At 46.0% G+C, this 72,089-nt stretch overlaps 1 protein-coding gene across 1 annotated transcript; it reads left to right on the forward strand.

Moving 5' to 3' along the window:
- The first annotated feature begins 41,953 nt into the window (after positions 1 to 41,953).
- Positions 41,954 to 56,946, forward strand: LOC141088184 (NADP-dependent alcohol dehydrogenase-like). The gene is made up of 2 exons (XM_073574106.1): positions 41,954 to 42,092; positions 56,330 to 56,946. Exons 1-2 carry the CDS (start codon positions 41,954 to 41,956, stop codon positions 56,944 to 56,946), a joined length of 756 nt encoding a protein of 251 aa, XP_073430207.1.
- The last annotated feature ends 15,143 nt before the right edge of the window (positions 56,947 to 72,089 follow it).

The raw sequence follows: 72,089 nt of genomic DNA on the forward strand, positions 1-72,089 counted from the left end.
CTCCGTCACGTGATAAGGGGGTCACAAATGCGTTGGAACAACAATCAGAGGTCTCCTGGACACCTCTATGGTTGTTGATGCCGGATTGCTATGAGCGCCACAATGTGGACAGCGCTCATAGCAATGCTGTATTTCTTCTACATGTAGGCGATCTGCTCATCGCCTAGATGTAGCAGTGGCGATCAAGCTTTGGCAGCTTCTAGCCTCCAATGGAGGCTATTGAAGCATGCTAAAAGTAAAAAAAAAATGTATTTAAAAAGATGAAAAAAAATAGAAAAATATAAAAGTTTAAATCATGCCCCATTCAAAATTAAACAATAAAAATAAAATTATACATACACATATTTGATATCGCCACATTCAGAATCGCCCGATCTATCAATAAAAAAAGGATTAACCTGATCGCTAAACGGTGTAGCGGGAAAAAAATAAAAAAAGCAGAATTACTTTTTTTTGGTCGCTGTGACATTGCATTAAAATGCAATAACGGTCGATCAAAAGAAAATATCTCCGCAAAAGTGGTATCATTAAAAACGTCAGCCTTATCATCTCAAAAACATTCGTCAACAATAACCAGAAAATGTCCAATCCTTTTAATCATAGTTTAAAGTTTTGCAAGAATTTACTTTAAATTTTGTCACCCCTTATATCATAAAATAATAAATCAAAAGAAACGACTTTTCTAATAGACTGGCATGTCCAGAAGAGATCCCTTATTAGCAGTCACCTCATTATCATAATAGGCAGGATTACAATGAGAGTTAATAGAATTCACCATTCACAGTAGGTAGTGTCACAGCTCACCTCTTCCCCCTTCCTGCACAATGACATCTGCATGTCACTAAACATGAGAACATGAATAGAAAACTCTGCCAAGGAAATAGAGTCCCTTATAATGTCTTATGATATATATACTGTACATGTATATGTCCAATGTCCATATCTTCAAACAGGCAAGAGAGCAGCTTCCATAAATGTACAGGAAACAGAATACAATGATCTGCAATCAGAAATACAGATTATACAAAAGATTATAACAATCTGATTTCAATTAGTTTAAAAATTTTATAAATGTATGTGACACATTCCCTTAAAGAAAAATAAGTAAAAAATATACCTAAAAAGATTATTGGATATTTTAAGAAATGTTTAATACGTTAGAGTAGAGTAGGGCCCTGCCAAAAGAGTCTACCTTGTCGTGGTGGCAGGCTTAAAAAACCTGTTGGTCAAAACAAAAGCTGATGGTTACGTTTGTGGTATCATTACATGGGAACTATTAATGTGTGATTGGTGACGACGGGGCAGAAGAGTTTTTCCAAGAGTGGGCGATGGGACTGTGCAAAGTTCGAAGGGTGTAGGCGGGGCTTGGGGGTAGAGGCAGAACTGGGGTGGAGCCTGGGTGGAGTCTCAAGGGAGCCCGAAAATTTTGCCATTATGGGGCCCTGAAATTCCTTTTGGTAGCCCTGATCAGGAACATAGCTAGCTTTCATAATATGTGATAATGAAACTATCAAACTGGTGAGATACTCTCAAAGAAATGATAATTCCATTGTTTTACCCTTGATCTTAATATCTCTTGGTACATGTATCAGAGACACAATAACTGTTATTGCTTTGTGATAGTTCCTTCTCCCATTTTCCTTTATTTTCCCTTGTTTCACCATATTTTTCCTTTTCTCTTACTTCATGTTGTTTAACTCCATTTTATATAATAATTAGAACATTTTCAATAAAAACAGTTTGAGCAACAAATGGAATATCTGCTTAGTAAAAAAATGCTTTTGTGACTCCTTCGTGAACCTCATGTGCTAAAGAAGAGCCACGTCCAGCTGAACCACGGAGAAGGATGATAATGGACTTTATCTGGTCACTTCATGAACATTCTTGATGGTGCCCATCAGGACGTGGCCAGGTGGCATTGCTGCGATTTTTTTTCTCATGCCAAATTAGTATGAGAAAAAAATAGCAGATCTGCTCTGCCCAGGGGTATAACATTGGGTCTTGTGCTATCTGATAAAACATCAGATAGTTCTAGGCCATATTATATGGTTATGTGAACAAACTCTTATTGTAATAAACTATTTTTTTTTTTAACTTGGAACTTCTGTGATCATGTTGGGTTACTATCCAAAACAGGACCCCTCTATTACTGACACCTGTAGAAGGTCACTTACACACCTGCAGTAAACAGATTTCCCTTGTGTAATATTGTAAGAGGATAGTTGGATGCAGTGAAGAGCCGGAGGCAGAGAAGGGGTTAACAAGACTTACTACAACAGGTTATGGAAGTACAAGGAATACTCAGCGCAGGGAGATCAAATCAACAGTGGGAAAATGCAGAAACTCTGAGCGCAACAACAGGACTTCCACAAAAAACACAATATTTTGAAAAGGGTGATCGAAAAAGAGATAACTTATCGCTTGAAGATTTTGTTGGGGGAAGGCTGGAATATCTCCCGCCGGCGTCATAGACCGTGGACAATGACTCTGGCTCTGTTATGGAGGAACGAAAAGCACTGTCTCCCCACTAGGAAATGTCATTGCAACATTTCACAACCCTAGCTGGCCATGTGGTTTGTGACACATAAGCAGACACATCTTGTTTCATTTATGAAGGATGGACTCTTAAAGTGAAAGAGCCTATTTTTACAGGGGCATGAGGCAGCATTAATCTTCTTAAAGGGACATTATTAAACAGTGGGTCTCCTATGTTGTTATTGCCTATGCAGTGAGTGGATGGACTGCCAAGAATTACGACACACCCCAATACCCCTTTCACGAGAGGTACAAGAGGGCTTCCTGAAAAAATGTTGCATTTAATGCAAGGCCTGCCCTGCCCCAAAGTTACATGCACCCCAATAAGCTTTTGAAGCCATGTACCGGAAGGGCACAGGAAAATCCACTTTACATTATTCATTTCGTACTCCAATACTGTTTTTTTATACATTGACAGCAAAGCCTGTTGTTCTGCCTTCTTCCATGTATGACGCTGTGTGGATTCCAGCATACGGCTAAACCCTTCATCCACTCCCAGTAACAAGACTGTATGGGTGCTTAAGTCCATATTTATTAGGATGATGTGAACAACAATGGTAAATGATAAAAGATGATATATTGGAGGAGATTGGTGAACACAATATGGATGAGATCGGAGATATAGAAGTGGATGATATCGGAGATATAGAAGTGGATGATTTTGGGTAAAAACTATAAATAAATAGACAGTGCAATATGTCAGTGCTGGCAGATAACATCACAGCAATAATACAAGGTGCTATCATAACAGTAAAGCAATGATACACAGCAGGCATTATTACAAAGTGCTGTTACATCAGTAGGCATCACCACAGAGGCTGAACAATACAACACACAATGCAGTGAAAAGAGATATATAAACAACTTAGGCTGCAAGCATTGTGCTAACTGAATAATGGGGCATCTGTCTAACATGCAGTGTAAAAGCTTTACAAGGAACTGAAAATACATTGCAACATCATGGGGCTGCATCATGGCCAGCCAACACAGATACACAACACATATCACATAACTGCATTAAACCCTCACCGGAATCCGCTTGATATAAGCAGTGATTTTGCAGGGAGCTGGACACGTGTGAGCAGCTCTGGGATCTGAGGGAAAATGGCTACATCCTTCAGCACTGGAAGATGAAGGGGCGGTTCTGAACAGAATAACAATTAAGGGGAAGGAGCCCCTAACTCCAAGAATAGGAAAAAGAAGGGCAACTATGACATCTAATGGCCATAGCTGGAACAGCACTTAAGAAATGTCTTGCTGCACATGAATGGGCAGAGCGCTTTGCTGCCAAGTCATATGCACCTCAATAAGCCTTTGAACCCAGGTACTGGATGGGCACAGGAAAATCCACTTCACATTATTCATTTTGTACTCCCATATTCTTTTCTTATGCATTGACTGCAAGGCCTGGCCCGCTGCCAAGTCATATGCACCCCAATAAGAATCTGAAACCATGTACTGGATAGTCACATGAAACAAAAGTTTCCATTATTATTTTAGTTTTTATTACCATAAAGTTTGTCCCTAAAGTGAATGCAAGACCTGGCCCTAATTTGCACTCACCACAATCCCCCTTGTAAGAAACATGGGGGAGGCTTTCATAAAAAATTCACATTACAAAGGAGCATTTCATCTATACTTGGAATGCCCATACACAAACATTTCCCCCTGGGGGTACATATCAACATAGCATGTAATTTTTTTTTTAGGGGCATCATAAACACCTTGCAAAACTGTAATGTGGTTTACTACACAGTTGCTGCTGGGAAGGTGCAGGTTTTCAGTAAAAATATGGCAGACGAATCACTGGATGAAGTGATCAGGAAAAGGGGCATGGTGATGACAGGAATGGGAACATACATGATTAATAACAGTAGTGGCTATGGGAGGTATGAGATCTAGGATACAGCCTACAATGATTCGTCGTTTAGCCACCATTAATTACCAGAATGGTTTTCATGCCCGTCAGAAGATCGGTGTAACAGATGCACGTGTGAGACTCGGCCTAAAAATTGCCCGTCCAAAATATGTTGCCAAAGATGCACGTGTCTGTATAAAGGGCAAAGTGCAACATGTTCGTGAGATGCTAAATTAGAGAAAGCAGGTCAGTGTTGGAGGAAAACCAAACAAACTGATGCTCGTGGAAAACTAAGTTTAAAGAGGAGTGCACCGTCCGTGACTACACTGGGTGCAGAATTATTAAGCAAATCAGTATTTTGATCACATCATCCTTATTATACATGTTGTCCTACTCCAAGCTGTATAGGCTTGAATGCCAACTGCCAATTATGTAAATCAGTTGATTTGCATCTCTGTAATGATGAGGGGTGTGGTCTAATGACATCAACACCCTATATAAGGTGTGCTTAATTATTAGGCAACTTCCTTTCCTTTGGCAAAATTGGTCCAAAGAAAGATTTGACGGACTTTGAAAAGTCAAAAATTGTGAGATGTCTTGTAGAGGGATGCAGCAGTCTTGAAATTGCCAAACTTTTGAAGCGTGATCACCGAACAATCAAACGTTTCATGGCAAATATTCAACAGGGTCCCAAGAAGCGTGTTGATAAAAAAGGCGCAAAATAACTGCCCATGAATTGAGGAAAATCAAGCGTCAAGCTGCCAAGATGCCATTTGCCACCAGTTTTGCCATATTTCAGAGCTGCAACGTTACTGGAGTATCAAAAAGCTCAAGGTGTGCCATACTCACGGACATGACCAAGCTAAGGAAGGCTGAAAAACGACCACCTTTCAACAAAAAAGATAAAACGTCAAGACTGGGCCAAGAAATGTCTTAAGACTGATTTTTCTAAGGTTTTATGAGCTGATGAAATGAGAGCAACTCTTGATTGGCCAGATGGATGGGCCCGAGGTTGGATCAGTAAAGGGCAGAGAGCTCCACTCCGACTCAGACGCCAGCAAGGTGGAGGTGGGGTACTGGTATGGGCTGGTATCATCAAAGATGAACTTGTGGGACCTTTTCGGGTTGAGGATGGAGTGAAGCTCAACCCCCAGACCTACTGGCAGTTTCTGGAAGACACCTTCTTCAAGCAGTGGTACAGGAAGAAGTCTGTATCGTTCAAGAAAAACATGATTTTCATGCAGGACAATGCTCCATCACATGCATCCAAATACTCCACAGCGTGGCTGGCCAGTAAAGGTCTAAAAGAAGGAAAAATAATGACATGGCCCCCTTGTTCACCTGATCTGAACCCCATACACAACCTGTGGTCCCTCATAAAATGCGAGATCTACAGGGAGTGAAAGCATTACACCTCTCCGAACAGTGTCTGGGAGGCTGTGGTGGCTGCGGCACGCAATGTTGATCGTAAACAGATCAAGTAACTGACAGAATCTATGGATGGAAGGCTTTTGAGTGTCATCGTAAAGATAGGTGGCTATATTGGTCACTAATTTTTTTGTTTTGTTTTTGAATGTCAGAAATGTTTATTTCTAAATTTTGTGTTGCTCTGTTGGTTTACCTGGTGAAAATAAACACATGAGATGGGTATATATTTGTTTTTTATTAAGTTGCCTAATAATTCTGCACTGTAATAGTTACCTGCACAAACAGATATCCTCCTAAGATAGCCAAATCTAAAAAAAAACCACTCCAACTTCCAAAAATATTACGCTTTGATATTTATGAGTCTTTTGGGTTGATTGAGAACATAGTTGTTATTCAATAATAAAAAGAATCCTCTCAAATACAACTTGCCTAATAATTCTGCACACGGTGTATAAACACACCCGTGGCATAAGCTTCTTTATCTTCACCCATACATATTACCAATAATATCCAAATGTACCAGTCGAAAATAATTTGTCCTAGTGTAACGAACACTAAGGAATGCCACTAAACGTACATAACCACGACCCTTGGTAACACCAGATTTCCTCTTTACAAATTATGGAAGATGAAGGTATTGATGACAACTTTGAAATTTACCATATCCACACCAAGAAGATGAAGATCACAGCTGCAAAAAAATGTGCAAAAAAGTCCGTGAATGTTTGGAAAATCATTTTCTCTTGGGCAAAGTTTCCCTCTTACTAAAGTGGTACTGAATGATGCATACAAAGCTCTCATGTCTACTCAGCGTGAGATGCTTGAAAGATGATGTGTTCTGATTTGTCCATGTTCACTTTTTAAAGCGAGCAGAAAAGAAGGATGATACAGCCTGAAGACATGTGATTTTGGTCAGCAAGAAGGTGATGTCAGGTACAGATAGGTAGATGTGTGTGTCATCGGCGTAGTGATGATATTGCAAACCGTGACATTACATCAGCTGTCCCAGGCAAAAGGTTTAGATGGAGAAGAGTAGGGATCCTAGAACTGAGCCTTGGGGAACACCGAAAGACAGGTGTCGAGGTGAGGAGGTGGTGTGGGAGAGGGAGAAAATGAATGTCCCCCTAACAGTCTTGTTGTTTTTTAAAGACTCTGCCGATAACCCCTAAAAGGCCATTTGCACCACCGGCCATGCCGCATCAGCAAGGGTAGCAAAACTACCAGCCTTACCACCAGCATGATCAGGCACATGGCAGCAAAGCACCCGACTGTTGGTTGAACATCAGGCTCCATGAACAGTGTCTACGGGTGATACCACTGCTTCTTCCACTGTTGTGCGTGCAAGCCAATCCCCTGCCCATGGTGCATGCAAAGATGCCTCCTGCCCTGCATCTGTAGTTGCACACAAACTCAACTAGCACCATTAACAAGCACGTCCACGTCCTTGTCCCAACGCAGCATTCAGTCTTCCATACCCCAGTCCTTGGAATGCAAGCGTAATTACGCAGCCAACTCCACAGAACTTAATTCACACATTTCTCATCTGCTTGCACTTGAAATGTTGCATTTTAGGCTCATGGGAGACGGAAGCTTTCCGCAACCTGATGGTGGTGACCGTCACAAGGTACTTGGTCCCCACCCACCACATTTTCTCCCGGTCTGCCGTCATGACATTACACAAGCAAGCACGTGTCCCACAACATTACCCGGGCCCTCAACAATGCTGTTACAAGGAAAGTGCACCTAACCACAGACACCTGGACAAGTGCTTTTCGGCAGTGACAGTACATCTCGCTGATGGCACACTGGGTTACCGTAGAAGAAGTCATGACCCAGATGGACATTGGGAGACCATGTCACAGATGTATGGAGGAGACAGGTTGTGGAAGGGTTTGTATGTCATAGTTAAGATTTTGAACTGTAGCCTATGGGCAATAGGAAGGCAGTGAAGGGCCCGGCAGAGGAGAGGCTGGGGAATAACAGAGGGACAGTTGGATTACTTTGGCAGCAGATAGGATAGATATGAGTGGTTCAAGAGTGCTAGAGGGGAGGCCAGCGAGTAGAAGGTTGCAATAGTTGAGGCGGGAGATCATGAGGGCGTGCACAAACATTCTGAAGTTTCTTGGAATGTACAGATCCAGGAAATGTTTTTGAGTTGTAGTGGACAGGAGGAGGCAAGGGCTTGGATTTGTAGCTTGAAAGAGAGGGCAGAGTCGAGGATCAAACCGAGGCCACGAACATGTGGGACTATTTGTCCCGGTGTGCCTTCCCGGCATTACACAGGTACGTGTCCCATAACATTACCCGTGCTCTCCATAATGCTGTTACTGGGAAAGTCCACCTAACCACAAACACGTGGACAAGTGCTTGTGGTCAGGGACGGTACATCTCACTGAGGCACACTGGATTAACATAGTGGAAGCCGGGACCCACTCCGACTTTGGTATCGTGCACATCCTCCCAACCCCGAGTATTGCGGATCCTACATCAATCTGGGTTGCCCACACAGTCTACAGCTCCTGCACCTCCTCCTCCTTCGCCACCTCTTCAGCTTCCATCTCCAAAAGTAGCACATCAGTCACAAGCTGGAACTACTGAGGCACTGCCTCATCCAAGCGGCAACAGGCTGTGCTGAAGCTAATATGCTTAGGTGACAAACCGCAAAATGATGAAGAGTTGTGGACAGCTGTAAAAGAGCAGGCAGATCTGTGGCTGATCCCAGCAAAGAGCAAACATATGAAAGGCATACTAGAGCACACAAATCACCACATTAACAGACAGAGCTATTTATCTGAAGTATTACGGTATATATTTCAGTCAAAAAACGGAGGTGCTTGCATGAAAAAAAGGGAATTAGACCTACCGTTAATTCTGTTTCCAGTAGTCCCTCAGGACAGCACCATGGAGGAAGTCCTCCCTTGACCTATAGTGGGACAGGATCACAGAGAGGTTAAAAGGTCCCTCCACCCTCCAGTGTTTTTTCAAAGTACCACCGAGGATGGATGGAAATGGTCCAAACGCGCCCTTACAAACGCATCTATAAGAGACCATTTAATAACTTCATCTTAGTCTGGAGCCATGGCGACCTGACGGACGAACGATCTGCCGGAAGATTGATTCCGTGCAAGCCTAAAGACAAACATAAGGGAGGAAATTAAGGGTGCTGTCCTAAGGGATTACTGGAAACAGAATTACCGGTAGGTCTAATTCCCTTTTTCCATTTCGTCCCTCCGGACAGCACCATGGAGAATACCGAAGGAAAGATCCCAGGGTGGGTACAGAAACCCAAGGACCAAAGTCCCAGGCAAGAACCAGGCCAGATATAGATATGATCTGCAAGATCAAAGAAATATAGATGTCTAAAGAAAAGCGCAAAGATAAACACCGTAGTGAGTGTCTGATCTATGTCTATAATCTCCAATTTCAGTATGAATGTGGTAAACAAGGTATGCAGCAGAAACAGAGTGAAACACACCCGCCGTACCCCCAATACCAATAACCAACAGCCGTGAATTATAGTTGTTGTGATAGATACTTAAAAAACACCGCAGCCACAGAATAGGTTTAAAAACCTTATTGCCCAGCAAAGTATGGTGATAGCCGCAGCCACAACACCATGAGGACTGTACAGACCAGTAATCCGCTGCATGTGGTTAACGACAAAAGGTTGTTCCTTCGTTGGTCCTCCTGGGCTAAGGTTAAACCCTGGTTAGAGATCAGCTTACCATAGTACAAGGAAACCTGCAAGACAGAGACCCTGGACTGCGGGAAGATCAAACCAATAAGTTAGTACATGGATAATGGGCAGAGCATTGGGATGCACATACACTACTCATCCAGGAGATCACATCTATTCCGAACCCTTTGATGTCTAAACCCCCAAGTAAGGCCGGGGTCACACTAACCGACGCAAAACACAGTCTGTATTTTACATGCGTAATACGGATGAATTACCCCTAAAGAGTGCTCCGTATGTCATCCGTAAGCAAGATGTGGTCCCGTATTTTGCGCATGTCAGCATCCGTATGTAATCCGTATGGCATCCGTATGCTGAGATTTTCTCGCCGGCTTGCAAAATGGACATATAATGGAGCCCTATGACAGGGTTTATAACAGAAACCAAAGAATAGATATAGACACATAGAATGCATATATATTATATATATATATATACGGTATATGTATTCTATGTGTATATATCTATTCAGTCGTTTCTTTATTAAAACTGTCAGTGTGAGTTTACTGTAAAGCGCACTGAATTGTCGGCTTTGCTAAAAGACACCGGGTGTGTATTTCTCGCAAGTGACATGTGTGGTCCGTGTGTAATCCGTATTTTTTGCGCACCCATAGACTTGCATTGGCGTACTACGGCCGTAGTACGCTGACAATCTCAGCATGCTGCGATTGGCACGGAGCCTAGAATACGGATGAGTAATATACGCCTGGTGCGAGGGACCCCATAGAGAATCATTGGTCCGTGTCTAATGCGTGCTTTTAGCGCCTCTCACTCGGCCGTATTCCTCGCCAGTGTGACCCCGGCCTAAGGGTTGATTATTATTGAAGCTAAGGAAATATGCTATCTGCCAGGTAATATCTCCTGCCATTACCCACATAGGGCTTCTTATTAGAAGCACTGAAAGGGAAACGGGGATCACGCCTGTTTTACCTACAGTATGTTAGATACAGGGAGTCTGGACTCTGGAATCGATGAAAGTGGTGTTGGTGGGGGGGTTGTTGGTAAAAAACCTGTAATACGAGAGATTATTTCGAACTGCCTCTATACGAGTCATTAGTCCGGACATTATATATAAGTCAACTTATCTATCTATCTATATATACACACATATATACACGCGTAGCCTAAAAGGCAATTTTCTCAGTGATATTTATACACCCAGACTGCCATGGTGGGAGTAACCATACCCTATAGCTAGAGAGAGTAGTTTTCTCCCCATCACAGAGGGGGATTACCTACTGTGAGGCAATGGGACTATGAGTTCTCAACTCTAAGCGTCCAGGTTACAGATTCTTTATCTCAGGAGCCCTGACTGCTGTAAGGACAGTGTGTGTGGTATCCTCTGCCACCTGACGCAGTGCTGCTGTTTCGCCACAAGGTAATGAAAAAAACAATGTTTAAGAGCCGTGTTGCTCGAAACGCATATGGTCTCATTACACACCACCCCCTGTCATTGCTGTGCCATCTGAGATGTCTGTTTTCTCATTTTGAATTTTTTAAGGATCATCCAATAAAATTTTTTTTTTTTTTAATTTTTAAATAAGCCTTGTGAGTGAGCTGGATCCACTTCTATTTTCCCTATTGCCTTGGAGGCTGTGCAGCAGTGAGGAAGCCGTGCTCCTTCTTGTGCTTGGAATTATATCTCGGGGGTGAGCTGAATGTTCTCTTTTGTTTTTACAAAGGCAATGATGCAGTTCCTGGTAAACATAATACAACAGACTTATGTGACAAAAATCTGTCTACTGGATGTTGATCAAGGCAACTAGTCTGATTGCCGTATGTGGAGCTGGGAAAGATTCTCTCCTTCCACCTCATGGGATTTACTGCTCCCAGGACCATAGTATGTCCTTTGTAGGATGAATCCAAAGATGTATATCTCCCTTTAAAGCTAATTATGCAATAGACTTGCCCTTAGCACTCAAGGCAGTAGCTCCTTGAGAGTTCTGTTCCAGACGGAAGAAATGCTACTTTACTAGGCCAATTCAAGCATAGGTGTTTTTTTTTTTTTGGCTAAGCTCGGATGCCAAGAAAGAAGCAAGAAAAGTTGGATCTGGGTCCAAACTGAAGGACTCTGGGCCTGAGATAAAACGTGAAGTGGTAGGCCAACAAAACAGGGTGCGGCCACACAACAAGGCCCAAGTCAGATGGTCTAAGCCAGAGGCCCACAGCCAGCGGCACAAAGCCACAACACCCGAAGTACTATGAGGCACCATGATGTACCATGAAGCACTATGAAACACTAGTGATACACCCTGAGGCACAGGGGCACCAAAGCACTATGATGCCATATGATGCACCAAAGCATTATGACGCAATATGATGTATAGAGACGCTATGAAGCACTATGATGCCATATGAAAAAAGGCACTTATGAAGCGCTATGATGCAATATGATGCACAAAGGCACCCTGAAACACTGATGCAATATGATGCAAAAAGGTACTATGTTGCAATATGAAGTAATATGATGAGGGGCATGAGGCCTATGAAGCACTATGATGCAATATGAAGCAATATGAAGTAATATGATGAGGGGCACTGTGAAACATTATGCTGCAAAATACACAGAGGCCTATGAAGCACTATGATGCCTAAAGGCAATATGATGCACTATAATGCGATATGATGCAGCGTTGCTGTGAAACACTCTGATGCAATATGATGTCGAATTACTGAGAAGTACTATGGTTCAATATGCAGAGGCACTATGAAGCACTATGCCATATGGTGCAACCTGATGTACTCAATATAATGCCTAGAGGCAGTATGACAGAGGTACTATGATGCAATCTGGTGCAACGTGATGCACTCCATATAATGCATAGAGGCACTATGATGTAATTATGTACAGAGGCATTATTATGCCATCTGATGCCCCGGGCACTATGGATGCAATATGATGCACTATGATGTAATATGATGCAGAGGCATCCTGAAGCAATATGATCCATAGAGGCACTCAATATAAAGCATTGAAGTATTATAATGCAATATGAAGCATAGAGGCACTCAATATAGCGCATAGAGGCAATATGATGCATAGAGATACTCAATGTGATGCTATGTTGAAATGATATGCACAGAGACACGTCCATATAAAGCATAAAAGCACTATAATGCGATATGAAGCATAGAGGCACTCAATGCATAGAAGCAACCTGATGCATAGAGATACTCAATGTAATGCGTAGAGGCAGTATGATGCAATATGATGTCCAGAGGCACTCCATATAAAGTATAAAAGCACTATAATGCAATATGAAGCATAGAGGCACTCAATGCAAAGAAGCAACATGATGCATAGAGATACTCAGTGCCATGCATAGAGGCACTATGCAATATGATGGACAGAGGCCCTCAATATAAAACATAAAACCACTCTAATGCGATATGAAGCATAGAGGCACCCAATATATTGCATAGAAGCCATATGGTGCAGAGAAACACTCAATGTAATGCATAGAGGCAGTCTGATGCAATATGATGTACAGATGCCCACAATATAAAGCATGGAAACGCTATAATGCAATCTAAAGCATAGATGCTCAATATAATCTGTAGACCCAACCGTTGCTCTCAATCCTGTTGAGTGGTGTGATTTTCTTTCTTTTCCTTTCCCTCTGTGTCTCTACGGCTAGGGCCATGAGCTGCCACTCTGAACGGAACATCTCATTTGTCAGCCTGACCCCACCCGAAGGAGCTAATTACTGAGCTGCAGCTGGAGGGCCTTCATGGAGACACTGTGCTGCATTAACCCCCTGTGTCCTCCTATGGATAGAGTAGTTAAGTCGAACCATGAGATGTAACCTGGACATATGGCCTTATTATAGCCTAGAGGTGCAAGTCTTAGCTGCATATATGTGAACAAATACCTCATCACCTGAGCAGCTTTCAGCACAAAGGCATGAGACTAGCATCCGTCCAGAGGCCTAGGCCATCAACAGCATTCCACCGTGCACTTACCTGTGCTGGCTCCATACCTGCTAGAAAACAGGGGGAGCTGGTAATGCCGAGTGCCCACCATGGAGGGAAGCGGCGTCCCGTCAGGCATGCTGCATTACTGCCAATGATTTCTTCTCCTGTGCCCCACGAGATCCAGGAAACTCGCCCGTTGCCTGTCTCGTTCTGCACAACCGCGTTCTACAGCGGAACGCACGCCGACCTGCTCTGGCATTACCGGAGGAGCGACGCCTTCTTCTCCCCCGATTTCCGTAAGTAGCAGTGGCTTGCAGGCCGGCATCAGAGCCGAGAGCCTCGACTGTGGGAGGAAGCGGCTCTACCCAGGAGCCTCGTCCGCACCCTGGTCTCTGTGGCTGAGGGACCCCCCTAGGAGGGTTTCAGCCCCGGGCTGCTTGACAGGGGGAAGGTTTGGCCCAGCCGCCCGATCCCCCTGGGCCCCGTCAAACGTTCACCTTCTATCTTCACTCCTCCTGGAGCAACCTCTCCTACGACCGTCCCCTTTGGGACATGAAAAACACTGGAGGCTGGAGGGACCTTTTAACCTCTCTGTGATCCTGTCCCGCTATAGGTCAAGGGAGGACTTCCTCCATGGTGTTGTCCAGAGGGACGAAATGGAAAACATGAATATTTCAATGTGAAGCGAAAAAAAGAGAAATATGCAGCACTCCAGTCTTGGACCAGTAGAAGCGAGTAATCGCGAAATGGCCGTTGTCCGGCACCTCCCTCCCCTAGCATTCCTCTAACATCCTGCATGTCCACTTAACTATTGATGGAATTTATGTGAAATAAAGACGCACAGTTTTTCAGCTATATCGGTGAGTGCTGCATATTTCTCCTTTTTTCGCTTCACATTGAAATAGATCTGTGGCTGACACCGCTGAACCCACAGCAAGGCATGGTTGTGTGTGACAATGGCTGGAACCTGGTGGCTGGTCTGTGGCGATGCGAGCTCACACATGTGCCATGGCTGCCTCATGCGCTTAATCTCATTAGTCAATGTTTTCTGAAAAGCGACACAGCTGACAGATCTGCTAGAAAAGTACAACTCTCTGCGTACCCATTTTGAAAGTCATCTCCATCTTCATCCGCCCTTGCTGTGCCTCAGCGGCGCTTGCAGCTTCTGGCTCACTGACTGGTGTGTGATGTCCTCAGGGGATGGAACTCTACACTGCAGATGTTGGAAAGGATTTGTGAGCAGAAGAGGGCATTTGGTGACTAATCTACCAGCATCAACAAGGTTGTCGGCAATCAGTTCTGACTTCACACATAAGATCTCAGGAGTGGACATGGATTTCAGACATATGTGCCATCCTCCAAAACTTTGAGGAATCCACCAAGTTGGTGGTTATTTATATAGAGCAAACATATTTGCAGTTTAACAGTTTCAAGCACAACAGTCCTAAGTAATAACGACAACAATATTACAATAATTAAACCAAAATAAAATGACTCTGCTCGTGACAGCTTGCATTCTACACTAAGTAACAACGATATCAATAATTAACCCCCAAAAATGCAATCCTGCTCATGACAACTTACAATTTACAATGAGGTGGGGGAGATAAAAACTACAGGGGTATATTTACAAGAATGTATTTACAACTAGCTGAAGAGCCCGGCGCTGCCTGGGCATAGTTACTAACTGTGGTTAGTTATAGCAAATTATAATTATCCTCCATCCCATAGTCCCGTGCCCATATACCCATCATACATAACCACTATCCCATAGGCCTGTGCCCATATACCTGTAGTACATATCCTCCATCCCATAGTCCAGTGCCCATATACCCATCACACATCCTCCATCCCATAGTCCCGTGCCCATATACCCGTCATACATATCCTCCATCCCATAGTCCAGTGCCCATATACACATCACACATCCTCCATCCCATAGTCCCGTGCCCATATACCCGTCATACATATCCTCCATCCCATAGTCCAGTGCCCATATACCCATCACACATCCTCCATCCCATAGTCAACCATTTTGACATCATAATGAGCGGCAGGGCTTGCAACCTATGATGACATCAGCGTCGCCATGGCAACCATTATGACATCATAATGAGGGGCGGGGCTTGACATGCACACACTCTTTCCCCATTATGTAGATAGGGGCATTATGACATCATAATGAGGGGCGAGGCTTGACACGCACACTCTTTTTCCACATTATGTAGATAGGGGCACAATTATTTGGTAAATTGGAATGCGCAGGGTTAAAATTTCACCTCACAACATAGCTTAGGACGCTCTCGGGGTCCAGACATGTGACTGTGCCAAATTTTGTGGCTGTAGCTGCGATGGTGCGGATGCCTATCCCGGACATACAGACACACACACATACATACATACACACATTGAGCTTTATATATAAGATGATGTTTTTACAATGATATTACTGAGGTTAGTCGAAAGTCGTGGAGGCCTGAGGACAAGGAGGAGGAGATCATGGTCAGTCGTACTCTTGGTAAGGACACGGAAGTATTGACTGTTAGCAGTCTTACACGCATGGCTGAGTTTATGTTACGCTGCTTTTCCCGTCACCCTTGCATTTTCAAAATTTTGCTTGATGGGCAATACTGATTGGTGACACTTATAGACCCACGCTACAAGGAGAACTTTATATCTCTTATTCCAGAGGCAGACAGGTGTACTAAAATGTTGGAGGACCAGAGGGCCCTTCTTGCGGAATTATTAAAAAAATTACCATATGAAAACGCTGACAGCAGAGGTCTCAGTTCATTGGCGAAGCAAGGAGTACAGGTGAGAGAGACACAACTCCAATCCAGCAGACGCAGTGGTACACTGGCAAAGTTCGGGGAGAGTTTTCTCAGACCATCCCATCGCCCTGACCCCGAGGCATGGGGGACTCTCACAAAGAGTGCAAAGTTTGGGAAAATGCTGAGGGAGTACCTTGCTAACCGCACCAACGTCCTCTGTCATTCCTCTGTGCCTTATAATTATTGGTTATCCACGCTGAACACGTGGCATGAACTTGCTCTCTCTACTGCGCACGTGCGTGGTACTCATGGTCAAGGAACGCACAGCGCCTCGCTCTCTGGTGGTCAGTGGGCACACAGCGCCTCGCTCTCTGGCAGTATCACTTTTAGTGGCGGGAGCCAACGGGAACAGCCCTTTGCAGCGCCAGTGCTCTAAGGATGGAGCACACTGCTCAGCCTCCTATGCGCTGCTTGTCCACGCCAAAAATCTCTGCTGTCATGCCCGCTTTCTCTTAAGCTGGCCCCCTGCCTCTAGGTCACTGGGTCTGTCCGTCTGCTACAGTTTGACGCGGCGTTGGCACTTTGGGTGCGTAGTGCACTGGCCCCCTTGCTGCTCACACGCTCACAGCTGGGGACTCACTCCTACTTTGCATTTTTTTCCTCAGCTTCCGGACAGGTTCCCTGTCTAAACATGCCCCCTCTTCCTGGGTAATGGGGTCTGTCCGTTCCCCTATTCCTTCCCCTGGGAAATAGGGGACGCAGCCTTGACAATTCCGGACCCGATGCAGCACATGTACCCGCAGCCCGGTCATCCTGACCCCGTACATATCTGGCCAATCAGTTCTTTAATGCAAGCATCATTACATCCAGAACAGTTTCATTTTGAAGGACTTTGTGGCTCATATCAATCCACAAGATGACACTAGTCATCTTGTCTCCTAGTCTCCAGCATCCATACTACCCAGTTGCACACAGTATGTTACCTGCCTCACTAGAGACAACAAAACAATGGACTTGTTCTTTGCCAATGTGAGAGGGGCATATGCCTCGTCAGCCCTACCGCCCCTTGGAAGATCGGATCACAACCTAGAGCACCTCCAACCCGTGTACAAGCCACTTGTACAGAGAACCTGCTGTCACTCGCACAGTGAGGATATGGACTGAGGAGAGTGATGATGCTCTGAGAGACTGCTTTGAAACAACCACTTGGGAAGTGCTGCAAGATTCATATGGTGATGACATGGATGGTCTCACACACTGTATAACAGACTACATTAATTTCTGTGTAGACAACATGGTACCCACAAAAGTAGTGAGGTGCTTCTCTAACAATAAACCAGGGATCAGCCCCGGAATAAAGGCTCTTTTCAAAGAGAAGATGGCCTTCAGATCAGGTGACAAGGGCAGGCTGAGAGAGGTGCAGAAAGATCTGAAGAATCTAATCAGGCAGGGAAAGGCTAATTATAAGACAAAGATTGAACTGAAATTGTCACAGAAAAGGATTCATGAAGTCTGGGAGGGTCTAAAGCCTATGTCTGGGCATAGACAGACTGTCACCAGGATGGTTGTAGATAAAGAGGGGCTTAATGAACTTAATCTATTCTTTAACAGATTTAATCACACACTGGCTGCTCCTGCCCCTGCATATCATTCACACCTCTCTGCTACAATAACCTCACCCCCTGCTGCAACTTGTCAACTGAGCCAGGGTCTGTTCTTCACAAGTACCCAGGTTGCAAAAGAACTGGATAAGATCAAAGTTTTGAAGGCTGCAGGTCCTGACGGTGTTGAGGTAGGGCTAAATTAACCCTTCACGGTTGAGCCAGTGATTTCCAAATTAATTCACAGGGCGTTGCTAGCAACTGGGAATGACCACACGGAGACAGGGGTCTCTGTTCGGGAGGATCGAGGCAGATCACTGAGCCCCTTTACTGAATCTCACATTACATAGCATTCTGCTTAATTATGCAAAGTATACAGCAACCAATAGAATCGTAATACATGTAAGCCAATAGCATTGCAAGAGAATCAAAATATGTCCCTAGCTGCGTGACATAGAATATAGAACAATAGCACATTCTTTTAGGGTCTCATCTCATATCTCATATCTTGTACAAGCTGGAACAGTCTGGCTTCATAACAGCCGTGAACTTTCATCTAGTTAAGTTACAAAATTTAACTCGTAAACAGCAAAATGGCGTCGCAAGCACAAAAATGGATCCCGGAGAACAAGATGTCCTGTACATCTGAATACTGTACTTCACAATTCCCCCCTAGATAAATTTTGATAACACATATGCAGCATCAGAGGTGCTATCCCAAGCTAACAGCTTGAGGGGTACTGGTCTTCACATGACTGATGCCGTGTTACCAGTCATGGCTGTCGCGGCGCACCCGTCCCCCCCTGTATACTGCAGTTCACGAATAACAATTTTTGATGCCGGTGGTGGAGATCTTTTGTAGGTAGCCATGCGCTTGGCTTCAACATCTTCATCAAGTAGCCTTTTAAGATCGGTGTAGAGAAGAGCAGGGGCAACGACACCTTTGGTATCATCATTATCTGGCTTAGTGCAGAATTTCCTAATACATACAGAAATACACCAAAGAACAAGTTTTAGTATCACATATACAACAAGGATACAGGCAGCAATGTGTAACAAGCTCTGTAAGATCCCAGCTCTCCAGCCCCCAATTCCCTTAAACCAATTGGCTGGATTGAGAAAGGAGAAGGTGTCTGACCACCAACTGTCCTTAGTACGATCATTGTCTTTATCGTATTGATCTCTGAGTCTTTGAATGTCTTCTAACTTTAACTTCATAGTACTGTTAGGATCTATATAATGACAGCAAGCGGGTCCAATGACCTGACACATACCACCTTGTGCTGCTGTTAAGTAGTCCAGCACTATAGTTTGTTGATTAGTGACTATAATAAGTTGATTTTGGACAGCAACAGTAGTGTTAAGTATGTCCAATATATCCCAAATTTGATCATCTAGATAATCTGTGGCCCTAACCAATTTATCCCACATTTGTGTAATCATAGGGTAAATGAAAATGGAACTGACAATTTTATTGGCCACACTCATCTGTACTATATGTGGTCTCCCTGAAGGGCGGGGTGAATTGTCCGCAGCTCTTTTGTATAATGTATGTTTGGGTATAGCCTGTGTATCCAACTGTTTGTTCGGAATAACTAAGGTGGCCGGGGTCAAGCGACCCAGAGAACAAGTACCTCTTACCCCTACTGGCAACCATTTATAAGCATTGTCTCCACATACCCAGAACATGTCATCAGGTAAATCCCATAGGGCTGAATGTTGCAGTACCAATCTATAAGTTAAGTCTATGAATGCAGATGCATTCTGAAGCATACACCAAGCTGGAGATTGTCCTAAAGGACTACAATCACCTACATCGGGATTTCCACAAGTGGGGGTTCCTGGCACATATTCAGAGGACTCATTACAAGATATATTGCCAGAAATACTGGCACAGGTTTCGTTAGAACCCTGGGGAAACAAATTAGAAAATTCCCATGACGTGTTATGTAACCTTCTTTCTAGCAACATTGGTTTGAAGGCATCAGTAGAGTGTGAAGTTACATTGAAACTGACTTGTAGACCATACGTTGGAACTTGCCCCAGATTGGTTAGACTAGTCTTATTCTTAGGGACCCAAGCCCCCCCTTTGTAGGCCAAATATTGAAGTTGTGTATTACTTCCTGAAAGGTTACCTTGCCACCAGGGGTATCCCACCCATCCCACAATAGGTATACCAACAGTTAAATTCCATAATTTAGCATTATCTGTGGCACTATTAGCGAGTGTGTCAGAACAGTCAGTCCAAGCAAATAACTCCTCGGGTGGAACAGGGATAGCCAAAAAGGGGATGCTTGTGGCTGACACTGGTGAATACGTGCAGATCCAACAGTCTGCCAGAGACTGGGAATTGTCCAACAAATCTCTCAGTAATTTTTCATGATGTTGTATAAACTTATTATTCAAGGACGTTGGGGAATTTAGGCTGTTCCATGCGGTTACCAATAATAACATGGAAAATGCGAAAGACCAAAACATTATGCCCCTTCATTTGCTATTGGCTTGTTGGGTGATGAGGAGGACTTCATAGGGACCGTCATACAAAGGTTCTAGTCCGTGCTTCCTGACATGCCTTTTCACGACTACCAAATCACCAGGCTTCAGGTTATAGCAGGTGTCGGTTTCTGCTGAATCTGGAAAAGAAGAGGAAACTAGAACATGGGGACATGGGTGTTAGTAAAAAATCTTGCTAAGCTGAATAACATATTGAACAGCACGGTCAGTTTCTTCTGATAACTGCTGAGGCTGGAAATTTGCAACTGGGGGCCTAGCTCCAAACAATATCTCATATGGGGACAGGCCATATTTTACAATAGGGGTAATACGAATATGGTATAGTACAATGGGTAGGAGCTCTGGCCATGGAGCCGTAGTCTCCTGCATCATTTTGGTCAATTGTCCCTTCAGTGTGCCATTCAACCTCTCAACTTTCCCACTGGATTGTGGGTAGTACGGAGTATGGAGGGCTACAGTGGATCCAAGCATTGTCAAAACTTCTTGGTACACATGAGAAGAAAAGGCCGGACCTTGGTCACTTTCAACAACTTCTGGAACCCCATATCTGCATATAACTTCCATCACCAGTTTCTTCGCTGTGGTCTTTGCAGTCATGTTGGTAACAGGGAATGCTTTCGGCCAACTGGAGAACCGGGGCCCAGTAGAATTTTTGCACCAGTGCGAGGGCCTGATTCTTTCCTCGATGTGTAGGCCCATGTGCCCATATGGCAATAGCAGGGTACATCCGCTTAGGGATACACACGAGTTGGTCCTTTTTCCAGAGACCATTATCCATACGTGCCCCATCAGTCTTCCATTGCTTCACCTCTTCCTTTGGAGACATTCTCTGCATCGTCATTAAGCGGTCTCACGGGGTCCGACAGAAAACTTCAGTCTGTTGTAGATCCTCAGGTTCTTGTAGGGTCAGTGCTTCTTGTAACTGTTTACGCTAAGAGCGTGTGGTCACCACAGTTGGTATGGTTGGTTCAACGGGTTACAGAGCGACGGCTTTTGCTTGCATATCCGCAAATGCGTTGCCAACAGTCTGTGGTCTGGTCCTAGGACCGTGCACCTTAACTTTGATAATGGCCAACTGAGTAGGTAATTTGATCGAGTCCATGAAGGTTTTAACAGCTTCAGCATTTTTCACTGGGGTTCCGGCAGTAGTAATAAACCCTCGATTGGCCCATAGAGCCCCAAAATCGTGAGCAATACCAAATGCATACCGTGAATCCGTGTATATATTAGCCCGTCTGTTCTTGGCCAAAGTACATGCAGTAGACAGAGCCTGGAGTTCTGCTTCTTGTGCTGACTGTGAGGGCGGGAGCGCAGCTGTGTGCACTACAGTGTCCTCTGTGGTAACAGCATATCCCGAGTGGAATCTACCAAACTCGTCAGCATATCTTGAACCATCCGTGTATAACACCAGATCAGGATTTGGGAGTGGATTCTGACTGACATTTGGTGGAGTAGCTGTTTCTTCAGTCAGAAGTTGGGAACAGTCATGTTGGAGGTAATCCTCATCACTGCCATCTTTCCTTATAGCTCATTATACCATCTTTCAAGGCGTTGTAAAGGGGTTGCATTATGCGGGATGCATCCGGTATCCACTGACAAAAATAAATACATAGTCCAAGAAAACGCTGGAGTTCAATTTCATCTTTTGGGATAGGAAGGGAGCTGACAGCTATTTTTCTTTCTTCTGCGAGGTGTCTGGCACCCTGAAGGAGACAGTGACCCAAGAATATCACTTGACCAAGGCAGAAGTGAAGTCTCGAGGCCGAAACTCGACAGTTCAGTGCTTCCAGATGCTTAAGGAGGCTAGCAATGGCAGAAATGGCAAAAGACACCTGCTCATATTTTTTTTTTTTTTTTTGCAAACTGGTTGGGATTGTTTTAGGCCCCTTGTGGCATAACTGTCCATATTAACTGTCTGCCCTGATAAGTGAATGCAAATAGAAACTGGCAGTCTGGGTGTAACGGAATGCTAAAGAAGGCATTGGTAAGATCAATAACTGTAAACCAAGCAGCATCCTGGGGTATTTGGGACAAAAGAGTATGAGGATTAGGCACCAGGTTTGAGAAACACTTTTACTGGTTCTACAGGCATTTTCCCTATATCAATTGACCCTTTTGACCAGAGTTTAGATAGTATCTCTGAGAGGTATGGGGTGAGTCGTTGATCCTCAGGCAATATTGGGAGTGGATCTGAGCCTATCAGGGCCATCATAACAGTAGGAAGGGCATGCAAAATACAGATTTACTCACTGTCTTCATCTACATAGGGATTATATAACAAAAAAAAACATCTGACCATCATCTTGGAATTGTATTCCGGAGCGGAACTGTGATAATTAATCTACCCCTAGTAAATTTACTGGACATGTGGGAGAGATCACGAACTGAGCAGTAACGAGAATTAGCAGGGAGGGGCCGAGGAGCAAGATTCCCACTAGCTGAAGTCTGAAGAAGGGGGGCGAGAGTTTGCTGTGTGGGCTGAAGGGCACACTGTGTGCTCGCAGCTGCGGTGGGGGCTAGAGGCTGCTGTTTGCTCTTTTTTTTTTTTTCTCTCTCTCTCTCTCCTGAACAGAGCAGGTTAAAGTCTGAAAACTTTTTTTTACTTTCAATGCATCAGCCGGGGTGGAATTCTCAACATCAAGTCTAACTGAAATTATTGCCTCTTGCAATTCGGGTCTGAGGCCGGACATCAAAGCTGCCACAAAAAGATATGTATGGGCTTCATTATACAGTGAGCATCCTGGGGTATTTGGGACAAAAGAGTATGAGGATTAGGCACCAGGTTTGAGAAACACTTTTACTGGTTCTACAGGCATTCTCCCTATATCATTTGACCCTTTTGACCAGAGTTTAGATAGTATCTCTGAGAGGTATGGGGTGCGTCATTGATCCTCAGGCAATATTGGGGGTGGATCTGGGCCTATCAGGGCCATCATAACTGTAGGAAGGGCATGCAAAATACAGATTTCCTCACTGTCTTCATAACGTAAGAGCCATCTGACCATCATCTTGGAATTGTATTCCGCAGCGGAACTGTAATAATAAATCTGCCCCTAGTAAATTTACTGGACGTGTGGGGGAGATTACAAACTGAACAGTAACCTTGGGAAAAGGTCCCACAGAAATAGGGTTTATAAAAGTATATTAATTGGGTCTACCATCTACTCCGATTAAAATAGCAGGGGAATGACAATCTCTGAAAATGTTCGAGTCTGGCACAGTGCCAGCATTAGCAGGGAGGGGCTGAGGAGCAGGTTTCCCAGTAGCTGAAGTCTGTGGGGGGGCAGAGTTTGCTGTGTGGGCTGAAGGGCACACTGATACTGATAAGGGACTGTGAACTCGCAGCCTCGCTGGGCACAATGGTGGGGGCTGGAGCAGCTGCTGGCTGCTAGCTTGCTTTTTTTTTCTCTATACGCTGAACAGACGGGTTAAATTCTTCTGAAAACTTTTTTTTTTTTCTTAGCGGGGACTGAGGCTGTCAGCGGTGGCTGATAATAGATACTGTGAGCGTTTAACAAAGAAAAGGTGGGGGCTGCCTCTCGGTCTTCTTGTACAATTCTCATCTAGCAAGGAGACCTCTTCTTTCAAATCATCACTTTTAACTATTAGTCTGCCTAACACATTAGTATCATTAATCTCAGTTCCTTCTTTTAATCACTTCCTCACACCACAGACACTTGCTTGAACCACAATACATCCCGTCCTTGCCATAATAATAGACAATTTTTCCTTCTTCAACATAGCAGTAACAGAAACAATCAGAATTCACTTCCTCTGTTCTTCCTAACACCTTCGTCACACAATTCATGTGCCAAGCCACAAAATTCTTCTTTTCCTTCCACAGATTCTCTCATTTAGAGCTAAATATCCTTTAGTTGTGCACAATACTGGAGCGGCCGTCTCAGTTTGTTCCACCAGGTCAACCCCATCTGGGAAGCCCAAAATTCGCGGTACTCAGTGAAAGGAGGAGGGCGTCTCAGACTATCCCTCCGGACACCTCTGGTTATATACAGTTGTGGCCAAAAGTATTAACACCCCTGCAATTCTGTCAGATAATACTCAGTTTCTTCCTGAAAATGATTGCAAACACAAATTCTTTGGTATTATTATCTTCATTTAATTTGTCTGAAATGAAAAAACACAAAAAGAATTGTCCTAAAGCCAAATTGGATATAATTCCACACCAAACATAAAAAAGAGGGTGGACAAAAGTATTGGCACTGTTCGAAAAATCATGTGATGCTTCTTTAAATTGTGTAATTAACAGCACCTGTAACTTACCTGTGGCACCTAACAGGTGTTGGCAATAACTAAATCACACTTGCAGTCAGTTGACATGGATTAAAGTTGACTCAACCTCTGTCTTTTGTCCTTGTGTGTACCACATTGAGCATGGAGAAAAGAAAGAAGACCAAAGAACTGTCTGAGGACTTGAGAAACCAAATTGTGAGGAAGCATGAGCAATCTCAAGGCTACAAGTCCATTTCCAAAGACCAGAATGTTCCTGTGTCTACCGTGCACAGTGTCACTAAGAAGTTTAAAGCCCATGGCACTGTGGCTAACCTTCCTAGATGTGGACGGAAAAGAAAAATTGACAAGAGATTTCAACGCAAGATTGTGCGGATGTTGGATAAAGAACCTCGACTAACATCCAAACAACTTCAAGCTGCCCTGCAGTCCGAGGGTACAACAGTGTCAACTCGTACTATCCGTCGGCATCTGAATGAAAAGGGACTGTATGGTAGGAGACCCAGGAAGACTCCACTTCTTACCCCGAGACATAAAAAAGCCAGGCTGGACTTTGCCAAAACTTACCTGAAAAAGCCTAAAACGTTTTGGAAGAATGTTCTCTGGTCAGATGAGACAAAAGTAGAGCTTTTTGGGCAAAGGCATCAGCATAGAGTTTACAGGAGAAAGAAAGAGGCAATCAAAGAAAAGAACACGGTCCCTACAGTCAAACATGGCGGAGGTTCCTTTATGTTTTGGGGATTCTTTGCTGCCTCTGGCACTGGACTGCTTGACCGTGTGCATCGCATTACGAAGTCTGAATACTACCAGCAAACTTTGCATCATAATGTAGGGCCCAGTGTGAGAAAGCTGGGTCTCCCTCAGAGGTCATGGGTCTTCCAACAGGACAATGACCCAAAGCACACTTCAAAAAGCACTAGAAAATGGTTTGAGAGAAAGCACTGGAGACTTCTGAGGTGGCCAGCAATGAGTCCAGACCTGAATCCCATAGAACACCTGTGGAGAGATCTAAAAATGGCAGTTTGGAGAAGGCACCCTTCAAATATCAGACACCTGGAGCAGTTTGCCAAAGAAGAATGGTCTAAAATTCCAGCAGAGCATTTTTAAGAAACTCATTGATGGTTACCGGAAGCGGTTGGTCGCAGTTATTTTGGCTAAAGGTTGTGCAACCAAGTATTAGGCTGAGGGTGCCAATACTTTTGTCTGGCCCATTTTGGGAGTTTTGTGTGAAATGATCAATGTTTTGCTTTTTGCTTAATTCTCTTTTGTGTTTTTTCATTTAAGACAAATTAAATGAAGATAATAATACCAAAGAATTTGTGTTTGCTATCATTTTCAGGAAGAAACCGAGTATTATCTGACAGAATTGCAGGGGTGTCAATACTTTTGGCCACAACTGTATGTATATATCTATATATACCTGAGTTACGTATCCTACCCATACTGATTGGTGACACTTATAGACCCACGCTACAAGGAGAACTTTATATCTCTTATTCCAGAGGCAGACAGGTGTACTAAAATGTTGGAGGACCAGAGGGTCCTTTGGGAAAACGCTGACAGCAGAGGTCTCAGTTCATTGGCGAAGCAAGGAGTACAGGTGAGAGAGACACAACTCCAATCCAGCAGACGCAGTGGTACACTGGCAAAGTTCGGGGAGAGTTTTCTCAGACCATCCCATCGCCCTGACCCCGAGGCACGGGGGACTCCAACAAAGAGTGCAAAGTTTGGGAAAATGCTGAGGGAGTACCTTGCTGACCACACCAACGTCCTCTGTCATTCCTCTGTGCCTTATAATTGTTGGTTATCCACGCTGAACACGTGGCATGAACTTGCTCTCTCTACTGCGCACGTGCGTGGTACTCATGGTCAAGGAACGCACAGCGCCTCGCTCTCTGGTGGTCAGTGGGCACACAGCGCCTCGCTCTCTGGCAGTATCACTTTTAGTGGCGGGAGCCAACGGGAACAGTCCTTTGCAGCGCCAGTGCTCTAAGGATGGAACACACTGCTCAGCCTCCTATGCGCTGCTTGTCCACGCCAAAAATCTCTGCTGTCATGCCCGCTTTCTCTTAAGCTGGCCCCCTGCCTCTAGGTCACTGGGTCTGTATGTCTGCTACAGTTCGCCGCGGCGTCGGCGCTTTGGGTGCGCAGTGCACTGCCCCCCTTGCTGCTCACACGCTCACAGCTGGGGACTCACTCCTACTTTGCATTTTTTTCCTCAGCTTCCGGACAGGTTCCCTGTCTAAACATGCCCCCTCTTCCTGGGTAATGGGGTCTGTCCATTCCCCTATTCCTTCCCCTGGGAAATAGGGGACGCAGCCTTGACAATTCTGGACCGATGCAGCACATGTACCCGCAGCCCGGTCATCCTGACCCCGTACATATCTGGCCAATCAGTTCTTTAATGCAAGCATCATTACATCCAGAACAGTTTCATTTTGAAGGACTTTGTGGCTCATATCAATCCACAAGATGACACTAGTCATCTTGTCTCCTAGTCTCCAGCATCTATACTACCCAGTTGCACACAGTATGTTACCTGCCTCACTGAGAGACTGCTTTGAAACAACCACTTGGGAAGTGCTGCAAGATTCATATGGTGATGACATGGATGGTCTCACACACTGTATAACGGACTACATTAATTTCTGTGTAGACATCATGGTACCCACAAAAGTAGTGAGGTGCTTCTCTAACAATAAACCAGGGATCAGCCCCGGAATAAAGGCTCTTCTCAAAGAGAAGTTGGCCTTCAGATCAGGTGACAAGGGCAGGCTGAGAGAGGTGCAGAAAGATCTGAAGAATCTAATCAGGCAGGGAAAGGCTAATTATAAGACAAAGATTGAACTGAAATTGTCACAGAAAAGGATTCATGAAGTCTGGGAGGGTCTAAAGTCTATATCTGGGCATAGACAGACTGTTGCCAGGATGGTTGTAAATAAAGAGGGGCTTAATGAACTTAATCTATTCTTTAACAGATTTAATCACACACTGGCTGCTCCTGCCCCTGCATATCATTCACACCTCTCTGCTACAATAACCTCACCCCCTGCTGCAACTTGTCAACTGAGCCAGGGTCTGTTCTTCACAAGTACCCAGGTTGCAAAAGAACTGGATAAGATCAAAGTTTTGAAGGCTGCAGGTCCTGACGGTGTTGAGGTAGGGCTAAATTAACCCTTCACGGTTGAGCCAGTGATTTCCAAATTAATTCACAGGGCGTTGCTAGCAACTGGGAATGACCACACGGAGACGGGGGTCTCTGTACGGGAGGATCGAGGCAGATCACTGAGCCCCTTTACTGAATCTCACATTACATAGCATTCTGCTTAATTATGCAAAGTATACAGCTACCAATAGAATCGTAATACATGTAAGCCAATAGTATTGTAAGAGAATCAGAATATGTCCCTAGCTGCGTGACGTAGAATATAGAACAATAGCACATTCTTTTAGGGTCTCATCTCATATCTTATATCTTGTACAAGCTGGAACAGTCTGGTTTCATAACAGCCGTGAACTTTCATCTAGTTAAGTTACAAAATTTAACTCGTAAACAGCAAAATGGCGTCGCAAGCACAAAAATGAATCCCGGAGAACAAGATGTCCTGTACATCTGAATACTGTACTTCACAACGGCATCAGTGCAAGGCTAATCAAAACCTGCGGGCACCAGCTGAGTGAGATCATTACATATCTGTTCAATATGAGCCTGAGAATAGGTATAGTACCACAATTGTGGAAATTATCGTGTGTGGTACCAGTTCCGAAGAAACCTTATCCGAAAGACCTTAATGACTATAGACCTCTAGCATTGACATCACACCTGATGAAGGTACTAGAGAGATTGGTTCTCACACGTCTCCGTCCTCTAGTGAGCTCGGATATGGACCCTCTCCAGTTTGCCTACAGGCCGGGCATTGGTGTGGATGATGCCATTATCCACCTTCTAGATAGGACTCTCTCTCACCTGGAGAAACCTGGGAACACTGTGAGAATGTTCTTCGATTTCTCTAGCGCTTTTAATACCATACAGCCAGCTCTACTGAGAGACAAACTGGGCCTTGTTGGCGTGGACCTCCAACTCTCCACCTGGATCCTTAACTACCTCACGAACCGACCTCAGTTTGTAAAGGTTCAGGACATTGTGTCAGACACAGTGATCTGCAATACAGGGGCACCTCAAGGTACAGTTCTTGCCCCTTTTCTCTTCACACTGTACACTGCGGATTTTAAGTGCAACTCTTCTAGCTGCTACTTGCAGAAGTATTCTGATGACTCTGCAATAGTAGGCCTCATCTCAGGAGGAGATGAAAGAGAGTACAGAGATACTAACCAAGCTTTTGTGGAGTGGTGTCAGAGGAACCACCTTAGGATTAATTCCGTGAAGACCAAGGAATTGGTGGTGGACTTTCGCAAGGGAAAAAATCCACCAGTAGTGGTGAACATTCAGGGAAATGACATTGAGATAGTCGACACCTATAAGTACCTTGGTGTGATCCTCAATAATAAGCTTGACTGGGCCCATCACTTGGATGCAGTGTACAGGAAGGGCCAAAGTAGGCTTTATCTGCTCTGAAGGCTGAGGGCCTTCGGAGTTAGAGGGGCACTCCTTGCATCCTTCTCCAATTCTGTTGTGGCATCAGTCATCTTCTTTGGTGTGGCGTGCTGGGGTAGTGGCATATCAACCAGGGACAGAAATAGGCTGGACAAACTGATTAGAAGGGTCAGCTCTGTCTTGGGATGCCCCCTTGATCCAGTTCAGGAAGTAGGCGACAGGAGGATACTGGCCAAGGTGAGCTACATGGTGCAGAATGATTCCCATCCCATGCATGAGACCGTGACAAAGATGTGCAGTACTGTCAGTGACCGGCTACTTCATCCTAAATGTGAGAGGGAGCGCTATCGAAAGTCCTTCCTTCCTGCTGCAGTTAGGCTGTATAACCAGCACTGTCCAAAATGGAGAACGACCCAAACAGTGAACTGATAGATCCAAAGTTGTGATAGTCCGGTTACATCTTTTTTTTTTTTTTTCGTATATGTACCTTTATGCATCTGTATCTGTACTTGTTCCTGCCTTGCTGCTGTAATGCTCTGAATTTCCCCTTGGTGGGACGATTAAAGGATTATCTTATCTTATCTTAGTCTCATACTTCAAAATTTTGGTGGTAAATCAATTCCCCATTGTTAGGTTGTGTATGTTTTGACTTATGACTTTGGACGGCTCAGTCCACATACGCTTTCCAGACGCCAGCCATTTAACATTTCCACTGGCCATCCAGACTCTCTACTTTGTCCTTCTTTTGGCTACCATTGCAAGGATTTATTTATTTCAGTAAACGAGATTTTTCTGATGAAGGTCCTATGCTGGACCGAAAACGTTTAAACCTTTCTGTCTGGATGCACAAAATAAAAGTGTCTGAATATTTCACATATTGACTGCAAAGATTTTTGTCATTTTTTGATTGATGGGTTGGATACCCGACTTGAGCACCAACAACCAAGCTATTCCTGAGTGCCGTGCTCTCTTTATAGGATTGATTTGACTTATGTAACATCAATTGGGTGATAATTATTCACACCTATTTGCTTCACAATATATTCATCTTTTTCTTCAAGGCTTCGGAATATAATGTTGTAAAAGTGAAAGCAAATTGGTGAAGAGAGTTTTAACTCAAATGTGAAACTAATTGTCATCTTTACTATTTCTCCATTCCGTGTGCGGCTAACCACCTCATTGATCTTATTGAGTTTCTTTGGCAGGAAAACAACAGCTCCATCAATACCATGTGTTTTTCCTATTAATTCATCATGCTTGTAAAGCAGAGGTGAGATTAGGGATCTAAATTACATCTGTGGACTGTAGTAAAAATGACACTGTGCAAGACCCACTAGGGTCTAGCTACCAATTTGACATACCATATATACTCGAGTATAAGCCGACCTGAGCATCACCCGAGGCCCCTAATTTCGTCACAAAAAACTAGGAAAACTTATTGACTTGAGTATAAGCCGAGGGTGGAAAATGCAGCAGCTACTGGTAAATTTCAAAAATAAAAATAGATACTAATAAAAGTAAAATGGTGGCCCCATAAGATGCTCCATATTAATATATGCCCCATATAATGCTGCACAAAGGTTAATGGTGGCCCTATAAGATGCTCCATATTAACCCCTTTCTGTCATATGATGTACTATCCCGTCCATGTGACCTGGGACTTAATTCCCATGGACGGGATAGTACGTCATAGCGATCAGCAGCGCTCACTGGGGGAGCGCCGCTGATAGTGGCCGGGTCTCAGCTGATTATCACAGCTGACACCCGGCACTATGTGCCAGAGGCGGTCACGGACTGCCCCCGGCACATTAACCCCTGGCACACTGCGATCAAACATGGGCATAGGGAAGAATCACGCAGGGAACAGTGCAGGCCCCCGGATCCAAGATGGCCGCGGGGGCCTTCGGGGTCCTGCAGGGAGGTGGATTTCTCAGTGCCTGCTGAGATTAGGCGTTGAGAAAGCCTCCTGCAGTACATGTCAGATCGCTGATCTTACACAGTGCACTGCAAAGTGTCAGATCAGTGATCTGACACTTTACAGCAGAGGTCTCAAACTCGGCAGAGTAAATGTGCCGCACATAAAAAAAATTTGAGCTGGCGGGCGCCATTCCTTTCAAACTTAATACACCTCGTACACACACGGCTCCGCTCCATCCACCTCATACATACGTGGCTCCGCTCCGTACACCTCGTACACATGCGACTCCGCTCTGTACGCCTCGTTACTGTAGCCATTATCAAAGTGATCAGACCCATAGAAAACCTTGAAATAATCTTAAGCCAACCTGTTAATAATCATATCAAATTATAGATGCCGATACAGTTGAAAGCAGTAATGAAGGAGAGAGCATCATGTGATGCTCCCTCTCCCATCACTCGCCTCTGACTCAGCATGTACCAACAGGGGAGCCGATTTGAAGCTGAGAAGCTCTGCAGTATGCAGAAGCGAGAGCAGCAGGTAAGTACTGTGTGTGTGTGTCTGCTGTACTATTCTGTGTATGGGGGGACTGCACTATACTGTGTTGTGTATGTCTGCTGAACTATAGTGTGTATGGGGGGACTGCACTATACTGTGTTGTGTATGTCTGCTGAACTATAGTGTGTATGGGGGGACTGCACTATACTTTGGTGTGTGTGTGTGTCTGCTGTACTATACTGTGTGTGGGGGGACTGCACTATAGTGTGTTGTCTGCACTATACTGTGTGTGGGGGGGCCTCCACTATACTGTGTTGTGTATGTCTGCTGCACTATAGTGTGTATGGAGGGACTGCACTATACTTTGGAGTGTGTATATCTGCTGTACAATACTGTGTGTGGGGTTGACTGCACTATACTGTGTTGTCTGCACTATACTGTGTATAGGGAGCTGCACTATACTGTGTTGTGTATGTCTGCTGCACTATAATGTGTATGGGGGGACTGCACTATACTTTGGTGTGTGTTTGTCTGCTGTACTATACTGTGTGTGGGGGACTGCACTATACTGTGTTGTCTGCATTATACTGTGTGTGGGGAGAATGCACTATACTGTTTTTTTGTGTGTCTGCACTATTCTGTGTGTGTGGGGGGACTGCACTATACTGTGTGTTTGGGGGACTGCACTATACTTTGTATGTGTGGGGGCTGCATTAAACTGTGTGTGGGGGCTGCATTATACTGTGTGGGGGGCTGCATTATACTGTGTGTGGGGGCTGCACTATACTTTGTGTGTGTTTGTGGGGGGATGAATTATACTGTGTGTGTGGGGCTGCATTATACTCTGAGGGGGCTGCTTTATACTCTGGGGGTCTACATTATACTGTGTGTGTGGGGGGGCTGTATTATAATCTGAAAGGGCTGCATTATACTCTGAGGGAGCTGCATTATTCTCTGAAGGGGCTGCATAATACTGTGGGTGTGGGTTCTGCATTATACTGTGTGTGAGGGCTGCACTATGTGTGTGTGTTTGTGGGGGGCCGCATTATACTCTGAGGGGCTGCTTTATACTCTGAGGGGGGTTGCAGTATACTCTATCAAGGACCATGGGAGCGCATTTTACTATATGTACTATATGGGACCTGCATTATACAGTATCAAGGACTATCTGCACCAATCATTCTCCCTCAGCCAGAGTAAGGGTAGGTGCATACGGTCAGTAAATGATGTGGGTTGGATGCTGCGTACCTGTGCAGCATCCAGATGTTACAGCATAGCGGATGGGATTTCAAGAAATCCCATGCCTACTGTGCGTGCACCGATGCCCACGGATCACCCAGAGATGGACATGTGGCGTGTCTCTCCAGTTCGCAGCATGTCTATTTATCTTGCAGAGACACAAGCCTCCGTAAGATAAATCTCACCCGTACAATGTATTTGAAGGTTTAATTCCGCACAGTAAAATGGACACATTCAGAATCACCTGCATTCAATAGCTGGCAACACTATGAACGTAGCGGACATGCGCTGCATACAAATCGCTGCCAATTACTGAACGTGTGCAGATACCCTAAAAATTCCAGGAAACAAGCGTTGAATGACTTCAATATTGTCGATCGGGCTCGTTTAGCGGCCTGAACTCAGCGCAAGTAAATACAACAGAAATGTTTCTGAGTGATGGAGCGATATGTGAGCATTTGCAGACCCACTTTAAGCTTTTGCCAAGGGCCCCACTTTGTCTAAAACCGACCCTGCATGGCGGACGCATCCCTCAAAGATCAACCCAACCCACCTCGTCAAGGAATCTCTGAAAAGGGACATCTCATTTGGTGTAAAGTTCATTAATAAAACCTAGTTGAAAAAATGATTTTTAGCCCCAAATACATGAATTTTAAGGAAAAAATACCCATATCCCAACAGTAGAAAAGTGAAGGGTATATGTCAAAGACTGAAATAAAAAAAAAAGTTGAGAGTTAAAAAAAATTGGGGGCAATAAATATTATAATATGATTACACAGACAACATTTGTCACAGTAAGTACAGGTATAAATGTGAAACTATCACATTTTCTGCTTTTATTTTTAAGAAAGTTTTTTGCATTCAGGAAACTTTCTGATGTTCTATTCTCTTTAGATTTATTTGTGAGAATACTGACGATCTGCTGACAAAACCGTTCACTGGTGGTATTGATGATGATGGTAGTGATGATCTCACTGGTGGTAATGATGATGATGGTAGTAATGAGCTCACTGGTGGTAATGATGATGATGGTAGTGATGATCTCACTGGTGGTAATGATGATATTGTTGATGTTGTCCATCTTGAACTGTCCTCCCACCTCTCCTCCTGCTCCCTCTTTGACCGCTTACAATCAGGCTTCCGACTGCACCACTCAACTGAAACTGCCATAACTAAAGTCACCAACGACCTACTAACCGCCAAGAGCAAGCGACAATACTCAGTCCTTCTTCTCCTGGACCTGTCTTCTGCCTTCGACACTGTGGACCATTCCCTCCTGCTCCAGATTCTCTCATCTCTGGGCATCACAGGCTTGGCCCTATCCTGGATCTCATCATATCTAACAGACTGATCATTCTGTGTCTCCCACTCCCACACCACCTCCTCACCTTTCCCATTATCTGTCAGTGTTCCTCAAGGCTCAGTTCTAGGACCCCTACTCTTCTCCATCTACAACTTTGGCCTGGGACAGCTCATAGAAGTCCACAGCTTGCAGTATCATCTCTATGCCGATGACACGCAGATCTACCTATCTGGACCTGACCTCACCTCCTTACTGACCAAAATCCCACAATGTCTGTCCGCTATTTCAGCTTTCTTCTCTGCTCGCTTTCTAAAACTGAACATGGACAAAACAGAATTCATAATCTTTCCCCCATCTCACTCTACCCCTCCACCAGACTTATCCATCAATGTCAATGGTTGCTCACTTTCCCCAGTCCCGCATGCTCGGTGCCTCGGGGTGATCCTCGACTCTGCCCTCGCTTTCAAGCCACTTATCCAAACCCTAACCTCCTGCTGTCGCAATCTCAAAAATATTTCCCGGATCCGTGCATTCCTTGACCATGACACCGCAAAAACACTAGTGCATGCCCTTATCATCTCCGGCCTTGACTACTGCAACCTCCTACTCTCTGGCCTCCCCTCTAGCACTCTGGCACCACTCCAATCCATCCTACATTCTGCTGCACGACTAATCCACCTGTCTCCCCATTATTCCCCAGCCTCTCCCCTATGTCAAGCCCTTCATTGGCTTCCTATTGTGCAGAGGTTCCAGTTCAAAACCCTAACTATGATATACAAAGCCACCCACAGCCTGTCTCCTCCTTACATCTGTGACATGGTCTCCCGGTACCTACCAGCATGCAACCTTCGATCCTCTCAAGATCTCCTTCTCTACTCTCCTCTTATCTCTTCTTCCCACAACCGCATACAAGACTTCTCCTGTGCTTCCCCGATTCTCTGGAATTCCCTCCCCCTACACATCAGACTCTCGCCTACCATGGAAACCTTCAAAAAGAACCTGAAGACCCAGCTCTTCCGACAAACCTATAACCTGCAGTGACCCACAGTCTACTGATCCGCCGCACAACCAGCTCTACCCTCTCCTAGTGTATCCTCACCCAACCCTGTAGACTGTGAGCCCTTGCGGGCAGGGTCCTCTCTCCTTTTGTACTTATGTGTGTCTTGTACTGCTCATGTTTATTGTACTTGTCTATATTTGCCCCTTTTCACATGTAAAGCGCCATGGATAAATGGCGCTATAAATTGTATAATAATAATAATAATAATAATAATAATAATAATGTTGTCTATAAATCTTGATTGTATTCTTTCTTCGTCTCTTTCAGCCTTCCACTGACCTTACCCAGTCCACTATTTCCTCTTTTCTGATATTGAAGGGACGCTCTGTTTGTGAAAAACAGGAGAAGATAATGTAATTATTTCTTTGGGTGTAATGGAGGAGGCCAACTCAAAATTAGTAAAGGTACTGTCACACTAAGCGATATCGCTAGCAATATCGCTATAACTTGTGACGTTATAGCGATATTGCTAGCGATATCGCTGTGTGTGATACTTACCTACAACCCGCTCCCCCCCGGTTATCGCTGATCGCGCGAGAACGTTCAGGACCGCTTCTCGTCGTCAGCTTCCTGTTGTGATGACGAGCGACGCGTGGAGCCGGGCGGGAGGATGCAGGATCGCCTGGTGTGACAGGTAAGTAGCGACCCCCGTCCCCAGCGATGTCGCTGGTGAGATCTGCCAGTGTGGCAGCTCACTAGCGACCACTTAGAGATGCACCAGCGATCCTGACCGCGTCATATCGCTGGTCGGGATCGCTGGTACATCGCTAAGTGTGACAGTACCTTTAGGCCTCATTCAGATGTTTTGGGGTTGTTTTTGCATGCAAAGAGAAAATTTTCATCCATTTTTGGTCAATGTGTCCGCTTTTTCCATCACGGTACAATCGTTTTTTCCTCTATCCAAAAAATAAGTTCTCCTACCCTTTAAGCAGCAAAAAAAAATATGCAGTTCATTTGCTTTTTTTTTATAGACCCACATTATTGTACTTACCTGGGTCATCACTTATTATTTCTATCAGCTCATCTTCTTCCTGAACCTTTGTTTTGTTACTGAAAATAGGAAATAGAGAAAATCTTTAATCTCCTTATCATGGGCAGGAATTCTAGAAGGAAGCAATGTGCAGAATAATGCATTGTCCAACTCCAGGAAATGCACCCTATTAAGAGCGGTTATAGGAAGCTTCGCCCCCAGCAATTTGCCTCCAGCAGTTTGCCCCAGGTACATTTTGCCCCCAGCATTTGGCCCCCAGGATGTTTCGCCACCGCACACTTCGCCCCCAGCGTTTCGCCCCTGGATGTTTCGCCCCCGGATGTTTCACCTACAGCATTTTGTCCCTGGATGGGTCGCCATCTGATGTTTCGCCCCTAGCATGTTGACCCCTGATGTTTCACCCTCAGCTTTTGGGGTCAACATGCAGGGAACAAAACATCTAGGGCTGAACATACCTGAGGGTAAAATATACAGGACCCCAATTGCTGGGGATTCCTGTGGCTGCCTTTTCAGCAGCTCACCCAGTGTCTCATCTGGCTGGCCTTAAAGGAGTATTATCACCCTAGAACACAAAAAAACTGACATACTTACCTGTCACAGCTGCAGCTCCTTGGGTATGGGGCGAAATGTGCGGGGGTGAAATGTGCGGGGTCGAAACACCCTGGGGGCAAAATGCTGGGGGCGAAATGTGCAGGGGCGAACTGCTGGGGGCGAACTGCGGGGGGCGAAACATCCAAATCCCATATAACACAGTCCACATAGTATATAACACAGCCACATAGTATATAACACAGTCCACATAGTATATAACACAGCCCACATAGTATATAACACAGCCCACATAGTATATAACACAGCCACATAGTATATAACACAGTTCGCATAGTATATAACACAGCCACATAGTATATAACCCACCAACATAGTATATAACACAGGCCACATAGTATATAACACAGGCCACATAACATATAACATAGCCTATAAAGTATGTAACACAACCACATAGTATATAACACAGTCCACATAGTATATAACACAGTCCACATAGTATATAACACAGCCCACTTAGTATATAACACAGCCACATAGAATATAACACAGCCCACATAGAATATAATACAGCCCACATAATATATAACACAGCCCACATAGTATATAACACAGCCACATAGTATATAACACAGCCCACATAGTATATAACACAGCCACATAGTATATAGCACAATCCACATAGTATATAACACAGCCACATAGTATATAACACAGCCCACATAGAATATAATACAGCCTACATAGAATATAATACAGCCCACATAGTATATAAACACAGCCACATAGTATATAACACAGCCACATAGTATATAATACAGCCACATAGTATATAACACAGGCCACATAGAATATAACACAGCCCAAATAGTATACAACACAGCCACATAGTATAAAACACAGCCCACATAGTATATAACACAGCCACATAGTATAGTGTATAACACAGCCACATCGTATATAACACAGGCCACATAGTATATAACACAGGCCACATAGTATATAACACAGGCCACATAGTATATAACACAGCCAACATAGTATATAACACAGTCCACATAGTATATAACACAGCCCACATAGTATATAACACAGGCCACATAGTATATAACACAGCCCACATAGTATATAACACAGGCCACATAGTATATAACACAGCCCACATAGTAAATAACACAGTCCACATAGTATATAACACAGTCCACATAGTATGTAACACAGCCCACATAGTATATAACACAGCCCACATAGTATATAACACAGTCCACATAATATGTAACACTTCCCACATAGTATATAACACAGCCACATAGTATATAACACAGCCACATAGTATATAACACAGCCCACATAGTATATAACACAGCCCACATAGTATATAACACAGCCACATAGTATATAACACAGCCACAAAGTATATAACACAGCCACATAGAATATAACACAGCCACATGGTATATAACACAGCCACATAGTATATAACACAGCCCACATAGTATATAACACAGGCCACATAATATATAACACAGTCCACATAGTAAATAACACAGTCCACATAGTATATAACACAGCCAAATAGTATATAACACAGCCCACATAGTAAATAACACAGTCCACATAGTAAATAACACAGTCCACATAGTATATAACACAGCCAAATAGTATATAACACAGCCACATAGAATATAACACAGACCACATAGAATATAACACAGCCACATAGTATATAACACAGCCACATAGTATATAACACAGGCCACATAATATATAACACAGCCCACATAGTAAATAACACAGTCCACATAGTATATAACACAGCCACATAATATATAACACAGCCACATAGAATATAACACAGCCCACATAATATATAACACAGTCCACATCCCCCCTCCCCCCGAGAATGGCCCCACAGTCCAGAACTCACTGATATATTAAAAAACTCCACAATTTTCACCTCTCCTCGTGCCATGCGCTGCTCCCGTCTGGCTCCTACATAAACATAAAAAGTACCAGCACAAAGTCAAGAAAATTTCATGTATATAAACTCAGATACATATCAGAAAATACAGAGAAAAAAATGAGTTTACCATATACAACGAAAAATAAGTATTTATTAATACAGAAGTTCATCAATTACATAAATAGTAACATGTACAATAAAATATATCATGTGTCAATTAGTATGTATGAATACACATGATCCACAAGACTGATGGCCACAGACTATGAGCAGAACATAATAGCAGGACAGAGCAAAAAATAACCTATGTCAAACCAATAGTAATAGAAAGAGTTAATGTAAACATCAGGCAGCTGATTCACTCAGTATCAGGAGGCTCATATAGCCAACCATGCAGTGCAATGGTATGCTGAACAAGTGCCCCTAAATCATAAACATCACCATGGTAGTGTGGGAGGAATGGCCCCCGTCGAGTGTCCGGACCGGAACCAAGGGAGTCATCATCTGGGTTCCGGGGGAAACTGTCCCCGGGGGACAGAGTTCGTGGACAGGCTGTTGTGACAGACAGATGGGCTGGGGGAGGGAACAATATAAAGGAGGCGGGGAATCCCCGGGACGATGAGTGAGCAGACTGTGACAGAGGCAGCAGGAGACTGTGAGAGCGACTGCAAGATAGAGCGACCTACCAGTGCCAGGGAAGATGCCGACTGAGGACTCCAGAGGGACGGTGGCAGGGCGATCATCCGAGATTTGCTGCCCCGCTCCAGCCCGCGGCTGCAGCCTACCCGCGGCCGCTGCCATCTCGCTCCACCCCGCGGCAGCGACCTGTTACCCGCCACCCGCAGTCGCCCTGCTCTCACCAGTGTTCGCGGCAAGTACAGTGCCGCCACCGGCCACCACTGTCCCGCACCGGTTCGCAGCAGGGGCCGAGCCTCTGCTGGCCGTGGACTCCCCGTCGCAGCCGTTAGCTGCGCGGGTGGTCTGTGATTCGCCACCCTACATCGCTGCCACTTGCCCCAGTCTGGGAACTGCGGCCCATCCGTCCAAGGACTCAGCCGGGGCCTGTGGGGCCCCAGTGTCATCAGAGCGCTGGAGCGTTCGAAGACTACGCCAACGCCTCAGCAACTGGGCCCAGCGACTACTACGCCGAAAGACCACCATCCCGAATGGCGAGGGACGCCTGGACGGCTAAGTTGACTATATATTTACGGACCCGTAGTCAGCCATACCGCGGCCCTATAGTGACCGGCTATTGCCGGAAGTAGTTGTGTTCTACCCGTTTGTGTTTGCTTGTTTTAGAGCCCCTGCGAGGGCAACCCGTGTTACTGTGGCACCCCTGAGGCTTCAGTCGCCACAGAGGTACTGCACCTCCTCCTGAGGTGTGGTGCCCCACCATCCAGGTAAGGTGAGAACTCCTGACCACGCTGCAACACTCGCATCCCACACAACATGGTAGTTCAGCAAAGCCACATTGCGGCTCCTTGCTTAGAGGGTAGCAGAGCACCTTTGGTGGTTCCCTGCTTGGAACACGAAACGTGCTGGGAGGCGGGTGGAGTTTAGACTACATAAAGAGCAGGAAGAGTTAGTTAGTCAGTCAGTCAGAGAGAGAGAGAGTCACTCGGAGAGGAGTGAGGATTCCTGGAAGAGGGATGGAGGAAGGAGTGCTGCAGCTGCCTCAGTGATCTGAGCCAGCTGGCACAGGAAAGGAAAGAAGGAGAAAGACATTGGACTGAAACCTGACCTTCTATGAGAGAGAGGGATTAGTACAGAATGAAGGAGAAAAATGGAACAGAGAGGACGTTGGTTAGAGGAGAACCCTGCCTAGAAGTTCTAAACGCAAGGCCGGGGCCCGGTCCCCGAGGTTGTATGGATACTGAAGGCTCTGCAGCAGACACCGGTGGAGTAGTGAGCTACTCCCATCTAAGACTTGGGGGCACAACAGCAACTTGGATAGTGAGCTGGGACTCAGGAGTAAGGCGTCCCCGAAGCAGGCTACAGCTGTCTGCTGTACAAGTAGAGTTCTTGGGAACATCTGTCAGGAGGCACTCCAGTGTAACTCAGTACTAGGAGTACTTCAGTAAAAGGCGCTATAGAGGAGACATTCAGAAAGGTACATGTTGGCGGAGTGTTCGAAGGGAGCATCCTATCTTGCCTGGAGGTTGACTGAGCCCAGGACCCGGAGGACACAGCACGGAGGCAGGCATCTGTGTGAACTGCAGACTGTGAGTAAAGCTTTGGAACTACATGCCCTGGTGTCCTCCACTTATTCCCGCATCACTACACCCTGCAAAGCTACATCTGGGCAACGGCCTCTACACCGCCTGTGCCTCTCCTCCATTGCTACATCTACACTGCCCTGGGACTACGGCTCCACCTGTGGGGAGCTTCACCATCTTGGCTGCAACCCACCACCAGTCCCAGAGGATCTGCATGCAGCGTCGGTCTAACACCTCACTTGCCGAACACCACAGGTGGCGTCACAAACTATTCATAAACTTTATTTCATTGTTCATTCACCCCCTTTTTTGCCATGGAGCCCCAGGGCCACGGACCGGGTCACAGCTTCCGTGACACTCCCATTGAGATCAACGGGTCCGATACCGAGTACCCCGCTAGGCCCTGGTGTCGGCGCGCCATTACCGCTTTTGGTGATCAAGCCGTGACTGAGGAAAGTTCCCTCTAGTCTTATAAAAGTTATTATAGAAAGCACCAAATTGTCTCGCGACTCGTCACTGCATCCTGCGTACCTGCAATTACCACAGTATCAACAATAAATATATTTATGTATACATTACGTATGCAAAGACCGCTACATGACTAAGTAAAGAATGAAGAGGTTAATTACCCATAATGACTGCCCGTGCTGTGACCACGTTCCCCAACGCACGTTTCGCTTGATATTTCGTCGCTTCCTCAGGGGGCTCCTGTCTCAACGGCTGCACTGCCTGGCACACAGTGAGTGCGCGATGATGTCATCACACACCCGCAGTGTCAGAGGCAGAGGGGAATGATGGGAGAGGAGGCATCAGCTGACGCTCTCTCCTCCATCATTGCTTTGAACCGGAACCACCATGAGCACCGCAGGAAAGGCTATTAAATGCAAGGCCGCTATTGCCTGGGAACCATGCAAGCCCCTCAGCATTGAAGATATTGAAGTAGCTCCTCCAAAGGCTCATGAAGTCAGAATAAATCGTGCAGAGCTTGTGATGGCCAACACAGTAACATCTGCAAAAAATTAGAGTTTGCATTTGGAGCTCAATCAGGACTGATGGATGATGGTGCAAGCAGATTTACCTGTAAAGGCAAAGCGATTTATCATTACGCATGCACAAGTACATTCACTGAATACACTGTGGTGTCTGACATTTACGTTGCCAAAGTGGATGCCCGTGCCCTTGTTGAAGTTTGTCTTATAGGCTGTGGATTTTCTACTGGATATGGTGCAGCTGTCAACACTGCTAAGGTGACCAAGCGCTCTAGTTGTGCTGTTTTTGGCTTGGGAGGAGTTGGTTTTTCATCAATTGTAGGATGCAAGGATGCAAGCGCTACATGAATCATTGGAGTAGGTTCACATAAGGATAAGTATCCAAAAGCCTTACAACTGGGAGCCACTGAGTGCCTAAACCCAAAGGTTTACGATAAACCCATTCATGAGGTCATTACTGAGCTAACTAATGGAGGAGTGGATTTTGCCGTTGAATGTGCAGGACGCACTGAAACCATGCTGACTGCTCTCCAGTGTACTTACTGTGGAAATGGTGTTGCTTGTTTGCTCATGAAGTCAAAAGAAATCGTGCAGAGCTTGCGATGGCCCACACAGTAACATCTGCAAAAAATTAGAGTTTGCATTTGGAGCTCAATCAGGACTGATGGATGATGGTACAAGCAGATTTACCTGTAAAGGGAAAGCGATTTATCATTACTAGTGTTGAGCTTTCCGATACCGCAAGTATCGGGTATCGGCCGATATTAGCTGTATCGGAATTCCGATACTGACTTCCGATACTTTTTTCGTATCGGATAACGGAATGGGAAGTTCCCATAATGCTATCAGCCCGCTCGCTTTGATTCAGCCAATGGGAATCCTCAGAAGTGTGGGCACATCCTGTTAGGCATGTAAACTATTGGCATGGCTGTGATTGGCTGCTGAAATGATGTCATGATGCACTATAAAAGCCGCCGCCATTTCTGGTCACTCGGCTGTGAATTCAGTTAGGGACAGGCTGCTGTTGAAGACTGTGAGGGACAGTTAGAAATAGCGATTCTCAAAACAATATTGTGCTTTACCCAGGCTACATAAACCACCACTGTAGCTTTCTTTTCCCTAGCAGCAGTGTTCACAGCTGTCTGCAAGGGCTGTGTGAGTGCAGCTCACGCTGTGGAGTGGGTCCTGCAGCCACGTCTGGTTGTAGGCCGCCCAGCGTGCCTCACTGCTGCCTCATACATATTTTTCTTTTTGAGCTGCTTATTTTTAAAAAATTCTATCTAGTGTGCTTCCATCCGTATCAATATACGTTGGTTGCAAACACTAGTAGTAGACAGCGGAGCCTTTCTGCAGCCTTTCAGTGCTAGTGCCCACTTAGCTGCACTATTCACGGCTGTCTGAGAGGTCTCTGACTGTGTGTGAGTGCAGCTCACGCTGAGTAGTGTGTCCTGCAGCTACGTCTGGTTGTAGGCTGCTCAGCGTGTCACTGCCTCACACATTTTTCTTTTATTGCAGCTCATTTTTTCTCCTATTAGTGTGCATCCATCCGTATCCATATATGGTGGTTGCAAACACTCTAGGAGTACACAGCGGAGCCTTTCTGCAGCCTGTCAGTGCTAGTGCCCACTTAGCTGCACTGTTCACGGCTGTCTGAGAGGTCTCTGACTGTGTGTGAGTGCAGCTCACGCTGAGTAGTGTGTCCGGCAGCTACGTCTGGTTGTAGGCTGCTCAGCGTGCGTCACTGCCTTGCACATATTTTTCTTTAATTGCAGCTCATTTTTTCTTCTCCTATTAGTGTGCATCCATCCATATCCATCTACATTGGTTGGTTGCAAACACTATATAGGAGTAGAGGAGCCTTTTTTCTGGCTTGTGCCCTTCAGCTGCAGCCAGATTAGTATTACCCAAATTTTTTGGAGCCTCATCTTTTGCATTGTAGGTTACCTGCCTGCATTGTAATAGCTCCAGAAAGTTGGTGATACTCTCACTTTCAAATCTTTGATCACATCATTTTATTTTTTTTTCCCCCCCAAAAAAACAGCAAAGTTCACCAAACACTACAGTTGAAAGTTGTGTAGGCCACATTAGCTCCCATTAAAGTGTAGTCGATACACACACTTCATAAAATTAGTGTTTCTTATACCTGTAACCAGCTGTTCAGGAATAAGCACACTAAGGCCCCCCTTTGTACTTTTCTGCCTATCTTTCTCAGTCTAGCAAGATGAAGAAGGCAGGGAGTAAGGCACGTGGGCGTGGAGTTTCAGCAGGGAGAGGACGTGGGGATTCTGCAGGGAGAGGACGTGGGGATTCTGCAGGGAGAGGACGTGGGGAGTCTGTGCCTGCTGTTGGCACCAGTGAGTCAGCATCCCCCAGTTTTAGCAGGCAACAGTCCTTTATGCGCAGCTTTGTAGGACCTCACCGTACCCCACTGCTGCGGTAAAGGCAAAACGGGCGCTCCCAAGACTTGCAGTGCGTGGTCCTTTTTTGACACAGTTGCAGATGACATTTGCTTTGTCAAATGCAAGCTGTGTCATCAGAGAGTCAAAAGAGGGAAAAATGTCAGCAACCTCAATACCACTAATATGTGGAAACATGTGCGGACCAAGCACGAGGTGGAGTTACAGACACACTGAAGACGTAGGCCAACGTACAGCACCACCTACCACCTCTTCAGCTCGTGTTGGGGCCTCTTCCTCCAGCTCACACACAGCTGGTTCGGCTTCCTCACAGGATCGCCAAGGAAGAACCTCTGGCACTGTTGTCCGGAGACCCTGTGACATTCCACCCACAGCACCACATTCCAAGTCATCCTCACACTCCCAGGCCACTCGACAGCCATCGGTAGCACAGGCATGGGAGAAAGGTGACCATACTCGGCAAACCATCCCCGAGCACAGGCTCTGAATGCTGGCATTGCCAAACTACTGGCACTTGAAATGCTGTCATTCAGGCTGGTGGAGACTGACACCTTCCGGGACTTCATGGCATTGGCGGTCCCACAATACACCGTGCCCAGCCGCTTTTATTTCAGCAGGCGAGCCGTCCCTGCCCTGCAGAAACATGTGGAGGCAAACATAAAACATGCGCTACTAAACGCCGTCAGTAGCAAGGTCCACCTGACCACCGATGCGTGGACCAGTAACCATGGACAGGGACACGATACCTTTCCCTCACTGCCCATTGGGTCAATGTTGCTGAGCCGGGTACAGATCTGGAGAGTGGCACTGTACGTGTTCTGCCAACTCCACGGATTGCAGGAATCCAGTCTGTACACATTGACTCCTCCTCCTATTCAAGTTCCTCTGAAACAGCGCAGCAGGAGCCTGTTATGACCGATATGAGCACAGCCGTGGCCAAACGTCAACAGGCCGTACTGAAATTAATTTCTTTGGGGAATCGAAGCCACACAGCGCAGGAGCTCTGGAATGCCATCAAGCAGGAGAGCGACGTGTGGTTTCTGCCAGCGAATCTCCAGCCGGGCTTGGTAGTGTGTGACAATGGCCGAAATCTGGTGGCAGCTCTTGGCCTTTGCAACCTCACTCACATCCCATGTCTGGCACATGTGCTCAACTTGGTCGTGCAGAGCTTTCTGAGCGACTATCCGGATCTTGATGCACTGCTGCACAAGGTCCGCATAGAGTGCGCTCACTTGCAGCGTTCCAGCACGGCAAGGTCGCGCCTTGCTGCTCTGCAGCGCCGATTACGCCTTCCGGAACATCGCATCATATGTGACTTACCCACCAGGTGGAATTCTACGTTACATATGTTGGAGCGGTCGTGTGAGCAGCAGGCAGCAGTCATGGAGTACCAGCTGCATCAGGCGCAAACAAGTTGCACTGTGCGCCGGTCACACTTCAGCACCACTGACTGGGCCTCTATGAAGGACATCTGCCTCGTTTTGCGTGCCTTCGATGATTCCACGCGGATGGCGAGTGCAGATGATGCACTAGTCAGCATGACTGTCCCCCTTATCTGTCTGCTTCAAAAAACACTGCAAGCACTAAGGGATGAGGTTTTGGAAGAGGTGGAGGATGAGGAGTCCCAAATGCCATCTGCTACTGGACAGTCTGCGCCACGTGCTTCCTCACAAAGGCCTAGGCAGGGGACACTTTGTGAGGTGGATGAGGAGGAGTCGATGGAGGAGGAAGACATCTCTCCAGAGGAGGGAGGTACACAAAGCTCTAATCAGTATGTACAGCGAGGGTGGGGAGATGCAGAGCAGGCAGAGATCACGCCTCAAGCAGGGGACAGCGGTTCTTTGGCAGTTGGGAGTCTTCAGCACATGGTTGACTTCATGCTGCAGTGCCTGAGAAACGACCGTCGCATCGCCCACATTCTCTATACGGCTGATTATTGGGTGTACACCCTCCTAGATCCTCGCTACCGGGACAACTTGCAAACCCTCACACCAACGTTGAACCGGGAGTGTAAACTGCGGGAGTACCAAGACACACTGGTGCAGTCCATCATGTTTTCCATTCCACCCGACAGCAGTGGTGCTAGTGCTTTACAAAGCACCTCTGTGCGTCGAGCCAGTGGAGGAAACTCGGCACAAAGAGGGAGCAGAGGCAGAGCCTCAGCACAAGGCAAGACCACTATGGCCCAAATGTGGCAAAGTTTTGTGTGTCCGCCACAATTGTCTACACCATCACTGACGGCTCCAGTCAGCAGGAGGCAACGTTTCCATCAGATGGTGACAGACTACATGTCTTGCCCTGTGAGTGTACTCCCAGATGGCTCTTCCCCCTTCAAGTTTTGGGTCTCTAAGCTGGATACATGGCCAGAGCTTAGCCAGTATGCATTGGAGGTGCTGGCTTGCCCTGCTGCCAGTGTATTATCGGAACGCGTCTTTAATGCCGCAGGTGGTGTACTAACAGACCGTCGCACGCGACTTTCTTCCGATAACGTTGACCGGCTTACTTTTCTGAAAATGAACAAGGCCTGGATCTCCCCAGAATTTGCCAGTCCTCTTCCCGACTAAATAATTGGTTGGCAACTGTATCCAGGTCTCCTGTTGTGTTCATGTTTCTACCACCTGAACTATAATCCCTGGGCTTCAACACAGCCAGTTGTCGCTCAGATGTGTCGTCTGCACAGAGAAAAACACTAGCTCCTGTGTTATTGGGGTTCAGTAATGCCAGCTGCTCCCCTGCTGTGTGGACTGCAAAGTCTCCTGCTCCATCCACATTCAAACTACTACTGATTTTTAACCGTGCTTCACTTAGGCCTCTGGCTCCACTGTCTCTAGTATTTCCCCTGGCCTCCAACCCCGCCAGTTGCTGCTCTGAAGTGGCGTCTGCACAATCCACACTTCTTCCTGAGTTACTGGGGCTCAGTCACGTCAGTTGATCCCCTGATGTGTGTCCGGCAAAGTCTCCTGGTCTGTCCACATTCCCATTACTAGTAGTATGAATGAGGACAGAGCAGGAGACCTTGCCGGACACACATCAGGGGATCAACTGACAGGACTGAGCCCAAGTAACATAGGAACAAGTGTGGATTGTGCTGACGCCACTTCAGAGCTGTCACTGGTGGGGTTGGAGGCCAGGGGAAATACTAGAGACAGTGGAGCCTGAGGCCTAAGTGGAGCACGGTTACAATCAGTAGTAGTCTACAACCTCTATAAAACAGGCTGCAAGTTGGCCTCAGCCTGCTCCATGCTTCATCCTGGGCTCCAACAACGCCAGTTGGTGTTCAGAAGTGCCGTCTTCACAGAACAAAACACACTAGCTCCTGTGTTAGTGGGATTCAGTAATGCCAGCTGTTCCCCTGCTGTGTAGACAGCAAAGTCTCCTGCTCCATCCACATGCCAACAACATCAGACCTCAGCCTGCTCCATGCCTCATCCTGTGCTCCAACAACGCCAGTTGGTGTTCAGAAGTGCCGTTTTCACAGAGCAAAACACACTAGCTCCTGTGTTAGTGGGGTTCAGTAATGCCAGCTGTTCCCCTGCTGTGTAGACGGCAAAGTCTCCTGCTCCATCCACATGCCAACAACATCAGACCTCAGCCTGCTCCATGCCTCATCCTGTGCTCCAACAACGCCAGTTGGTGTTCAGAAGTGCCGTCTTCACAGAGCAAAACACACTAGCTCCTGTGTTAGTGGGGTTCAGTAATGCCAGCTGTTCCCCTGCTGTGTAGACGGCAAAGTCTCCTGCTCCATCCACATGCCAACAACATCAGACCTCAGCCTGCTCCATGCCTCATCCTGTGCTTCTACAACGCCAGTTGGTGTTCAGAAGTGCCGTCTTCACAGAGCAAAACACACTAGCTCCTGTGTTAGTGGGGTTCAATAATGCCAGCTGTTCCCCTGCTGTGTGAATGGCAATGTCTCCTGCTGCCTCCAAACTCACACTGCAACGCATTTTCTCCTCGCTCCAAGTAGGCCTCAGCCTGCTCGGAGCATTGATCCTGGGCTACAACACAGCCAGTTGTAGCTTGGAAGTGCTGTCTGCACAGATTCAAACACTCGCTCCTGTGTCTGTGGGGTTCAGTAACGCCTGCTGTTCCCCTGCTATGTGGATGGCAAAGTCTCCTGCTGCCTCCAAAATCACACTACTACTGATTTTCCACCGTGCTCCACTTAGGCCTCTGGCTCTACTGTCTCTAGTATTTCCCCTGGCCTCCAACCCCGCCAGTCGCTGCTCTGAAGTGGCGTGTGCACAATCCACACTTGTTCCTGTGTTACTGTGGCTCAGGCACGTCAGTTGATTCACTGATGTGTGTCCGGCAATGTCTGCCGCTCTGTCCCCATTCCCATTACTAGTAGTCGGAATGTGGACAGAGCAGGAGACCTTGCCGGACACACATCAGTGGATCAACTGACGTGACTGAGCCCCAGTCACACAGGAACAAGTGTGGATTGTGCACACGCCACTTCAGAGCGGTGACTGGCGGGGTTGTAGGCCAGGGGAAATACTAGAGACAGTAGAACCAGAGGCCCAAGTGGAGCCCGGTTAAAATCAGTAGTTGTGTACAACCAATATAAAACTAGCTCGAAGTAGGCCTCAGCCTGCTGCATGATTGACCCCTGGGCTCCAACATCGCCAGTTGCAGCTCAGAAGTGTCTTTGGCACGGGTACTCCCTCCTGCTCAGCCTGGTTCCAGCACCGTCAGCTGGTTCCCGGCAGAGCCTTTGGCCTATGTGCCTCCTTCTTGGTATCGGAGTTCCAGCAACGTCTGCTGGTCCTTGGTAGTGCTTTTTAGCACAGGTACCTCCTGCTTAGAAACCGTGTTCCAGCACCGTCAGCTGGTCCACGGTTGTGCCATTGGCTCTTGTTCCTTCTGCTGCCCCTCTGGGTTCCAGCACCGTCAGCAGGTTCTCGGTAGTTCCATTGACTCTTGTAGCTTCTGCTACCCATCCGGGTTCCAGCACCGTCAGCTGGTTCTCGGCAGTGTCTTTGGCACGGGTACTCCCTCCTGCCCAGCCTGGTTCCAGCACGCCTGTTTCCGGGTAGTGTCAACGTAACTTTGCCACCGATACGTTGTCCTGTCGTGTTGCGGTCGGGTTTGCCGAGTCTATGGTGCCTGCAGTTTTGGTGCTTTCTATGTGGGCTGCGGGTTCTGGTAATAAAGACTGGTTCTGTAGTGCCAATAGGACAAGCACCCCCTGTTGGACTGTGGGTTTCGGAAACTGCGTCCTGCTCGCGGCCTTGCAACTTTGTTGATCATGGGTACCTTCTGCTACCCATCCGGGTTCCAGCACCGTCTGCTGGTTCCCGGCAGAGCCTTTGGCATTGTTGCCTCCTTGTCGGTATCCGAGTTCCAGCAATGTCTGCTGGTTCTTGGTAGTGCTTTTCAGCACAGGTAACTCCTGCTTAGAAACCGTGTCCCAGCACCGTCAGTTGGTCCACGGTTGTGCCATTGGCTCTTGTTCCTTCTGCTGCCCCTCTGGGTTCCAGCACCGTCAGTTGGTTCTCGGTAGTTCCATTGACTCTTGTAGCTTCTGCTACCCATCCGGGTTCCAGCACCGTCAGCTGGTTCTCGGCAGTGTCTTTGGCACGGGTACTCCCTCCTGCCCAGCCTGGTTCCAGCATGCCTGCTGTTTCCGGGTAGTGTCAATGTAACTTTGCCACCGATACGTTGTCCTGTCGTGTTGCGGTCGGGTTTGTCAAGTCTATGGTGCCTGCAGTTTTGGTGCTTTCTATGTGGGCTGCGGGTTCTGGTAATAAAGGCTGGTTCTGTAGTGCCAATAGGACAAGCACCCCCTGTTGGACTGTGGGTTTCGGAAACTGCGTCCTGCTCGCGGCCTTGCAACTTTGTTGATCATGGGTACCTTCTGCTACCAATCCGGGTTTCAGCACCGTCTGCTGGTTCCCGGCAGAGCCTTTGGCATTGTTGCCTCCTTGTCGGTATCCGAGTTCCAGCAACGTCTGCTGGTTCTTGGTAGTGCTTTTTAGCACATGTAACTCCTGCTTAGAAACCGTGTTCCAGCACCGTCAGCTGGTCCACGGTTGGGCCATTGGCTCTTGTTCCTTCTGCTGCCCCTCCTGGTTCCAGCACCGTCAGCTGGTTCTCGGTAGTTCCATTGAGTATTGTAGCTTCTGCTACCCATCCGGGTTCCAGCACCGTCAGCTGGTTCTCGGCAGTGTCTTTGGCACGGGTACTCCCTCCTGCCCAGCCTTGTTACAGCACGCCTGCTGTTTCCGGGTAGTGTCAACGTCACTTTGCCACCGATACGTTGTCCTGTCGTGTTGCGGTAGGGTTAGCCGAGTCTATGGTGCCTGCAGTTTCGGTGCTTCCTATTTGGGCTGCGGGTTCTGGTAAAAAAGGCTGGTTCCATAGTGCCAATAGGACAAGCACCCCCTGTAGGACTGTGGGTTTCGGTAACTGCGGCCTGCTCGCGGATGCAAAACTTTGTTAATCATGGGTACCTTCTGCTACCCATCCGGGTTCCAGCAACGTCAGCTGGTTCCCGGCAGAGCCTTTGGCCTAGGTGCCTCCTTGTCGGTATCTGAGTTCCAGCAACGTCTGCTGGTCCTTGGTAGTGCTTTGGAGCACAGGTACCTCCTGCTTAGTAACGGTGTTCCAGCACCGTCAGCTGTTCCACGGTTGTCCCATTGGCTCTTGTTCCTTCTGCTACCCATCCGGGTTCCAGCACCGTCAGCTGGTTTTCGGCAGTGCCTTTGGCCTAGGTGCCTCCTTCTTGGTATCGGAGTTCCAGCAACGTCTGCTGGTCCTTGGTAGTGCTTTGGAGCACAGGTACCTCCTGCTTAGTAACTGTGTTCCAGCACAGTCAGCTGGTCCACGGTTGTGCCATTGGCTCTTGTTCATTCTGCTGCCACTCCGGGTTCCAGTACCGTCAGCTGGTTCTCGACAGTTCCTCAGCCTTCTTGTAACTTCTGCTACTTTTCCAAGTTCAAGCTTGTGGAAATGGTTTTTGATTCTCACTCTGGATCTCCATGAAAATGACCCTGAAGACGAATACCCTGAAGACCACACAGAAGAATACCTAAAAGATGACTCTGAAGAAGATGACCAAGAGGACAAAGAACTGGAAGACAACCACCAAGATGCAGAACAACAAGAGACAGAAGACCAAGAAGCATAAAAAACAAAAGCAGAAGAACATTAAGCATAAGACTAAAAATCTGAGCAAAGGATATTATCAAATTTATTAGCAGAAGAAGACTAAGCACCCCCTGTAGGACTGTGGGTTTCGGTAACTGCGGCCTGCTCGCGGATGCAAAACTTTGTTAATCATGGGTACCTTCTGCTACCCATCCGAGTTCCAGCAACGTCAGCTGGTTCTCGGTAGTTCCATTGAGTATTGTAGCTTCTGCTACCCATCCGGGTTCCAGCACCGTCAGCTGGTTTTCGGCAGTGCCTTTGGCCTAGGTGCCTCCTTCTTGGTATCCGAGTTCCAGCAACGTCTGCTGGTCCTTGGTAGTGCTTTGGAGCACAGGTACCTCCTGCTTAGTAACTGTGTTCCAGCACAGTCAGCTGGTCCACGGTTGCGCCATTGGCTCTTGTTCATTCTGCTGCCACTCCGGGTTCCAGTACCGTCAGCTGGTTCTCGACAGTTCCTCAGCCTTCTTGTAACTTCTGCTACTTTTCCAAGTTCAAGCTTGTGGAAATGGTTTTTGATTCTCACTCTGGATCTCCATGAAAATGACCCTGAAGACAAATACCCTGAAGACCACACAGAAGAATACCTAAAAGATGACCCTGAAGAAGATGACCAAGAGGACAAAGAACAGGAAGACAACCACCAAGATGCAGAACAACAAGAGACAGAAGACCAAGAAGCATAAAAAACAAAAGCAGAAGAACATTAAGCATAAGACTAAAAATCTGAGCAAAGGATATTATCAAATTTATTAGCAGAAGAAGACTAAGCAGTGTATGGGGGTGTGTTATGAAAGAGTCACCGAAGGAGGAAAAAACAAAAATACAAGCTAAGTCCAGAAAAACTGGAGAGGTTGGTAGCTATCGGATTGCAGACCCCTGATCCTATCCACAACAACTAACAGTAGCCGTGGGGGGTTCCTACGATGCCCTAGACCCCTTCGATCACAGCCGGAGAACAAAATAGGCCTAAAGAAAGAAAGGTGAAATCTAAACTGCCCCAGAGCAGACCCCAAAGCAATAGGCAGCCCCCAACAAATAATGACGGTGAAGCAAGATGAAAACACTAACACAGATAGAAAGATAGGTTGAGCAAACGATGGGGCCTAAGCTAACTAAAAAGGACAGGATAGAAAAGCTGCTGTCTGCAATCCGTAAAAACCCTACCAAAAACCCTACCAAAAAATGTCCCAACCGTCTGATAGGAAAAACAGGCCCTGAAGTCGCTATATCAGCACTCAGGTAAATTCTGAAGACAGAGCCAAGAGACCACCATAGTATCTTTTACGGTTTCTGACAAACGCTTCCGAAAGAGAGCTGCCAAGGCACCATCATTCCAGGTAGTAAGGACCGCCCACTTTTGGAATTTTTGACAGTACAACTCTGCAGAATCCCGACCCTGGCTCAATGCCAGCAGGGCCTTTTCAGCCTGATCAATAGCATTAGGTTCATCATACAACAACCCCAAGGCTTGAAAAAATGCGTCCACATTAGTAAGAATAGGATCATCAGGTTTCAAAGAAATCCTGGGGATCGCCGCGCAGCAAAGAGATGACAATTTTAACCTGCTGCGCGGAGCTCCCCGACGAGTTAGGCTTCAAGGCAAAAAATAATTTACAATTATTCTTAAAATTCAAAAATTTAGACCGATCCCCAAAAACACATCAGGAGTAGGGTTCTTTGGTTCAGCAGCATGTGAATGAGCAAGATAGGCGGAAATTCCCCACACTTCAGCAGTGAGCTGCTCCACACGATCAGACAATCGCTTCATCTCCATTGAGAAAGAAAAAAAAAATTCCCCCTACGGCCTCAGAGACATAGAGGAAGAAATATACACAAAAAAAAACCAAAAAAACATTCTGACAAACTCTCTTTTTTTTTTTACAATTCTTTCCTGCTATTGAGTACCCTAGGATCTGCGGTATGGCTGGTAATTCTGTTATGAATGAGTCACCGAAGGAGGAAAAAACAAAAATACAAGCTAAGTCCAGAAAAACCGGAGAGGTTGGTAGCTATCAGATTGCAGACCCCTGATCCTATCCACAACAACTAACAGTAGCCGTGGGGGGTTCCTACGATGCCCTAGACCCCTCGATCACAGCCAGAGAACTAAATAGGCCTAAAGAAAGAAAGGGGAAATCTAAACTGCCCCAGAGCAGACCCCAAAGCAATAGGCAGCCCCAACAAATAATGACGGTGAAGCAAGATGAAAACACTAACACAGATAGAAAGATAGGTTGAGCAAACGATGGGGCCCAAGCTAACTAAAAAGGACAGGATAGAAAAGCTGCTGTCTGCAATCCGTAAAAAACCCTACCAAAAAATGTCCCAACCGTCTGATAGGAAAAACAGGCCCTGAAGTCGCTATATCAGCACTCAGGTAAATTCTGAAGACAGAGCCAAGAGACAAAAATGGAACTCAGCACACCCCCGACCGGGGATGGCTGAACTCCAAAAAACAAGGTAAACAAAACAAAACTAATAAGTTCAATAGCAGAGCAAAAATTTATCTTTGGGAAGCAGGAATCAGACTGGTCTCCAAGAATCCATCAGAGAAATCACCAGCGACTCAGAAGGGCGTCGGCTGCCTTATATCCAGTCAGAATTTCCTGTTACCCAGTCATCATCTACCAGATCAGGTGTTTGGTAATCAGCCTCACTACCTTCCTTCACCAGAAGAGGGAGTTCATCAGACAGCGACGGTGAAGGGAAAAATGAACTCACAACAGGGGTGTGTCCGTTCCTCCTCGTGGTGCCCCTGGAAAAGGCCTGCTGCTGCAGGACAAACTGAACGCGGACAAATCCTGTTGTAAATCTTTTGTGACAGGCTGAACGGAAGGTGTAATCTTCAAACTTTTATAGATAACAACTACAGGAATGCCTGACACAAATAAGAATATGATGAAGAAGAATAGGAAGAAGATGAAGTAGAATATGAAGAAGAGTAATAGTTGAATAAGAAGAATATGAAGAATGTAAAAAAAAAAAAGAAAAAGAAGAAAAAAAAGAAGAAAAAGAAGAAGAAGTTGATGAAAAAGATGCTGCTGCTGAGGATCATGAAGGAGAAAGTGTGGGAGAAGTAAAAAAGAAGGTAAAGAGCATGGAAGTAGTGAAACATACATATCTGACAAAAAATTAAAGACTTTAACATAGTCAATATCTTTGTAACTACGAACGTCTTTAAAAAAAAAAAAAATCCTGCTATTCCATTTGATTGGGCTAAACCTCTATGGCTTTAATGTCTCCTACACCTCCCACAATACATTCTACATTATTATTAGTTGTTTTTCTTCATGTAGAATTAACCTACAGGGAAAGAAAGGGTTTTTTTTAATTCCGATATTTCTGTTCCATTGACTTGAATGGGACTTCCGGGATCGGAATCTGCGATACCCGATACTTTTTTTTAGATCGGCCGATCCATTCCGATACGATATTTTTCAGTATCGGGTGGTATAGCTCAACACTAATCATTACGCATGCACAAGTACATTTACTGAATACACAGTGGTGTCTGACATTTGCGTTGCCAAAGTGGATGTGTGGCGCCCCTGAGGCTCAGTCGCCACAGAGGTACTGCACCTTCTCCTAAGGTGTAGTGCCCCACCACCTAGGTAAGTAGGGAACTCCTTTCCACACTCCAACACCTGCACCCCACACACAGGATAGTTCAGCAGGACCACATTGCGGCTCCATGCTTAGAGGGTAGCAGCGCACCTTTCGTGGGTCCTTGCTTCGTAACACGAGATGTGCTGGGAGGTGGGTGGAGTTGAGATATATAAAAGGTTGGGAAGGTTTAGAATTACAGATCAGTCTGGAGGTTCAGTCTGACAGAGGGTCAGAAAGGAAGGAAGGGAGCCACTCGGGAGGAGTGGGGATCCCTGGAAGAAGGGATGGAGGAAGGAGTGCTGCAGCTGCCTCAGTGACCTGAGCCATCTGGCACGGAAAAGGAACAGAAGGAGAAAGACGTAGAACTGCAACCTAAGCTTCCATAAGAGAGAGAAGAAACAGTGCGGAACGAAGGAGTAGGAGAACAGAGAGGAGTTGTGGGTTGGAAGAGGAACCCTGCCTATAGGTTCTCAGCGCAAGGCCAGGGACCGGTCCCCGAGGTTGTATGGACACTTATGGTTCTGCAGCAGACACCGGTGGAGTAGTTGGCTGTAAATGCACTACTCCCATCTAAGACTTGGGGCACAACAGCAACTGAATAGAGAGCCAGGACTCCGGAGAAGGGAGTCCCCAAGAGAGGCTACAGCTGTCTGCCATACGAGTAGAGTTGTTAGGAACATCTGACAGGAGGAACTTCAGAGTACCACGGTGCTCGAGCTCTTCACACTAAAAGGCGCAATAGAGGAGTCGTTCAGGAAAGGTACATGTTGGCAGAGTGTTGGAGAGGATAATCCTGACTAGCCCGGGAGGTTGATTGAGTCTCTACCCCGGAGTCAGGCACCAGTGTGTACCATGAACTGTGAGTAAAGCTTTGGAACTGCAAGCCCTGGTGTCTTCCATTCATTTGTGCGCCAACACCGTCAGCACCGCTACATCTGGCTACCAACATTCCTCACACCGCCTACGCCTATACACTGTCCTGGGGTTACAGCTTCACCTGTGGGGAGCTACACCATCTATGCTGCAACACACCATCAGCCCCAGAGGATCTGCACGCAGCGTTGGCTTACCATCTTGCTTGCCAAACACCACAGGTGGCGTCACAAACTATCACATAAACTATATTACAAACCACCATTGATTTGGGCGCCCAGGGCCACGGACCGGGTCACAGCTGCTGTGACTTATCCCACTTACACTGGCCCGGTACCGAGTACCCCACAGCCCTTGGAGGGCGACCCAGATGCCCATGCCCTTGTTGAAGTTTGTCTTATAGGCTGTGGATTTGCTACTGGATATGGTGCAGCTGTCAACACTGCTAAGGTGACCAAGCGCTCTAGTTGTGCTGTTTTTGGCTTGGGAGGAGTTGGTTGTTCAGCAATTGTAGGATGCAAGGATGCAAGCGCTACACGAATCATTGGCGTAGGTTCACATAAGGATAAGTATCCAAAAGCCCTACAACTGGGAGCCACTGAGTGCCTAAACCCAAAGGATTATGATAAATCCATCCATGAGGTCATTACGGAGCTAACTAACGGAGGAGTGGATTTTGCCATTGAATGTGCAGGACGCACTGAAACCATGCTGACTGCTCTCCAGTGTACTTACTGTGGAAATGGTGTTGCTGTTGTGTTGGGTGTGGCATCTCCCAAGGACACACTTTGTTTGCATCCAGGTTTGCTTGTCACAGGGCGTACCTTGAAAGGATCTATATTTGGAGGCTACAAGGGTTCTGATATCCCAAAACTGGTTACAGATTATATGAACAAAAGGAACAATCTGGAACATTTAGTAAGCAAGAAGCTAGCCCTGCAAAAAATCAATGAAGCATTTGAACTGCTTAGCAGTGGGGCAGGAGCTCGGAGTATTGTGATATTCTAATCGTACTGCAAGTGAAAATATGGAAGTAGACCATGGAGCTGTCCTTGTAGAAATGCACTTTACAGCTTCTGATTAATCATATCTTATATGCATACATTCTCCTATCTGATTGGTGTATGATTTTTTTGTTCACAGTGATAGAATCCACTTAAGAATTTCGGCATTTGCTTTGGTTCAACTTCTATACTAATGCAGACACCGGTATAGTTCAATGTGGCGGCGGTGGGGGGAGTCGCCACTAGCGGCAGGTGGGCCCCCCCGCCTCACGGGCCCCATAGCGGATGTGTGATGTGCCACTACCCGGGGGCCCCTGGGTTAGCGGGGAACCTAGGCAGCTGCCTGGTCTGCCTGCCCCTAACGCCGTTACTGCTCCTGGGACTCGCCATGGTGGGAGGAAAGAGGATCAGGGTGAGGATTCTGTGGTCCAGACTCCTGGCTAGTGAGACTGGACCGTGTGGAAGACAGGTAGTGCTGGGAAATACTGGAAGCATTATCTGCCATTTAACCAACCACCTGTTTGCACTGATCTGGCTTTAAGAGTGGTGTCCTGCAACCCTCTGCAAAATGGGACAGGAACCTACGTCTCATGGATGATCATGTTTGTTGTGTTCCCAAAGCATGCATAGTTTCACTTGGCCAACGGCTTTGGCCTCTGCGTGCACCATCAGCAGCACGTAAACTTCTCTGTCCCTTACCCCACGCCTTGTGCTTTTTTAAATTACGTATATAATTTATGCATGCAAATTTTCTGGTATTAATAGGTAAAAGAAAATATGTTGCCTTGAAAAGGACTTTTGTTTTTAGCTTACAGCAGCAGTATACCTATGGAAGGCCTGTAAGGCAATAAATCCTGCCTGTATGCCTCTAATCCAAAACTACTTGAGAATGGCACTTGAGCACCCGCGATACTCAATCGAGTAACGAGTGTAACCAAGCACCACGATCAGTGGCGTAGCAACTGTTTGTGGTGCCCGGGGCGGTCGAAAAATTTGCCGCCCCTTTGGTCGTTGATAATACATAAGGGGCCCCACCTATAGCGTCAGACAGAGGGCCCCCACCAAACAGCGCCACACAGAGGGTCCCCACCAAACAGCGCCACACAGAGGACCCCCACCAAACAGCGCCACACAGAGGGCCCCCACCAAACAGCGTCACACAGAGGGCCCCCACCAAACAGCGCCACACAGAGGGCCCCCACCAAACAGCGCCACACAGAGGGCCCCAACCAAACAGCGCCACACAGAGGGCCCCCACCAAACAGCGTCACACAGAGGACCCCCACCAAACAGCGCCACACAGAGGGCCCCCACCAAACAGCGCCACACAGAGGGCCCCCACCAAACAGCGTCACACAGAGGGCCCCCACCAAACAGCGCCACACAGAGGACCCCCACCAAACACAGTCACAAAGAGGGCCCCCACCTACAGCGCCACACAGAGGGCCCCCACCACATAGCAAGTGCCAACCATGATGCTACCAAAGAAAGGAAACCAAAATAAATGTCTCACGAAGATAAACCCTGTATACCCGTCATTGCGAGGTGGTCACCTGCCCAGGACCCCCATGTATTAGCAAGAGCTGTGTGGATTAAAGATGTTTGTGTATTAATACCACAAATATCTGGCCGTCCCCAGTAAAGGTGGATTAACAGCGAAACCCTGTCTGCAATGAAACAATCCAATAAAATATCACAGAAGAAAATAATAAATCCAAAACCTGTTGGTCGCGTTGCTGTACGTCCTGGTGTGCAGTAGCGTGACAGCGCAAACACCGGCACCAGGGCATCCAGAAAGCTCATCCAGCAATTTGACCATTCTGCATTTATAATGCTTTTGCTTAAATTCAGCTTACTTACAGATGTAGCAGAGCCATGTTTGTCATTTGGCATAACTCACTCATCTAATATATAAAGCTCAAAGTGTGTATGTATATATGTACAGTTGTGACCAAAAGTATTGACACCCCTGCAATTCTGTCAGGTAATACTCAGTTTCTTCCTGAAAATGATTGCAAACACAAATTCTTTGGTATTATTATCTTCATTTAATTTGTCTTAAATTAAAAAACACGAAAGAGAATGAAGCAAAAAGCAAAACATTGATCATTTCACACAAAACTCCAAAAATGGGCCAGACAAAAGTATTGGCACCCTCAGCCTAATACTTGGTTGCACAACCTTTAGCCAAAATAACTGCGACCAACCGCTTCCGGTAACCATCAATACGTTTCTTACAATGCTCTGCTGGAATTTTAGACCATTCTTCTTTGGCAAACTGCGACAGGTCCCTGATATTTGAAGGGTGCCTTCTCCAAACTGCCATTTTTAGATCTCTCCACAGGTGTTCTATGGGATTCAGGTCTGGACTCATTGCTGGCCATCTTAGAAGTCTCCAGTGCTTTCTCTCAAACCATTTTCTAGTGCTTTTTGAAGTGTGTGTTTTGGGTCATTGTCCTGCTGGAAGACCCATGACCTCTGAGGGAGACCCAGCTTTCTCACACTGGGCCCTACATTATGCTGCAAAATTTGTTGGTAGTCTTCAGACTTCATAATGCCATGCACACGGTCAAGCAGTCCAGTGCCAGAGGCAGCAAAGCAACCCCAAAATATCAGGGAACCTCCACCATGCTTGACTGTAGGGACCGTGTTCTTTTCTTTGAATGCCTCTCTTTTTCTCCTGTAAACTCTATGTTTATGCCTTTGCCCAAAAAGCTCTACTTTTGTCTCATCTGACCAGAGAACATTCTTTCAAAACGTTTTAGGCTTTTTCAGGTAAGTTTTGGCAAACTCCAGCCTGGCTTTTTTTTGAATCAGATCTTTTTTATTAAACATTCAGGAATCAATACAGAAAGAATATGACATCTTAAATAGCTAGTAAAAATTACATTGAGAGCAGATATTATTTAAAGGGTAAAACTCTTCCTGTGTAAGAATAAATAAAAAGAAGAAATCTGAAAACACAGATATTTGCATAAAATTGAGCCTATAAACAACATGGCTCCACAAATAAACAAAAATCAAAATTATACATCAGTGCCTCATTTCAGCGGGAAAACCATCCCCGCCAGCCGCGCCACTCCGCATCATATTTCGCCCCGCCCCCCACGGATATCAGGTCCAATCCACCCCAGCCCCCTCCCACCGCGCCACTCAAAATCTACTTCGCCACAAAGGGCACTAGACTTTATTTTCACCCCCCAAGCATCTCCTCATCGCAAGCACAACAGCAACTGGTCCAACATCGCATCCCGTACCAGTGCGCCCGAGGGGAGACCCGGTGACTCCATCCATGGCTGCCAAATTTTGTAAAACTTTCTTAATGCATTTCTTTTTAAATAAGCCCCCCTTTCCAATCTGATGACATTATTTAGTTTATTTTTAAGCTCTGACAATGTTGGTGGCATAGGATCCAACCAATGATATGCAAGTATCTTTCTTGCCTGATACAGGATGCGTGCTATTCCCAGGGCCACTGCAGAGTCCGGGTCAACCCCCTCCTCCCACAAATTCAACAAACATAGACGAGGTGACGGTCGTATTGTGATATGGTATACTTGGGCTATGAGTCCCAGGGTCTGCCTCCAGAAATCCCCAATGTGCCCGCACTCCCACATAACATGCATCAAGTGGGCATCATCCTGCCCACACCTAACACATTGTGTATTGGGCCTAAGTCCCATTTTAAATAATAAGCTGGGTGTTTTATATACCCTGTGAATGAGATATATTTGCGAAAGCCGCTGGCACTCAGAAACCGCCATTTTAGGGACCTGTTCTAGAATATTGGACCACTGGTCCTCCGTCAGGGGGCCAACGTCCCGTTCCCACTTATTCTTAGCAGCAGTCAGTGGATATGTCTCCAGATGGGCAGGCAATAATCTTTTATATAATTCAGAGATAAGTCCCCTAGAAGACTCAGATGTAAGTAGCATATGTAGTGTTTGATTATGTGTCACTATCACAGGATTTGTCCTTCTCTGTTTTTCCAATGCATGTCTTAGCTGTAAGTACTGATAAAAGAAGACGTGCGGGAGGTGAAATTCTGTTCTCAATTGTTCAAAACTCTTAAGAGTATTATTTTGCAAAATTTGTGACACCAGATAAATCCCTTTATCTTCCCATCTTCCGAACCCCACCAGCTTTTTGATCTCTTGCAAATCCGGATTTCGCCACAATGGCCACAATTCCGTAGGCCCATTTATCTTCAAAAGAGACTTACCCCTATCTCACACCTTGAAAATCATAGCCAACGTGGGGTACCGTGCCCCATTTATCTGCCGTCTTCCCACCTCCAACCGGCACCCTGGATATTTCCATACCGATCCTTCCCTCACAATATCACCACCATTGTCACACGCCCCGTCTCTACCCCAACCCTTAAGATGTTGCATCTGGGAGGCTATAAAGTATATGAATGGGTTTGGCACCGCCAATCCTCCCTCCTCCTTCCCTCGCTGCAGTATCTCCAAGCGAATCCTAGCCTGTTTTTTCTTCCAAATTAATTCCCGGAATAATGTATTTATTTTTGCAAAAAAGTCCCTACAGATCCACACCGGAGAATTATGTATCAAATATAATAATTGTGGCATCATTACCATTTTGATTAAGTTAGATCTACCAATATTCGACAACGGCAGGCGACACCAAGTATGTACTTTTGCTCTAAATCGCTGCAACAGGGGCTCCAGATTCAGAGCCCGAAAATCCTTCGGGGCAGGACTAACAATTATACCCAGATACTTAAACCTCCGAACTACAGGGACCGGTATCTGCAAATCTGAGAAATCCGCCGGGAGAGGGTCTATCGGCATTAAAGCTGATTTGGACCAATTAATCCGAAGACCAGACCTCAGCCCAAATTCTCGAATGACCTCCATTGCCGGCAAAATCGAGGAATGTACCTTATCTAAATATAGAAGTAAATCATCCGCGTACAATGATATCCTCAACTCAACAGTTCCACATCTGAATCCCATTATTTCTCTGGACTTCCGAATTGCAACTGCCAATGGCTCCACCGCAGTAGCAAATAGCAAGGGCGAGAGCGGGCACCCCTGTCTAGTACCTCTCCCAAGAGGAAAAGACTCAGAGACCCTGCCATTAGCCCCAACCTTCGCCACCGGCGAGCCATACAACAGCCTCACCCAATTTATAAATCTGTGTCCAAAGCCCATTTTCCGAAGTACCGCCCACAAAAAACCCCACTCCAAACTATCGAACGCCTTAGCGGCGTCTAAGGACAAAATTGCTCTTCCCCCCAACTCCCCAGAACTATGTTGAATCCCCAAGTATAGTTTCCTAAGGTTCATAGATGTGGCTCTGCCTGGGATAAATCCCGTCTGATCCTTCTGTATAACAGATGAGAAAACTCGGGACATCCTATTGGCGAGTACCTTGGCCAATAATTTAACATCTGTTGATAATAGGGAAATCGGGCGATATGAATCCGGAACCTCTGGATCCTTTCCGGGCTTTAATATTAAAACTATCAAAGCTTCCCTCATAGATGGCGGGAGGACCCTCTGCCTTTCAGCCTCTTCAAATACCTTAAGTAGCTTAGGTAGCAGTAAGGGTGCATAGGTTTTGTAAATCTCGACAGGCAGGCCATCCATTCCTGGAGCCTTTTCATTTTGCATCTGACCAAGCGCCTCCTCCAACTCCTCCAACAGGATGTCCCGATCCAATGAATCCCTATCGCTATCAGCCAATGCAGGGAGAGAGAGAGCATCCAGGTACTGCTCAATCTCAGTCTCCGTGAGACTGCAATCTGATGTGTATAGTCGCATATAATACCTCCTTATCTCACTCACTATGTCCGCACTGTCTGTCACAGGACCACCCGAGTCCGTTTTTAGCCTATTGATATATGAAGATCCGTCCTGTGCTCTAATGACCGTGGCCAATAAATGTCCTACTCCCTCCCCCTCTATAAAATATTTTTGTTTGAGGAAATAACGTTTATTTGCTGCCGCCGACATGAGGTTTTCCCTGAGCGACCCCTGTGCCTTCTCCAAAGCGTTTTTAGTTTCCTCTGTCGGGTTGAGTATCACCGCAGCCTCCGCAACAAGCCTGGCTTTTTTAATGTCTCGAGGTAAGAAGTGGGGTCTTCCTGGGTCTCCTACCATACGGTCCCTTTTCATTCAGATGCCGACGGATAGTACGGGTTGACACTGTTGTACCCTCGGACTGCAGGGCAGCTTGAACTTGTTTGGATATTAGTCGAGGTTCTTTATCCAACATCTGCACAATCTTGCGTTGAAATCTCTTGTCAATTTTTCTTTTCCGTCCACATCTAGGGAGATTAGCCACAGTGCCATGGGCTTTAAACTTCTTGATGACACTGCGCACGGTAGACACAGGAACATTCAGGTCTTTGGAGATGGACTTGTAGCCTTGAGATTGCTCATGCTTCCTCACAATTTGGTTTCTCAAGTCCTCAGACCGTTCTTTGGTCTTCTTTCTTTTCTCTATGCTCAATGTGGTACACACAAGGACACAGGACAGAGGTTGAGTCAACTTTAATCCATGTCAACTGGCTGCAAGTGTGATTTAGTTATTGCCAACACCTGTTAGGTGCCACAGGTAAGTTACAGGTGCTGTTAATTACACAAATTAGAGAAGCATCACATGATTTTTCGAACAGTGCCAATACTTTTGTCCACCCTCTTTTTTATGTTTGGTGTGGAATTATATCCAATTTGGCTTTAGGACAATTCTTTTTGTGTTTTTTCATTTAAGATAAATTAAACGAAGATAATAATACCAAAGAATTTGTGTTTGCAAAGATTTTCAGGAAGAAACTGAGTATTATCTGACAGAATTGCAGGGGTGTCAATACTTTTGGCCACAACTGTATGTATGTATGTATGTATGTGTGTATGTATGTATGTGTGTATGTCCGGGATTGGCATCCGCACCGTCGCAGCTACAGCCACAAAATTTGGCACTGTCACACGTCTGGACCCCGAGAGCGTCTTAAGCTATGTTGTGAGGCGAAATTTTAACCCTGTGCGTTCCAATTCACCAAACAATTTTGCCCCTGCCTACATACTGGGGAAAAAGTGTGTGCGCGTCAAGCCCCGCCCCTCATTATGATGTCATAATGCCCCTATTTGCATCCTGGGGAAGCAGTGTGTGCGTATCAAGCCCCGCCCCTCATTATGATGTCACAATGGTTGCCATGGCGACGCTGATGTCATCATAGGTTGCAAGCCCTGCCTCCGCTCATTATGATGTCATAATGGTTGACTATGGGATGGAGGATGTGTGATGGGTATATGGGCACGGGACTATGGGATGGTGGATATGTATGATGGATATATGGGCACGGGACTATGGGATGGAGGATGTGTGATGGGTATATGGGCACTGGACTATGGGATGGTGGATATGTATGACGGGTATATGGGCACGGGACTATGGGATGGAGGATGTGTGATGGGTATATGGGCACGGGACTATGGGTTGGAGGATGTGTAATGGGTATATGGGCACGGGACTATGGGATGGAGGATATGTATGACGGGTATATGGGCACGGGACTATGAGATGGAGGATGTGTGATGGGTAAATGGGCACGGGACTATGGGATGGAGGATGTGTGATGGGTATAGGGGCACGGGACTATGGGATGGAGGATGTGTGATGGGTATATGGGCACGGGACTATGGGATGGAGGATATGTATGACGGGTATATGGGCACGGGACTACGAGATGGAGGATGTGTGATGGGTATATGGGCATGGAACTATGGGTTGGAGGATGTGTGATGGGTATATGGGCACGGGACTATGGGATGGAGGATATGTATGACGGGTATATGGGCACGGGACTATGGGATGGAGGATGTGTGATGGGTACATGGGCACTGGACTATGGGATGGAGGATATGTATGACGAGTATATGGGCACGGAACTATGGGATGGAGGATGTGTGATGTGTATATGGGCACTGGACTATGGGATGGAGGATATGTATGACGAGTATATGGGCACGGAACTATGGGATGGAGGATGTGTGATGTGTATAAGGGCACTGGACTATGGGATGGAGGATATGTATGACGGGTATATGGGCACGGGACTATGAGATGAAGGATGTGTGATGGGTATATGGGCACTGGACTATGGGATGGAGAATATGTATGACAGGTATATGGGCACGGAACTATGGGATGGAGGATGTGTGATGGGTATATGGGCACGGGACTATGGGATGGTGGATAATTATAATTTGTTATAACTAACCACAGTTAGTAACTATGCCCGGGCAGCGCCGAGCTCTCCAGCTAGTTGTCACATAATAAGGCAATTGTTTTTGCTTTGGGTCCTACTATATATCAAGCAATTGCATTGTGAGCAATTCCCTGGCAATCTTTCTTTTTTTTCCCCTCAGTTCTCATCAGTTGTGTCAACCGCCTGCTGTACGACATGCACAAGGGGTGTAAAAAAGTCAAGTCGTAAGGGTACGTAAAATTCAGGCTCCTAAACTGGGCTACAAGATGTGGAATGGGAAAGTGCTTACAATGCAATTGCTTCACTGCTTGTACAGCATGCAGTTATATGACACACCCAACTCTGCTATATCTGTGCATAACCACATCACTATTATCAGCTCTGAGCTGCTGCTGCAGAACCTCTTGGCAGGGATCACACATACAGAGGGCATGCAGCCTGGTGAAGCAGTTTTTTCCATTAATAATAAAAAAAGAAAAAAAAAAAACTTCATGAGTTTTCTACTAGTTGCACATACTAATAGGATTAGCAGGGCTGCCCTGCTCTCCCCCCATGCCTGGGGCACAGATCCCTGCAGCAGAGCTTCCTGGCACTCTATAGCCCCTCACCCACACAGTGCCCCCAGCACAGCAGGGGGGCAGCTTACCTGCAGGGCAGGAGTGGGCATCAGCCTGGCAGAGGACTTGGTTCCCAGGCTGTACAGCTCCTGTCCCGGGCACATTCAGCATGAGTGAGAGCATGGAGCAAACCCTGCCCTGGATCCAGTGTATACACATCAGACTGGGCTGGCCTACAGCAATCCCAGCCACCCCCCATAACTGGAGGAAGGAGGAGACCTCCAGCACTGCTGCACCATCCACAGCCAGGGACAATGGGCGGAAATGAGTTCTCCCACAGAGGAGAGGAATTGCTGCGGCTGCTACCGCGCTGCCCCCACACACGTGCCGCCTGGGGCGGACCACCCCCCCTGCCCCCCCCACGCTACGCCACTGACCGCGATGCTTGATCAAGTATTGAGCAGTGGCAAGCAGGCTTGCTCATCACTTCTAGATACACCTCTGGCTCATACTGTATATAGGGGGCTATGTGTGGTCTCATACTATATACAAAGTGCTATGTGAGGGCTCATATTGAATATAGAGAGGCTATGTGGGGGATCATACTATATATAGAGGCTATGTGGGGGCTCATACTATATATAGAGTGGCTATGTGTGGTCTCATACTATATACAAAGTGCTATGTGAAGGCTCATATTGAATATAGAGAGGCTATGTGGTGGCTCATATTATATATAGAGGCTATGTGGGGGCTCATACTATATATAGAGTGGCTATATGGGGGCTCATACTATATAGAGGCTATGTGGGGGCTCATACTATATATAGAGTGGCTATGTGGTGGCTCATACTATATATAGAGAGGCTATGTGAGGGCTCATATTGAATATAGAGAGGCTATGTGGTGGCTCATACTATATATAGAGTGGCTATGTGTGGTCTCACACTATATACAAAGGGCTATGGGAGGGCTCATACTATATATAGAGAGGCTATGTGAGGGCTCATATTGAATATAGAGAGGCTATGTGAGGGCTCATACTATATATAGAGGCTATGTGGGGGCTCATACTATATATAGAGTGGCTATGTGGGGGCTCATACTATATAGAGGCTATGTGGGGGCTCATACTATATATAGAGTGGCTATGTGGTGGCTCATACTATATATAGAGAGGCTATGTGAGGGCTCATATTGAATATAGAGAGGCTATGTGGTGGCTCATACTATATATAGAGTGGCTATGTGTGGTCTCATACTATATACAAAGGGCTATGTGATGGCTCATACTATATATAGAGAGGCTATGTGAGGGCTCATATTGAATATAGAGAGGCTATGTGAGGGCTCATATTGAATATAGAGAGGCTATGTGGTGGCTCATACTATATGTAGAGGCTATGTGGGGGCTCATACTATATATAGAGGCTATGTGGGGGCTCATACTATATAAAGAGTGGCTATGTGGGGGCTCATACTATATATAGAGGCTATGTGGGGGCTCATACTATATATAGAGTGGCTATGTGGTGGCTCATACTATATGTAGAGGCTATGTGGGGCTAATACTATATATAGAGGCTATGTGGGGGCTCATACTATATATAGAGTGGCTATGTGGGGGCTCATACTATATATAGAGGCTATGTGGGGGCTCATACTATATATAGAGTGGCTATGTGGGGGCTCATACTATATATAGAGGCTATGTGGGGGCTCATACTATATATAGAGTGGCTATGTGTGGTCTCATACTATATACAAAGGGCTATGTGAGGGCTCATACTATATATAGAGAGGCTATGTGAGGGCTCATATTGAATATAGAGAGGCTATGTGAGGGCTCATATTGAATATATAGAGGCTATTTGGGGGCTCATACTATATACAGAGTGGCTATGTGGAGGCTCATACTATATATAGAGGCTATGTGGGGGCTCATACTATATATAGAGAGGCTACGTGGGTTCTGACAACGTATATAGAGGGGCTATGTGAGGAATCATACAGTATGTAGGAAGCTACGTGTGAGCTCTTACAGAATAAAGAGGTATAGAGGAGAGCTGTATATGGGCTCATATGGTATGTATGGGGTGTCAGCATATTTAATTCTGCTCAATATTAAGTTATAAAGTTATTATTACTATAAAATAATAATTGTAATTAATATGTTACAGTCTATCATGTAGCCCCTTGGGATAAGTAATAGCCCAACCCTGGTATATAGTAACATTATCCTACAGTAGCATGTCCACCTCCCCATCCAACCATCCATATAATCTAATCTTCTATAATACTGGGATATATGAGTTATTATTATTGATTTATCACTGTTCAAATCAGTAGGAACTACTCCGGAATTACAGTGTATGGTAACATTGTGGCATTTTATAAAAGTTTTAAGAAGCCAAGGTGGATAATTAGAGTCCATTTCATGTATATGGTAATGAATTGGTTGTATGGCCTGCTCTGGTCTCTTTAAACAGCTGCTGCTCCTGCTGATGATGTCACAGAATGGTGAGGTTTCTGGCTCTGCCCCCTTGCATTATGACATCACACACAAACATTGTGTAAAGAGCTGCAGAGCCAACATTCCATCAGACAGTTGCAGACGGTGGAGAGAGATAAGTCGGCGCTATGTCATCTCTTGTTGTGTCCTTCATTTTCTTCTATCATCTATTTCTCATTTATTTTTTATTCATTAAGGAGTCTTTATTCTCTATAATACAAGCAGGTCCAAAATAAATAGTGAACCCCTCATATTAGGAGATGTCCAAATTTTACAGCCTTTCTTCCAACAGTAAAGAGATACATAGGATGTGACGGGATTTATCTTCAAGTACAGAAATGACAATGATTTACCGATTATCCATCACATTTTACTGGTTTCTGACTTTCTTGCTCATCAGGTCCATAGATTAGTTATAATTAAGAGAATCCCCTCAGCCATAACTGGAACATGACGACTTCTTGATTTTTAGGCCATGTATTGTTATAGAATCATCCAAATCTGGGAGATTAAAGTTACATCCTGTAAATGGAACACATGTAACATGAAGATAATTATGTAATTGTCGGATGTTATAGAGACACATAGTAAAATACAGTCCAGGTCAAAAATATAAATCCAACCAATATTGGGAAATCCTTGTACAACACCGATGTATATACATATTAGCTCCATATGTAGTAAAACTATTCAAATATTCCCCCACATTGGTAGGATTCATATAGTTTGATCTCTAATATATTGGACAATGCACTTCAGTGGAAGTGAGGTTGTTGGATCCGCACCCACTAGCTGCTACTTGCCCACATTAGCTGTTCCTTGTTATGTCTTAGAGCAGCGTTCCCCAGCTCCAGTCCTCAAGAGCCACCAAGGATTCATGTTTTCAGGCTTTCCTTAGTATGGCCTACGTGATAATTGCAGTACCTGCACAGGCAAAAATTCCATCACCTGGGCAATACGAATGAAATCCTGAAAACATGAACCATTGGTGGCTCTTGAGGACTGGAGTTGGGGAACACTGTCTTAGAGTGATGGGATAGTTGATCCACCCCAAATAGCTGCGTCATATGATGTCACGGAAGATTATGATTGTTGGCTTCATCCACATTAGCTCTTATTTTTCATTTCACGGAATGTTTTGGTTATTAGCTTTGCCCCCATAAGACACTACTTGTGATGTCACTAAAAGTTTTGGTTGTTGGTTTCACCCCCATTACCTTCTACTAGTGATGTCACTGAATGAATAAAAGTAATAGAAATGTCAAGCTAGTCCTACCTGTATGCCTCAAATTAATGGTCTTGTTGTGGATAAATTTTACATTCTGTCTTTATACTAATGATCACCCCAAAGACTTATAATAACGCACAATTTCATCTGCTTTTTAGGTGGAAATTGGTCCCCTTACCTCTTGTCCTGTCTGCAGTTGTACAAGTTGCACCAACATGTCCGCCCCTGTCCACCCCTGAATGGAGAGATAGGAAGGATGACACTACAGCTACAGAGGTGACCGTATGATAGCCTAGCTTGACAATCCATTTCTCACGAAGACCCTTTCAGCTTTTCAGACATGGGTGGAGCACATGATCTCTGAAAATAGGGTCCCACAGCTGCACCCCAACAGTTTGAGCATCACTCTTAGAAGAGTACATACCCTCAGAGCAGAAGGCGGCGAATCGCCCCTCACTGTGTCACTGAGGAGGATAGCATTCGCTAGGGATTACTCCGGAGTGGTGGTTGTGGTGGGATGCAGGTCTGGACAGCTGTCGTGATCCTAGTAGATAGATAAAAATTTATATATGTCTGTTTATGCTTTAAATAGAATCTGTCATCCCCCCATGAGACGTCTATGGCCTATTAATATGGGCATACAGGTAATATAAATGTTAAGATACTCCTACCTGTATGCCTCATATTAATGGTCTTGTTGAGGATAAATTTTAGATTCTGTCTTTATGCTAATGATCAGCCCAATGACTCATCATAACGTACAGCTTCATCAGCTTTGGAAGTGGAAATTGGTACCCTTACCTCTTGGCCCGTGTGCAGTTGCACAAGTTGTACCAACAACATGTCCACCCCTGTCCACCCCTGAATGGAACCATAGGAAGGATGACACTACAGCTACAGAGGAGACCGTCTGATATCCTAGCTCGACTACCCACCTCTCCTGAAGACCCTTTCACCTTTTGAGACTTGGGTGGAGGACATCATCTCTGAAAATAGGGTCCCATAGCTGCAACCCAACAGTTTGAGCATTACTCTTAGAAGAGTACATACCCTCAGAGCAGAAGGGGGCGCGTAGCCATTCACTTTGTCACTGAGGAGGATAGCATTCGCCAGGGATTACTCCGGAGTGGTGGTTGTGGTGGGATGCAGGTCTGGACAGCTGTTGTCATCCTATTAGATAAATAAGAATTTATATATGTATGTTTTATGCTTTAAACTGAATCTTTCCCTCCCCACCCGAGACGTATATGACTTATTAATATGGGCATACAAGTAATAGAAATGTTAAGCTAGTCCTACCTACATACCTCATATGAATGGTCTTGTTGTGGATAAATTTTATATTCTGTCTTTATGCTAATGATCACCCCAATAACTCATCATAACGCACAGCTTCATCTGCTTTGGAGGTGGAAATTGGTCCTCTTACCTCTTGGCCCGTGTGCAGTTGCATCAACAACATGTCTGCCCTTGTTCACCCCTGAATGGAACCATAGGAAGGATGACACTACAGCTACAGAGGTGACCGTCTGATATCCTAGCTCGACTATCCACCTCTCCTGAAGACCCTTTCAGCTTTTGAGACTTGGGTGGAGGACATCATCTCTGAAAATAGGGTCCCACAGCTGCACCCCAACAGTTTGAGCATCACTCTTAGAAGAGTACAAACCCTCAGAGCAGAAGGGGGCGCGTAGCCAGTCACTGTGTTACTGAGGAGGATAGCATTCGCCAGGGATTACTCCGGAGTGGTTGTTGTGGTGGGATGCAGGTCTGGACAGCTGTCGTCAACCTATTAGATAGATAGATAAGGATTAATATATGTACCTCATCGCCCGTGTGCAGTTGCACAAGTTGTACCAACAACATGTCCGCCCCTGTCCACCCCTGAATGGAACCATAGGAAGGATGACACTACAGCTACAGAGGAGACCGTCTGATAGCCTAGCTCGACTACCCACCTCTCCTGAAGACCCTTTCACCTTTTGAGACTTGGGTGGAGGACATCATCTCTGAAAATAGGGTCCCATAGCTGCAACCCAACAGTTTGAGCATTACTCTTAGAAGAGTACATACCCTCAGAGCAGAAGGGGGCGCGTAGCCATTCACTTTGTCACTGAGGAGGATAGCATTCGCCAGGGATTACTCCGGAGTGGTGGTTGTGGTGGGATGCAGGTCTGGACAGCTGTTGTCATCCTATTAGATAAATAAGAATTTATATATGTATGTTTTATGCTTTAAACTGAATCTTTCCCTCCCCACCCGAGACGTATATGACTTATTAATATGGGCATACAAGTAATAGAAATGTTAAGCTAGTCCTACCTACATACCTCATATGAATGGTCTTGTTGTGGATAAATTTTATATTCTGTCTTTATGCTAATGATCACCCCAATAACTCATCATAACGCACAGCTTCATCTGCTTTGGAGGTGGAAATTGGTCCTCTTACCTCTTGGCCCGTGTGCAGTTGCATCAACAACATGTCTGCCCTTGTTCACCCCTGAATGGAACCATAGGAAGGATGACACTACAGCTACAGAGGTGACCGTCTGATATCCTAGCTCGACTACCCACCTCTCCTGAAGACCCTTTCAGCTTTTGAGACTTG

This window comes from Dendrobates tinctorius, unplaced genomic scaffold, assembly GCF_039654945.1.
Source record: "Dendrobates tinctorius isolate UK_male_01 unplaced genomic scaffold, ASM3965494v1 ptg000038l, whole genome shotgun sequence".
Classification (NCBI taxonomy): Eukaryota; Metazoa; Chordata; class Amphibia; order Anura; family Dendrobatidae; genus Dendrobates; species Dendrobates tinctorius.

Bases quoted from the DNA above. Each gene is read 5' to 3' on its own strand.
- LOC141088184 (XM_073574106.1), top strand. From the start codon at position 41,954: ATGGATGATGGTGCAAGCAGATTTACCTGTAAAGGCAAAGCGATTTAT. The intron at 42,093-56,329 runs GTCTTATAGGCT...CCCTTGTTGAAG, and splicing joins CCGTGCCCTTGTTGAAGTTT to TTTGTCTTATAGGCTGTGGA.